Below are 72,089 nucleotides of genomic sequence, written 5' to 3'. Positions count from 1 at the left end.
TTATGTTTCCTACTAACATATCATATCTCATTTCTGGTATTGCAATGCCATCACAATAGCCAGTGAAAAATGGGGTTTCAATGTATACCCTTATAGCTTTAAATTCCCTTACAGTGCCATCTGCTAATTCTACTTTCCTAGTAAACCCTTTATACCAATGAGGTTTGACAAATTTAGTTTTTACTGCCAAAGTGTTACAACCTGAATCCCTGATTAATTCCACCGGAATTCTATCTACAAACCCTGGGTACACTGCAAAATTGTTCCTATTTCCTTCCATGAAATATATCCTATCTGTACCTTTATTTTTGTATTCCCTACTGTAACTCCTATTTCTATAATTTCCCCTGTCATTCCTATCTCTACTCCTATATCTACTGTTATTTTGTTCATTGTATCTATTTCTACTTCCAGACCTACTATTCCCTCTTCTACAGTTAGCTGCTATATGACCTTTTCCTTGACATTTAAAACAGGTTATTTCACTATATTTTCTATTTCCACTATTTGATCTGTTTCTATTTCTACTTCTATCAACATTTTCTTTGGTGTATCCTATTAAATCTACTTTGCTCTTATCTCTATCAGAAAATGGTTTATTTGGATAGGCATTTTTGTATACTCTCATTATCTCTGTTATTTCATCTATAGTTTTGGGGTTTCTTTCTCTAATAAAAGATTGTAATTGAGGATCACATTTATTTACAAAGTTGTCCACTAGAATAAAATTTTTTAATCCCTCATAAGAGTTATTCACTTTTTCTAATTTTACCCACTTATTGAAGAAATCCTTTTCCATATTAATGGTAGTTTGGGGTTCTATTTCTAATGATGGTATATTGTCAAAGTATTTCTTTCTAAAAGTTGTAGCATTATGACCATATGCATTCAATAACTCTCTTTTTAAAACCTGATAGCTATCATCAATATGATGGTCATGATTTTGGCATATTGTTAGAGCTTGACCATGAACAAAGTCTATCAGTATTTCAGACCATTCTTCTTCAGGCATATTAAATGTAGACATTTTTGCCTCATATCTTTTCAGAAAATCACCAATGTCATCCTTCTGTTCATCAAAACTTTGTATCTTTCTCTTTAGCCATGTCTGCGAATTAGGGTTGTCTCTTTGAGTGGTATAATTATTTGAGTTATTTGTGTTATTTCCTTGTTCAGTTTGAGCTCTGACTTGTGCTGCATCCAATCTCATCTTCTCCATTTTAGCTTCATGTTCTCTAATTTTTTCTCTCTCTTTGTCTTGCCTTTCTTCTTGTCTTTCTATCTCTTGTCTTTGACGTTCCGTTTCTTCCTTCACAACTTGCTGTACATAAGCTGCTAAGTCTTTTCCTTTTAACTCCATGGCCTTTCCATCCTGCATAGCTGTTTCCTTAACCTCCTTAAGGTCCACATATGATGATGTAGCCATTGTGTTTTATATTTTATATATATTTTTACTTAGCCTATATTAGTTATGGCTATACTTTAAACTTATTTTATATTTAAGTTTTTCCACACTTTTATACAAATTTTAAATGGTATGTCTCTATCTATAGATTTAGTAAATGTATAAATCTAGTCTGAGTTATTATGGTTATATTCAAATCTGTATATTAGGTCCAGTATTACACACAAATTTAAATCCAGTATATTATAGTATGTATAATAATACTATTTAGATCTAGTTATCAAGAGCACTATGACTTTTAGATCTAGTATGACCAACTATGATCAATTTCAAAATCTGGTATGACTGAAGTCACAGTGAAGTGTTTAGAGTAAATTCAAAGACTGTCTAGAGTCTAGATCTAGAGTAGATTATGGTTCTATTTCACCATGCGAAACAAATATGTGTATACAGTGTCAAATATATCTTCAACAAGATATATATATCTAGAATGTACTACCTTCATTCATCTTCAACTTAATAATATTTCAAAGTAGAGTCTAGATAATTAAATTGTACCAAAGAGATGTACAATAATTTGCAGATCTAAATTTAGCCAGACGATAGTGTTTGACTACATAGCCAGTTTCGGCATTATTCTCATGGCAAAATCATATTTGATTTTAACCGCTCAAACTAAAATTATTTTAGTCTGATTCACAATGAAAGAATCCTACCCGCACTTTCTATCATTAAGTGAAAAAAAATACAGATCTAATTAAATTAATAAAAATAAATAATTTAAAATAATATAAACAAATGAAATAATTAAAATGAGACTATCGCTATGGGTTGGGATATGACAATATGGCACACAATGATAACGTCACGAAGTAACCAGGCAACAACGGATATGACGTTTACACAAACAAAACAAATTACAATCCTAAACGTATAATATAGCTTTTCATCTAAATTACGTCTTCTACCCCGACGGGTTTTAAGGCGCACCACCTGATTTTACTCAGGCTAACGTACCAAATTTAGACAAAATCTATTTCTAAGGGCAATCTAAACATATACTAATAAGAAAAATGGCACTTAGCTTTTGATAAGAAAGATCCCTTTGTTCGGACTCCCGAATATGCTAGATCACAACAAATTCCACTGCCTCTCTTCCAGTTCTGACTCTGTTCTCCGGTGCTACCAGTATCCCACGTAATGCCACAGATGTCCTGATATGCCACAGCAAAATGTTCCAGTTTCTTTGACGACTGTTGATGACCGTATGTGTAGTTCCGACGACTTTGTGTACACAGTTACTGACGAATGGGTTAACGGTTCTTCTGGCGATGACTTGACTTGTGTAGACGACTACTGACAAATAACAGTCTCTTGACGGCAACTTGATCTGGACGACTGACGAATAACGAATTTCTTGACGATGACTTGATCTGGGCTGACGAATAACGGCTTTCTTGACGATGACTTGATCTGGGCTGACGAATAACGGTTCTCTAAAATAGTTCACTGCTTCTGCTGCTACTCTGGTAGTACGACGAAGTTTGCTGTTGTACTCTGCTTCACTAGACCAACTGTCCAATGTAGACTAGGTGAAACCAAGGTCACCTCCGACGACGTTCCGTTAGACGATTAACGGTTTTCAACGAAATTAAGTGGATGTAGCTGTTTCCACAACTTCACTGCTAACAAGTCTAGATATGGTCTAGACCGACGAATACTAGATATATCAATGTTCAGTACTGATAAAGATTACTTCACTAACCTTCCAAAGGTTAAACACAGTGACCGTTATAAACGTGGCAAGCAACCGGTTCAATGAGCAAACTGCTCCACAAGAATCTCTCCAAGGGTAAGACGACAGAGCGATTTCGATTTAGTTAGCTACCAAACTTGTAGTACTCACAATACTTCTGACAGCGGGCAAACTGTCCTTCTCGAAACTGACGAGGTAAAACTTGATACTCGACGTGGCTCCTATGACGAAGAAAAAATATGTCCAACAGGTTCACTAACGATCTCTCACCCGTTATGAATGAACGGTTTCTCTGGTTGTAGGTCGATTCAGCATATGAAGATCAGGCTTTGATACTATACTGGTTAAGTAGACCAGACGTTACGATGATTACTGTCCTGACGAAGGTCACCCTGAGTTAACGGCTCGTTGAACGTGCGATCAAACAGGCGACGACTGTATGTAGATCTAGAACAAAGTCACTCTGCGATGCTGCTGTGTTCAGCCGTACTCCGATGAAATCTTATAACTTCGAGTGCACGACCCTCACCTGAGTAAACGTTCTGCTTCGAGGTCCGGTTCGATGTTCGGCTTCAACAGGGGTCCGGCTTCGAGGTTCGGGGTCGCCACTGTGATGTTGCTAGTTCAGGCTGTCTTGAAGTCAACCAATTACTCTGCAATCGTTTGGGTGTAATTGTTCGGGTGTATTACGTGTAGTTGACCAACAACACAAACAAGAACTGGCACATCGATTGTAACAGGTGAAGAGATGTAGTCAACGATGATGAACAAGTTAATATATATTTATTATGATAAAAGGCCACAGTAGAAGTCTCTGTCACTAAACACGTCGTTACCCTGGATTGTTCTATCGCTAACTGATTTTCCGGTCTCTAACCCAACATATCCCAAACGTCACTAGTCCCGTTCAATATGCGTCTACTATGGTGCGTCGCTAAATAACTAAAATAACTAACCTATATAAATAAGGTGTCTAACACCATACATTCAGTCTGTACACTTTCTTTACATACATTCAGTATGTACACTTTCTTTAAATACATTCAGTCTCTACACTTTACCATACATTCAGTTTTTACACTGTCTTTACCATACATTCAGTCTGTACACTTTCCTTACATACATTCAGTCTATACACTTTGTTTACCATATATTCAGTCTGTACACTTTCTTTAGCATATATTCGGTCTGTACTCTTTCTTTACCATATATTTAGTCTATACACTTTCTTTACCATACATTCAGTCTGTACACTTTCTTAACATACATTCAGTCTGTACTTTTTCTTTACCATACATTCAGGCTGTACACTTTCTTTACCATACATTCAGTCTATACACTTTCTATACATACATTCAGTCTGTACACTTTCATTACATACATTCAGTCTGTACACTTTTTTACCATACATTCAGTCTGTACACTTTCTTTACCATACATTCAGTATGTACACATTCTTTACCATACATTCAGTCTGTACACTTTCTTTACATACATTTAGTCTGTACACTTTCTTTACATACATTCAGTATGTACACTTTCTTTACATACATTCAGTCTGTACACTTTCTTTACATACATTCAGTCTGTACACTTTCTTTACATACATTCAGTCTGTACACTTTCTTTACATACATTCAGTCTGTACACTTTCTTTACATACATTCAGTCTGTACACTTTCTTTACCATACATTCAGTCTGTACACTTTCTTTACATACATTCAGTCTGTAAATTTTACATACATTCCGTCTGTACACTGTCTTTACCATACATTCAGTGTGTACACTTTCTTTACCATACATTCAGTCTGTACACTTTCTTTACCATACATTCAGTCTGTACACTTTCTTTACATACATTCAGTCTGTACACTGTCTTTACATACATTTGGTCTGTACACTTTCTTTACCATATATTTAGTCTGTACACTTTCTTTACCATACATTCAGTCTGTACACTTTCTTTACATACATTCAGTCTGTAAACTTTACATACATTCCGTCTGTACACTGTCTATACCATACATTCAGTGTGTACACTTTCTTTACCATACATTCAGTCTGTACACTTTCTTTACCATACATTCAGTCTGTACACTTTCTTTACATACATTCAGTCTGTACACTTTCTTTACATACATTCAGTATGTACACTTTCTTGACATACATTCAGTCTGTACACTTTCCTTACATACATTCAGTCTATACACTTTCTTTACCATATATTCAGTCTGTACTCTTTCTTTACCATATATTTAGTCTGTACACTTTCTTTAACATACATTCAATCTGTACACTTTCTTTACATACATTCAGACTGTACACTTTCTTTACCATACATTCAGTCTGTATTTTTTCTTTACCATACATTCAGGCTGTACACTGTCTTTACCATACATTCAGTGTGTACACTTTCTTTACCATACATTCAGTCTGTACACTTTACATACATACATTCAGTCTGTACACTTTCTTTACATACATTCAATCTTTACACTTTCTTTACATACATTCAGTCTGTACACTTTCCTTACATACATTCAGTCTATACACTTTCTTTACCATATATTCAGTCTGTACACTTTCTTTAGCATACATTCGGTCTGTACTCTTTCTTTACCATATATTTAGTCTGTAAACTTTCTTTACCATACATTCAGTCTGTACACTTTCTTAACATACATTCAGTCTGTACTTTTTCTTTACCATACATTCAGGCTGTACACTTTCTTTACCATACATTCAGTCTATACACTTTCTATACATACATTCAGTCTGTACACTTTCATTACATACATTCAGTCTGTACACTTTTTTACCATACATTCAGTCTGTACACTTTCTTTACCATACATTCAGTATGTACACATTCTTTACCATACATTCAGTCTGTACACTTTCTTTACATACATTTAGTCTGTACACTTTCTTTACATACATTCAGTATGTACACTTTCTTTACATACATTCAGTCTGTACACTTTCTTTACATACATTCAGTCTGTACACTTTCTTTACATACATTCAGTCTGTACACTTTCTTTACATACATTCAGTCTGTACACTTTCTTTACATACATTCAGTCTGTACACTTTCTTTACCATACATTCAGTCTGTACACTTTCTTTACATACATTCAGTCTGTAAATTTTACATACATTCCGTCTGTACACTGTCTTTACCATACATTCAGTGTGTACACTTTCTTTACCATACATTCAGTCTGTACACTTTCTTTACATACATTCAGTCTGTACACTGTCTTTACATACATTTGGTCTGTACACTTTCTTTACCATATATTTAGTCTGTACACTTTCTTTACCATACATTCAGTCTGTACACTTTCTTTACATACATTCAGTCTGTAAACTTTACATACATTCCGTCTGTACACTGTCTATACCATACATTCAGTGTGTACACTTTCTTTACCATACATTCAGTCTGTACACTTTCTTTACCATACATTCAGTCTGTACACTTTCTTTACATACATTCAGTCTGTACACTTTCTTTACATACATTCAGTATGTACACTTTCTTGACATACATTCAGTCTGTACACTTTCCTTACATACATTCAGTCTATACACTTTCTTTACCATATATTCAGTCTGTACTCTTTCTTTACCATATATTTAGTCTGTACACTTTCTTTAACATACATTCAATCTGTACACTTTCTTTACATACATTCAGACTGTACACTTTCTTTACCATACATTCAGTCTGTATTTTTTCTTTACCATACATTCAGGCTGTACACTGTCTTTACCATACATTCAGTGTGTACACTTTCTTTACCATACATTCAGTCTGTACACTTTACATACATACATTCAGTCTGTACACTTTCTTTACATACATTCAATCTTTACACTTTCTTTACATACATTCAGTCTGTACACTTTCCTTACATACATTCAGTCTATACACTTTCTTTACCATATATTCAGTCTGTACACTTTCTTTAGCATACATTCGGTCTGTACTCTTTCTTTACCATATATTTAGTCTGTAAACTTTCTTTACCATACATTCAGTCTGTACACTTTCTTAACATACATTCAGTCTGTACTTTTTCTTTACCATACATTCAGGCTGTACACTTTCTTTACCATACATTCAGTCTGTACACTTTCTTTACATACATTCAGTCTGTACACTTTCATTACATACATTCAGTCTGTACACTTTTTTACCATACATTCAGTCTGTACACATTCTTTACCATACATTCAGTATGTACACTTTCTTTACCATACATTCAGTATGTACACATTCTTTACCATACATTCAGTATGTACACATTCTTTACCATACATTCAGTATGTACACTTTCTTTACCATACATTCAGTATGTACACATTCTTTACCATACATTCAGTATGTACACATTCTTTACCATACATTTAGTCTGTACACTTTCTTTACATACATTCCGTCTGTACACTGTCTTTACCATACATTTAGTGTGTACACTTTCTTTACCATACATTCAGTCTGTACACTTTCTTTACCATACATTCAGTCTGTACACTTTACATACATTCCGATTGCACGCTGTCTTTGTCATACATTCAGTCTGTACACTTTCTTTACATACATTCCGTCTGTACACTTTCTTAAGTAGATAAGCACTCACGATGCCTGTATAATGTAGAGCTACTGCTCCGACTGCAGGCAATCTTCTTATAGAAATGAGAAGTAGTCCTTCAAAAACCTGTGAGCGTCAGAACGTGTACAGTTTGTCTCGGAACATCACAAGTAAAAGTTGGCAATCAAAATGATTACAAATTTAAAATGAAATAAGAAACAAAATTGTAGCGTTGATTTCAAGAGCAATTTTTTTTCTTTATATGATCTGCATTTTATGACTGTGTTTTCAGAATTAATATGCCTCTAATCATTTACTGCTGTTGTACCTGTAATATTGTCTTTATTTATTTATTTCTATAACAACCGACATTGACAATAACCTTTGTGCTATTAGAGCGTGGAATGGGTTGCCTGAGCCTGACAGAAAAACCAGTGACTTGGCAGAATTTAAGCCATGGGTTAACATGCATGACTAGATGCATGACGCGTATGACGTAATCATCTTCTTTTTTGAAGTAACGTCTGTATTCTATAAGAGGAAGAAGAAGAATGCAGAATAAAGTGACTGGAAATACAAAAGCCATTGAAAACGTTTCGTAAACTTTCATAATGATGATCACGAATGTATTGTGGAGAGATGTGCATTGTGTCCACATTAGTCTAACAGACGCGAATTCGAAGGTGCCTACAAATTAAATCCAACACACCATTAGGACAAAATGAAGCAACTCAGCGCTGAAAATTTTTCTGTTGTTTAATACAAAATAAATAATAAGTAATAATGACACTATTTTTATTTTTTATTTCTATTAACACAACACTATGCTCAGAATCCAAATTTCACTAAACGAGTCCGTTGCTTTTTTTTTTGTTTCGGAAATAGTGTTGCCTATATAATTTTAAAGTTTTGTAAAAAGTTCTTCCTGGAGATAGAATTGAAGAGGCGGCAGGCTTCCGCTCAAGTCGGCAAGGGCTTTTAATTCATGACGGGCCGATTCCGATGAAGATAATCTTCTTGATGACACCAACAGCATTACGTATATCTGAAACGTCATTCAGGTCAATGATAACACGTTTAAGACTGTGGGACGCGCAACGGACAAGGTCTGCTTTTGGATATTTTTCACGAATCCTAGCCTGTACACAATTCTGAATGCTACCCATGACGGGGGCTGCCATCGTAGCCTTGGCCGAGTAGTTTGTCCATGTCTAGACTGTACATAATGTATTCACTGACAATGAAGTTAGATACAGGCACTGTGTCTCTCTTAATAACAGGGACAAAACCTATGAATTCTTCTCGAATACAATCAACGAATCCAACGCTCAAACACATCAATTCAGTGCCGGAGATATCTGCATACCGAAATACCAAGAAAACGCCGTTAATTCATGCTGTTGCCAGTGCTCCGTCGATACAAATCAACGTTATGACTCAGATGGCACGGGAAGAGCTTTCTTACATCTTTTCTATCGTAAACTTATGGACGTGTTTCACCTGCTATTTTATTGAGCGCTTACACTGACCGCAACTCCGCAAGACGTAACTACATTTACCAAGATAACTGTACTCCTCAATCTTGTTCAAAGAAACTTTCCCATATATCAAATCGAAAGATAGCTAGCAAGGATTTGTCCACCAAGACATATATCATATTCTAGGCTTTTACTAAATATAATGATAACTCTAATAGTGTGCAAGTGAAAACAAATCGTCACGACTAACATGCTATTATAGAATATTAAATTGCAAGCCAATAATAAAGCGTACATGGTCGGAGATGAACTACAGATGAGCCTATTCAAGTTTATTACATTAATAGCTTATCCTTATTAACTTTATTTCAGTGGAAGCTCTACGTGTTAAGTTGCTTCCTAGTTGATTGATTTGAAGGTGTAAAAAAAACTGGCCAAAAGTTGGTTACTCAGAACTCAGAGGGGTGCACCTACATGGTCAGCCATCAATTCCTGATAAGCCCAGGCTAGTCTACTACAACTGTACTTCAGTCACCAGTGCAAGCACTACTTGTTCAACTGCCCAGGCTAGTCTACTACAACTGTACTTCAGTCACCAGTGCAAGCACTACTTGTTCAACTGCCCAGGCTAGTCTACTACAACTGTACTTCAGTCACCAGTGCAAGCACTACTTGTTCAACTGCCCAGGCTAGTCTACTACAACTGTACTTCAGTCACCAGTGCAAGCACTACTTGTTCAACTGCCCAGGCTAGTCTACTACAACTGTACTTCAGTTACCAGTGCAAGCACTACTTGTTCAACTGCCCAGGCTAGTCTACTACAACTGTACTTCAGTCACCAGTGCAAGCACTACTTGTTCAACTGCCCAGGCGGCTAGTCTACTACAACTGTACTTCAGTCACTAGTGGAAGCACTACTTGTTCAACTGCCCAGGCTAGTCTACTACAACTGTACTTCAGTCACCAGTGCAAGCACTACTTGTTCAACTGCCCAGGCTAGTCTACTACAACTGTACTTCAGTCACCAGTGCAAGCACTACTTGTTCAACTGCCCAGGCTAGTCTACTACAACTGTACTTCAGTCACCAGTGCAAGCACTACTTGTTCAACTGCCCAGGCTAATCTACTACAACTGTACTTCAGTCACCAGTGCAAGCACTACTTGTTCAACTGCCCAGGCTAGTCTACTACAACTGTACTTCAGTCACCAGTGCAAGCACTACTTGTTCAACTGCCCAGGCTAGTCTACTACAACTGTACTTCAGTCACCAGTGCAAGCACTACTTGTTCAACTGCCCAGGCGGCTAGTCTACTACAACTGTACTTCAGTCACCAGTGCAAGCACTACTTGTTCAGTCACCAGTGCAAGCACTACTTGTTCAGTCACCAGTGCAAGCACTACTTGTTCAGTCACCAGTGCAAGCACTACTTGTTCAGTCACCAGTGCAAGCGCTACTTGTTCAGTCACCAGTGCAAGCACTACTTGTTCAGTCACCAGTGCAAGCGCTACTTGTTCAGTCACCAGTGCAAGCACTACTTGTTCAGTCACCAGTGCAAGCACTACTTGTTCAGTCACCAGTGCAAGCACTACTTGTTCAGTCACCAGTGCAAGCGCTACTTGTTCAGTCACCAGTGCAAGCACTACTTGTTCAGTCACCAGTGCAAGCACTACTTGTTCAGTCACCAGTGCAAGCGCTACTTGTTCAGTCACCAGTGCAAGCACTACTTGTTCAGTCACCAGTGCAAGCACTACTTGTTCAGTCACCAGTGCAAGCACTACTTGTTCAGTCACCAGTGCAAGCACTACTTGTTCAGTCACCAGTGCAAGCACTACTTGTTCACTTGTTCATTAGATTTGTCATTGATTCTTGTTTTGTCAGGCACAAGAAATAATTGTACCAAATTTCAACTTGATCCAAGAATGTGGGAGAAATCACGTGAGCTGAGATTCGCTTTGTAATAACAACCTACATTCAAACATCAGTTTATATCGTATAGAGACTGGTAAAATGTAGAATTTTCAGCATTGAAATACAAATAATTGAAATAATCAAGCCATCACTGGTACGTTCTTTAAACAGTATCAACCCTTCACTGGTACGTTCTTTAAACAGTATCAACCCTTCACTGGTACGTTCTTTAAACAGTATCAACCCATCACTGTTACGTTCTTTAAACAGTATCAACCCATCACTGGTACGTTCTTTAAACAGTATCAACCAATCACTGGTACGTTCTTTAAACAGTATCAACCCATCACTGTTACGTTCTTTAAACAGTATCAACCCATCACTGGTACGTTCCTTAAACAAGGTCAACCCACCACTGGTACGTTCTTTAAACAGGATCAACACACCACTGGTATGTTCTTTAAACAGGGTCAACCCACCAAATGTATGTTCTTTGAACAGGGTCAACCCATTACTGGTGCGTCCTTTAAACAGGATCATCCCGCCACTGGTATGTTCTTTAAACAAGGTCAACCTACCACTGGTATGTTCTTTAAACAAGGTCAACCTACCACTGGTATGTTCTTTGAACAGTATCAACCCATCACTGGTATGTTCTTTGAACATGGTCAATCTATCACTGGTGCGTCCTTTAAACAGGATCAACCCACCACTGGTATGTTCTTTGAACAGTATCAACCCATCACTGGTATGTATTTTTGTTGAACATGGTCAATCTATCACTGGTATGTTCTTTAAACAGGGTCAACTATCATTGCTCTACACTTTAAAGTCTTATTATAATTATTATTATATTTGTATGAAGCTTGCATATATTTTTTGAAATCTCCAGACTACTAAGTTTTCTAGAGTACTGTTATGGTGTGTGTGTGTGTGTATCTATGGTGACGGTGAAAAGCGTTTATTTATGCAGTGTGCATGATGCAAGATAAGCAGCATTGTCGTCAGCGGTCTTGGGTAGACACGACGACTCCTATTGCCAGTCTTGGGTAGACACGACGACTCCTATTGCCAGTCTTGGGTAGACACGACGACTCCTATTGCCAGTCTTGGGTAGACACGACGACTCCTATTGCCAGTCTTGGGTAGACACGACGACTCCTATTGCCAGTCTTGGGTAGACACGACGACTCCTATTGCCAGTCTTGGGTAGACACGACGACTCCTATTGCCAGTCTTGGGTAGACACGACGACTCCTATTGCCAGTCTTGGGTAGACACGACGACTCCTATTGCCAGTCTTGGGTAGACACGACGACTCCTATTGCCAGTCTTGGGTAGACACGACGACTCCTATTGCCAGTCTTGGGTAGACACGACGACTCCTATTGCCAGTCTTGGGTAGACACGACGACTCCTATTGCCAGTCTTGGGTAGACACGACGACTCCTATTGCCAGTCTTGGGTAGACACGACGACTCCTATTGCCAGTCTTGGGTAGACACGACGACTCCTATTGCCAGTCTTGGGTAGACACGACGACTCCTATTGCCAGTCTTGGGTAGACACGACGACTCCTATTGCCAGTCTTGGGTAGACACGACGACTCCTATTGCCAGTCTTGGGTAGACACGACGACTCCTATTGCCAGTCTTGGGTAGACACGACGACTCCTATTGCCAGTCTTGGGTAGACACGACGACTCCTATTGCCAGTCTTGGGTAGACACGACGACTCCTATTGCCAGTCTTGGGTAGACACGACGACTCCTATTGCCAGACTGTTAATGTATTTAGACAGATTTTTAATACCATTTTGAGCGGCCCCCGAAAGGGGAAAAGACGCTATAAGTTTTGTGTGGTTTGTCTGTCCGTACGTCCGTACCATTTAGATCTCGTAAAGTAGAAAATATATTGAAATTTGACATCATGATATTCAAAGTTCTGATGCAACAGCTACTTTTCTTTTCTGAAAGCGAAAAATTTAATTGTTAAAACCAACTATGCAAGCAGTTTTTTTCATAAGAAAAAATACACCATTTTTACAACTATTCACTATTAATAGTAACAAACATGTGAGGCTATTAAGGGAGATGACCTTTTACCATATTTTTAACACATTTATGCAAACGGTTTTAGATTTTTTATCGAACAAAAATTATTTGTTTACAAATGTATTGCGAAGTTAAGTAAGTTCTGGCATACGCGCTATTAAATTTACAAAACTGTGTTTATTTTTTAAGAGAAAAATCTATTTAATATGCAATAAGTGGAACAAAATTTAAAACAACAATTAATAAGAAGTTTTTATATTATCGTGTGAACGGCTGTGCATTATTGTATAACTAGTAAACCCAACTAAAGGAAATTTCTTTTTTTTTTTTACTACGGAAATGTTTTTTTTCCCTTGAGACTGGATAAGAGATTGACCCTTTACAAGACAATTAGATCAATTAGATAATCATTATATGACTTCAGTTAGGCCAGGTTCACATCTAGCTTCACCTTCACTTTCACCTATCCCTTGGTCTGCTGGACCATTGGGGCACAACACAGGATCTGTCAACCTTCTTTCTTCATTCTTCTCTGCCATTTGTCATTGATTGAATTTCATTATGATATTCTTTTCTGAAAATATTGAGACGCCTTTTTACCTGCCTGGGTGTACCACTTTGGGGGCCGAATTTAAAATTGTGTTTCAACACAAACTGTCTTTGTAACCTTGTATATTATAATTAAAGTCCTACTACATTGATTTCATTTTATCTCAAGTTAAATTTGTTTCTATTGTAATCAAAGTTCTATTTTGTATTGCTCACAAAAGAAGTGATTCAAGGGATTTCAAGTTTTACAAGTGAAGATCTATTACGTCTACATCAGTTGAGTTGTCTACCAACAGTTTGGTGCTACTAAGATCTATTACGTCTACATCAGTTGAGTTGTCTACCAACAGTTTGGTGCTACTAAGATCTATTACGTCTACATCAGTTGAGTTGTCTACCAACAGTTTGGTGCTACTAAGATCTATTACGTCTACATCAGTTGAGTTGTCTACCAACAGTTTGGTGCTACAAGTCAACGACCGTCAACAGCAAGTGTTATAAAATATATGTTAATAAAAATGTTTCTAGTTCTGAGAAAATGTGTATCAGAGTATCTGTAGTGTCTAGATAAGTGTTTAAGTGTTGTATAAACATATCCAATACTGTATTTAAGTGTTGTATAAACCTATCCAATACTGTATTTAAGTGTTGTATAAACCTATCCAATACTGTGTTTAAGTGTTGTATAAACCTATCCAATACTGTGTTTAAGTGTTGTATAAACATATCCAATACTGTGTTTAAGTGTTGCATAAACCTATCCAATACTGTATCCTATTGTGTATTTAAGTGTTGTATAAACCTATCCAATACTGTGTTTAAGTGTTGTATAAACCTATCCTATTGTGTATTTAAGTGTTGTATAAACCTATCCAATACTGTGTTTAAGTGTTGTATAAACCTATCCTATTGTGTATTTAAGTGTTGTATAAACCTATCCAATACTGTATTTAAGTGTTGTATAAACCTATCCTATTGTGTATTTAAGTGTTGTATAAACCTATCCAATACTGTGTTTAAGTGTTGTATAAACCTATCCTATTGTGTATTTTAGTGTTGTATAAACCTATCCAATACTGTGTGTTTAAGTGTTGTATAAACCTATCCAATACTGTATTTAAGTGTTGTATAAACCTATCCTATTGTGTATTTAAGTGTTGTATAAACCTATCCAATACTGTGTTTAAGTGTTGTATAAACCTATCCTATTGTGTATTTTAGTGTTGTATAAACCTATCCAATACTGTGTGTTTAAGTGTTGTATAAACCTATCCAATACTGTATTTAAGTGTTGTATAAACCTATCCAATACTGTATTTAAGTGTTGTATAAACCTATCCTATTGTGTATTTAAGTGTTGTATAAACCTATCCTATTGTGTATTTAAGTGTTGTATAAACCTATCCAATACTGTGTTTAAGTGTTGTATAAACCTATCCAATACTGTATTTAAGTGTTGTATAAACCTATCCTATTGTGTATTTAAGTGTTGTATAAACCTATCCTATTGTGTATTTAAGTGTTGTATAAACCTATCCAATACTGTGTTTAAGTGTTGTATAAACCTATCCTATTGTGTATTTTAGTGTTGTATAAACCTATCCAATACTGTGTGTTTAAGTGTTGTATAAACCTATCCAATACTGTATTTAAGTGTTGTATAAACCTATCCAATACTGTATTTAAGTGTTGTATAAACCTATCCAATACTGTGTTTAAATGTTGTATAAACATATCCAATTTTGTGTTTAAGTGTTGTATAAACCTATCCTATTGTGTATTTAAGTGTTGTATAAACCTATCCAATACTGTGTTTAAGTGTTGTATAAACCTATCCTATTGTGTATTTAAGTGTTGTATAAACCTATCCAATACTGTTTAAGTGTTGTATAAACCTATCCAATACTGTATTTAAGTGTTGTATAAACCTATCCTATTGTGTATTTAAGTGTTGTATAAACCTATCCTATTGTGTATTTAAGTGTTGTATAAACCTATCCAATACTGTGTTTAAGTGTTGTATAAACCTATCCTATTGTGTATTTTAGTGTTGTATAAACCTATCCAATACTGTGTGTTTAAGTGTTGTATAAACCTATCCAATACTGTATTTAAGTGTTGTATAAACCTATCCAATACTGTATTTAAGTGTTGTATAAACCTATCCAATACTGTATTTAAGTGTTGTATAAACATATCCAATACTGTATTTAAGTGTTGTATAAACCTATCCAATACTGTGTTTAAGTGTTGTATAAACCTATCCAATACTGTGTTTAAGTGTTGTATAAACCTATCCTATTGTGTATTTAAGTGTTGTATAAACCTATCCAATACTGTGTTTAAGTGTTGTATAAACCTATCCAATACTGTATTTAAGTGTTGTATAAACCTATCCTATTGTGTATTTAAGTGTTGTATAAACCTATCCTATTGTGTATTTAAGTGTTGTATAAACCTATCCAATACTGTGTTTAAGTGTTGTATAAACCTATCCTATTGTGTATTTTAGTGTTGTATAAACCTATCCAATACTGTGTGTTTAAGTGTTGTATAAACCTATCCAATACTGTATTTAAGTGTTGTATAAACCTATCCAATACTGTATTTAAGTGTTGTATAAACCTATCCAATACTGTATTTAAGTGTTGTATAAACATATCCAATACTGTATTTAAGTGTTGTATAAACCTATCCAATACTGTGTTTAAGTGTTGTATAAACCTATCCAATACTGTGTTTAAGTGTTGTATAAACATATCCAATACTGTATTTAAGTGTTGTATAAACCTATCCAATACTGTGTTTAAGTGTTGTATAAACCTATCCTATTGTGTATTTAAGTGTTGTATAAACCTATCCAATACTGTGTTTAAGTGTTGTATAAACCTATCCTATTGTGTATTTAAGTGTTGTATAAACCTATCCAATACTGTGTTTAAGTGTTGTATAAACCTATCCTATTGTGTATTTTAGTGTTGTATAAACCTATCCAATACTGTGTGTTTAAGTGTTGTATAAACCTATCCAATACTGTATTTAAGTGTTGTATAAACCTATCCAATACTGTATTTAAGTGTTGTATAAACCTATCCTATTGTGTATTTAAGTGTTGTATAAACCTATCCTATTGTGTATTTAAGTGTTGTATAAACCTATCCAATACTGTGTTTAAGTGTTGTATAAACCTATCCAATACTGTATTTAAGTGTTGTATAAACCTATCCTATTGTGTATTTAAGTGTTGTATAAACCTATCCTATTGTGTATTTAAGTGTTGTATAAACCTATCCAATACTGTGTTTAAGTGTTGTATAAACCTATCCTATTGTGTATTTTAGTGTTGTATAAACCTATCCAATACTGTGTGTTTAAGTGTTGTATAAACCTATCCAATACTGTATTTAAGTGTTGTATAAACCTATCCAATACTGTATTTAAGTGTTGTATAAACATATCCAATACTGTATTTAAGTGTTGTATAAACATATCCAATACTGTATTTAAGTGTTGTATAAACCTATCCAATACTGTGTTTAAGTGTTGTATAAACATATCCAATACTGTATTTAAGTGTTGTATAAACCTATCCAATACTGTGTTTAAGTGTTGTATAAACCTATCCTATTGTGTATTTAAGTGTTGTATAAACCTATCCAATACTGTGTTTAAGTGTTGTATAAACCTATCCTATTGTGTATTTAAGTGTTGTATAAATCTATCCAATACTGTGTTTAAGTGTTGTATAAACCTATCCTATTGTGTATTTAAGTGTTGTATAAACCTATCCAATACTGTGTTTAAGTGTTGTATAAACCTATCCAATACTGTGTTTAAGTGTTGTATAAACCTATCCTATTGTGTATTTAAGTGTTGTATAAACCTATCCTATTGTGTATTTAAGTTTTGTATAAACCTATCCAATACTGTGTTTAAGTGTTGTATAAACCTATCCCATACTGTATTTAAGTGTTGTATAAACCTATCCTATTGTGTATTTTAGTGTTGTATAAACCTATCCTATTGTGTATTTAAGTGTTGTATAAACCTATCCAATACTGTGTTTAAGTGTTGTATAAACCTATCCTATTGTGTATTTTAGTGTTGTATAAACCTATCCAATACTGTGTGTTTAAGTGTTGTATAAACCTATCCAATACTGTATTTAAGTGTTGTATAAACCTATCCAATACTGTATTTAAGTGTTGTATAAACCTATCCAATACTGTATTTAAGTGTTGTATAAACATATCCAATACTGTATTTAAGTGTTGTATAAACCTATCCAATACTGTGTTTAAGTGTTGTATAAACCTATCCAATACTGTGTTTAAGTGTTGTATAAACCTATCCAATACTGTGTTTAAGTGTTGTATAAACCTATCCAATACTGTGTTTAAGTGTTGTATAAACATATCCAATACTGTGTTTAAGTGTTGCATAAACCTATCCAATACTGTATCCTATTGTGTATTTAAGTGTTGTATAAACCTATCCAATACTGTGTTTAAGTGTTGTATAAACCTATCCTATTGTGTATTTAAGTGTTGTATAAACCTATCCAATACTGTGTTTAAGTGTTGTATAAACCTATCCTATTGTGTATTTAAGTGTTGTATAAACCTATCCAATACTGTATTTAAGTGTTGTATAAACCTATCCTATTGTGTATTTAAGTGTTGTATAAACCTATCCAATACTGTGTTTAAGTGTTGTATAAACCTATCCTATTGTGTATTTTAGTGTTGTATAAACCTATCCAATACTGTGTGTTTAAGTGTTGTATAAACCTATCCAATACTGTATTTAAGTGTTGTATAAACCTATCCTATTGTGTATTTAAGTGTTGTATAAACCTATCCAATACTGTGTTTAAGTGTTGTATAAACCTATCCTATTGTGTATTTTAGTGTTGTATAAACCTATCCAATACTGTGTGTTTAAGTGTTGTATAAACCTATCCAATACTGTATTTAAGTGTTGTATAAACCTATCCAATACTGTATTTAAGTGTTGTATAAACCTATCCTATTGTGTATTTAAGTGTTGTATAAACCTATCCTATTGTGTATTTAAGTGTTGTATAAACCTATCCAATACTGTGTTTAAGTGTTGTATAAACCTATCCAATACTGTATTTAAGTGTTGTATAAACCTATCCTATTGTGTATTTAAGTGTTGTATAAACCTATCCTATTGTGTATTTAAGTGTTGTATAAACCTATCCAATACTGTGTTTAAGTGTTGTATAAACCTATCCTATTGTGTATTTTAGTGTTGTATAAACCTATCCAATACTGTGTGTTTAAGTGTTGTATAAACCTATCCAATACTGTATTTAAGTGTTGTATAAACCTATCCAATACTGTGTTTAAATGTTGTATAAACATATCCAATTTTGTGTTTAAGTGTTGTATAAACCTATCCTATTGTGTATTTAAGTGTTGTATAAACCTATCCAATACTGTGTTTAAGTGTTGTATAAACCTATCCTATTGTGTATTTAAGTGTTGTATAAACCTATCCAATACTGTTTAAGTGTTGTATAAACCTATCCAATACTGTATTTAAGTGTTGTATAAACCTATCCTATTGTGTATTTAAGTGTTGTATAAACCTATCCTATTGTGTATTTAAGTGTTGTATAAACCTATCCAATACTGTGTTTAAGTGTTGTATAAACCTATCCTATTGTGTATTTTAGTGTTGTATAAACCTATCCAATACTGTGTGTTTAAGTGTTGTATAAACCTATCCAATACTGTATTTAAGTGTTGTATAAACCTATCCAATACTGTATTTAAGTGTTGTATAAACCTATCCAATACTGTATTTAAGTGTTGTATAAACATATCCAATACTGTATTTAAGTGTTGTATAAACCTATCCAATACTGTGTTTAAGTGTTGTATAAACCTATCCAATACTGTGTTTAAGTGTTGTATAAACCTATCCTATTGTGTATTTAAGTGTTGTATAAACCTATCCAATACTGTGTTTAAGTGTTGTATAAACCTATCCAATACTGTATTTAAGTGTTGTATAAACCTATCCTATTGTGTATTTAAGTGTTGTATAAACCTATCCTATTGTGTATTTAAGTGTTGTATAAACCTATCCAATACTGTGTTTAAGTGTTGTATAAACCTATCCTATTGTGTATTTTAGTGTTGTATAAACCTATCCAATACTGTGTGTTTAAGTGTTGTATAAACCTATCCAATACTGTATTTAAGTGTTGTATAAACCTATCCAATACTGTATTTAAGTGTTGTATAAACCTATCCAATACTGTATTTAAGTGTTGTATAAACATATCCAATACTGTATTTAAGTGTTGTATAAACCTATCCAATACTGTGTTTAAGTGTTGTATAAACCTATCCAATACTGTGTTTAAGTGTTGTATAAACATATCCAATACTGTATTTAAGTGTTGTATAAACCTATCCAATACTGTGTTTAAGTGTTGTATAAACCTATCCTATTGTGTATTTAAGTGTTGTATAAACCTATCCAATACTGTGTTTAAGTGTTGTATAAACCTATCCTATTGTGTATTTAAGTGTTGTATAAACCTATCCAATACTGTGTTTAAGTGTTGTATAAACCTATCCTATTGTGTATTTTAGTGTTGTATAAACCTATCCAATACTGTGTGTTTAAGTGTTGTATAAACCTATCCAATACTGTATTTAAGTGTTGTATAAACCTATCCAATACTGTATTTAAGTGTTGTATAAACCTATCCTATTGTGTATTTAAGTGTTGTATAAACCTATCCTATTGTGTATTTAAGTGTTGTATAAACCTATCCAATACTGTGTTTAAGTGTTGTATAAACCTATCCAATACTGTATTTAAGTGTTGTATAAACCTATCCTATTGTGTATTTAAGTGTTGTATAAACCTATCCTATTGTGTATTTAAGTGTTGTATAAACCTATCCAATACTGTGTTTAAGTGTTGTATAAACCTATCCTATTGTGTATTTTAGTGTTGTATAAACCTATCCAATACTGTGTGTTTAAGTGTTGTATAAACCTATCCAATACTGTATTTAAGTGTTGTATAAACCTATCCAATACTGTATTTAAGTGTTGTATAAACATATCCAATACTGTATTTAAGTGTTGTATAAACATATCCAATACTGTATTTAAGTGTTGTATAAACCTATCCAATACTGTGTTTAAGTGTTGTATAAACATATCCAATACTGTATTTAAGTGTTGTATAAACCTATCCAATACTGTGTTTAAGTGTTGTATAAACCTATCCTATTGTGTATTTAAGTGTTGTATAAACCTATCCAATACTGTGTTTAAGTGTTGTATAAACCTATCCTATTGTGTATTTAAGTGTTGTATAAATCTATCCAATACTGTGTTTAAGTGTTGTATAAACCTATCCTATTGTGTATTTAAGTGTTGTATAAACCTATCCAATACTGTGTTTAAGTGTTGTATAAACCTATCCAATACTGTGTTTAAGTGTTGTATAAACCTATCCTATTGTGTATTTAAGTGTTGTATAAACCTATCCTATTGTGTATTTAAGTTTTGTATAAACCTATCCAATACTGTGTTTAAGTGTTGTATAAACCTATCCCATACTGTATTTAAGTGTTGTATAAACCTATCCTATTGTGTATTTTAGTGTTGTATAAACCTATCCTATTGTGTATTTAAGTGTTGTATAAACCTATCCAATACTGTGTTTAAGTGTTGTATAAACCTATCCTATTGTGTATTTTAGTGTTGTATAAACCTATCCAATACTGTGTGTTTAAGTGTTGTATAAACCTATCCAATACTGTATTTAAGTGTTGTATAAACCTATCCAATACTGTATTTAAGTGTTGTATAAACCTATCCAATACTGTATTTAAGTGTTGTATAAACATATCCAATACTGTATTTAAGTGTTGTATAAACCTATCCAATACTGTGTTTAAGTGTTGTATAAACCTATCCAATACTGTGTTTAAGTGTTGTATAAACCTATCCTATTGTGTATTTAAGTGTTGTATAAACCTATCCTATTGTGTATTTAAGTTTTGTATAAACCTATCCAATACTGTGTTTAAGTGTTGTATAAACCTATCCCATACTGTATTTAAGTTTTGTATAAACCTATCCTATTGTGTATTTAAGTGTTGTATAAACCTATCCTATTGTGTATTTAAGTGTTCTATAAACCTATCCAATACTGTGTTTAAGTGTTGTATAAACCTATCCTATTGTGTATTTTAGTGTTGTATAAACCTATCCAATACTGTGTGTTTAAGTGTTGTATAAACCTATCCAATACTGTATTTAAGTGTTGTATAAACCTATCCAATACTGTATTTAAGGGTTGTATAAACCTATCCAATACTGTATTTAAGTGTTGTATAAACATATCCAATACTGTATTTAAGTGTTGTATAAACCTATCCAATACTGTGTTTAAGTGTTGTATAAACCTATCCAATACTGTGTTTAAGTGTTGTATAAACATATCCAATACTGTATTTAAGTGTTGTATAAACCTATCCAATACTGTGTTTAAGTGTTGTATAAACCTATCCTATTGTGTATTTAAGTGTTGTATAAACCTATCCAATACTGTGTTTAAGTGTTGTATAAACCTATCCTATTGTGTATTTAAGTGTTGTATAAACCTATCCAATACTGTGTTTAAGTGTTGTATAAACCTATCCTATTGTGTATTTTAGTGTTGTATAAACCTATCCAATACTGTGTGTTTAAGTGTTGTATAAACCTATCCAATACTGTATTTAAGTGTTGTATAAACCTATCCAATACTGTATTTAAGTGTTGTATAAACCTATCCTATTGTGTATTTAAGTGTTGTATAAACCTATCCTATTGTGTATTTAAGTGTTGTATAAACCTATCCAATACTGTGTTTAAGTGTTGTATAAACCTATCCAATACTGTATTTAAGTGTTGTATAAACCTATCCTATTGTGTATTTAAGTGTTGTATAAACCTATCCTATTGTGTATTTAAGTGTTGTATAAACCTATCCAATACTGTGTTTAAGTGTTGTATAAACCTATCCTATTGTGTATTTTAGTGTTGTATAAACCTATCCAATACTGTGTGTTTAAGTGTTGTATAAACCTATCCAATACTGTATTTAAGTGTTGTATAAACCTATCCAATACTGTATTTAAGTGTTGTATAAACCTATCCAATACTGTATTTAAGTGTTGTATAAACATATCCAATACTGTATTTAAGTGTTGTATAAACCTATCCAATACTGTGTTTAAGTGTTGTATAAACCTATCCAATACTGTGTTTAAGTGTTGTATAAACATATCCAATACTGTATTTAAGTGTTGTATAAACCTATCCAATACTGTGTTTAAGTGTTGTATAAACCTATCCTATTGTGTATTTAAGTGTTGTATAAACCTATCCAATACTGTGTTTAAGTGTTGTATAAACCTATCCTATTGTGTATTTAAGTGTTGTATAAATCTATCCAATACTGTGTTTAAGTGTTGTATAAACCTATCCTATTGTGTATTTAAGTGTTGTATAAACCTATCCAATACTGTGTTTAAGTGTTGTATAAACCTATCCAATACTGTGTTTAAGTGTTGTATAAACCTATCCTATTGTGTATTTAAGTGTTGTATAAACCTATCCTATTGTGTATTTAAGTTTTGTATAAACCTATCCAATACTGTGTTTAAGTGTTGTATAAACCTATCCCATACTGTATTTAAGTGTTGTATAAACCTATCCTATTGTGTATTTAAGTGTTGTATAAACCTATCCTATTGTGTATTTAAGTGTTGTATAAACCTATCCAATACTGTGTTTAACTAGTTCTTAGTTCCTAGAGAAACAGTTTGAAACATGGAACTGGTCACAACGGCCACGTCACCGTGACACAGGTAAGTGAAAACTTTTTCAACATGTCCTCCTCCTAGTGATAAATGAGACAGGTTCTTCTTCTGTCTCCTTCAAATTTGGCTTTCATTCTGAGAGTTAATTTCACTGTCACACACACACACACACACACATTTGTAAAGTCCTAGCACCTCATAAGTCGTAATATTTTTAGTAAGGATTTCTCATTCTGTTCATAATGGACTTACTGAGTTATAATATTTTTAGTAAGGATTTCTCATTCTGTTCATAATGGGCGTGTGTGTGTGTTTGTGTTTATTCCTTTGGAGATTTTTTTAAAGTGAATTTTTTCTTTTGTACTTAATTGAACAATAAAATAAATAATTTCTTCCTAAATTAAAATTTATTCTGCATTTAGTTTTTTTTTCGCAGACAGGAAAATAAGTTTAATTCAAGTCTACTAAATGCACTAAGTCTTAGAAATAAATGAAAGTTAAAATCCTATCAACTAATCAAATCTAAATTTGTATAGTCATTACTTCGGACAAGACAGGACGCAATTGTTTCAGGTAACACAGCGCAGTTGACGGGACATCCTCTGAGCAGTCGGCCATTTTGTGTGGACCAAGTGTCAACTTTGTTTGGTGACAGAATTTCATCAGGTTCAAAATCTGTGTTGGTCTTTTATCCAAACTTGACAAGGACTTTATTTCTGTATGGACGATAGACTAGTCAGTTTTAGTCACAATGAATAAGCCTGCCAATTTGACTAATAATTAAGGTCCAAGTTACGTAGTTTTCTATTCCATGGCTAATTATGGTTGTTGAAATGTGCATAAAATTGTGATATGAAAAGATATTATCGTCGATTCTGTGTATTTTCGGTGATATCATCCATTTGAATTTTTTTTTAAAGTATTTCTTATTGGCATTTCAGAACAACGTGCTAAGGACAGTTAGTATTTGTGTATGTGCTGGAAATCAAACCAAAACCTTTGCTCGCTTCTTTAGAGAAAGACAAACAAACGAACAGGACCAAAGAAAAATGACAGAAAAGTTAAAACCTCGTCTGAAAAAAATATTTTCTTTGCTCTGATGAAATTTTTTGTTTAAAGTGAATGTTCATTGCATTTGTTTTGAAAGCTCGGTTAGAGAAGACGAAGTGACTAGTAGAGAGCAAGAGTCTGTGTTGTAGAGATTTAGTTCAAACATTTGTCTCATTGGAAAGCAACTCTTGACTCATGCCCTTCCTTTTCCTTTGCTTCATGTGTCTGAGGCTGGTCCAAGCCGAGGAGGAGATTCACAAAGAAGAATTAAGAATCGCGTGGCTGGCACCGAGTGAATCCTTTCGAGGAATCACTGCTGCATCATCGGTGAATGTACTGAAATATAGCTTAATGAGTTCACAGTTTGCGTTTTTAAAGAATCATTACATTAGGTAAGTTTGATATACAAATAAGCAATGCAACTACTTTAGGCAAATTCTGCTTTACAATAAGTCCTATCATTAAATTAGTGAAACTGTATATACAATATGTTTAGAAAATAGTTCTAATAGCTTAGTACACTCTATTATTTGTATAGGTCAGTAGGACGAGTGAAATTGTTGTGAAAGTTTTCTGTAGGAATCCATTGTGTTATCGTAACGTTTTGACTTTAAGCTGAAACAAAAAAAAAAAGTTAAATATGAAAAATAACAATACTTTTGAATTAATCATATAATTAATTTTCAATAGACTTAGACTAGTTATAATAGATGCAATCACTATTGTGAACCATTAGGGATTGGGAAGGGTATCTGGGAGAAGGTTTCTATGCTGCCGTTTCAAAAGCTATCTTTAAAAATGTGCTGGAGTCTGAATTAGAACTCGAGGTCTCAAGCCTCAACGATGAAAAGCCGACATAGTAGCCACTGAGCTATTCAACTACTTATAAATATAGAGGTTTTATATTTGTCTTTTGTTAGTTTAAAATGTTTACCGAACATCCTAATCTTCTACTCAAGGCGTGTCTTAGTACATTTTCTACAGAAAATAAAATTCATTAATCAAGACTAATTTATTAACTTGTTGGTTAAATTTGATTGATTCATGTGTTGTCATCGAGAATGAATAATTTTGAAATGTTGATCCGAGAATGGGAAGTAGGAGAAATAATGTTTAAAAGATTCCACCCAGACAGACAGACTGACAGATGGAGTGAGTTATTATAAGCTTTGTAAAATAGATAACAAAGATAGCTTGTGTGGAAGCACAATTTCAGAATCGGCCCCCGAAGTGGTCCGCCCAGGTAGGAAAAAAAAGGCAACTTTCAATATTTTCCGCATAAATATCAGAAGCTATGATCTACAGCAGGGGTTCTCAACCTGTGGGTTGCAACCCCCTTGGGGGGTCGATGGAGGCTTTTCCAGGGGTTGCCTAAGACCATTGAAAATATGGATTGTTATTGTCTACTCTTCTATTGCTGTATGTGTGTGGGGGGGGAGGGGTCGCGGCCGAGAGGGAATTGTAAAAAGGGGTCGCCGATCTTTAAAGGTTGAGAACCGCTGATCTACAGCAACCACAACTGTCCCTTCTTGTGCGTGTAGAAAATGTCCGACTCTGATATGGAGATGTATTAATACTAGCCTTCCATTGTTTAATATTCATGTGTATTCAAAGGACTGATGCTAATGATACATTAAATGTATCAAGGCTGCGGGCAAAACCAAGGTTAGGAAGTTACTCATCAGGGAACTCCTTAATGCTGATGATGCAGCTATTGTGGCTGATTCTGATATTCAGCTACCGTCCCTGGTTGACAAACTATCTGCTGCTTGTCAGAAGTTCGGCTTAAACATCAGTCAAAGCAAGACTAAGATACTTGTCCAAAACAATAACACTGCACCTCAAGTAAGCATTAATGGCCAACCACTAGAAATTGTTGATCACTTTTGTTACCTTGGCTCCATCATATCCAACAATACTCTACTGGATAAAGACATAAACAACAGGATAGCCAAGGCAATGGCCACCATGTCACGGTTGCAGAAAAGAGTCTGGGACAACATATTGCTGACTGACGGTACTAAAGCCCAGTCTACGGGACCTGTGTGTTGAGCACCTTGCTGTACGGAAGTGAAACATGGTCAACCTACTCAAGGCAGGAAAAAAAGCTGAATGTCTTCCACCTCCGATGCCTAAGGCGGATCTTTAAAATAAGGTGGCAAGATAAGATAACCAATGAGGAAGTGCTACATAGAGCAGGATGCCAGGACATCCGCTCTGTTATCAGCAGCAGACGCCTTGGCTGGCTTGGCCACGTTCGTAGAATGCCAGTAGGTCGACTTCCACAGGACATTCTGTATGGCTATCTAATAGAAGGCAGGAGAGACGCTGGTCGCCCACTTTTACGTTATACGGATGTATGCAAACGCGACATGAAGCTCTTCAAAATCGACATTAGCAGCTGGGAAGAGGTGGCACTTGATAGATCCACATGGAGAGAGAGCATAAAGGAAGGGTCTCGGATTGCAGATGTCATACACAACAGAAGCAGAAAGAAGGATGAAAATGCAACGGCGCCTGGTGATTACATATGCCCAACCTGCGATCGCAGCTGTGTATCAAGGATTGGCCTCTTTAGTCACACAAGAAGTTGCAAAGGGAAAAGATCGTCTCTCGGTATGTAGAATGCCACAGATTTCTAATGAAAAGATGGTTCAGTGTGAGCCTAACGTTATCAAATGATGGTTTGGAAAGGGCGATCACTCATTCAAGACTTCCAGGAGACACTTTTCCCTTTGGTTTCTGTGTCTAGAGACAGTGGCGTAGCTTAGGTGGGGGAGGGGGTCCAAATTTGAACATCCCACCGCCCCCACTTGTCCACCAAATGAGTGCCCGAAATTTGTGTTTACATCAAATATTACGCCATTATCTCATGTCAAAACGCATGGGCCCCCCAAATCCCTAGTTACGTGACTGTCTAGAGAGCTAGAGCATGTCCCTGCTTCTTCAATCTTGTGTAGACACATACTGAAGGCTTTCTTTCTCTTTGAAAATACAAAGGAACACTTTCTGTCAATCGTTAATGGCTTGTATAACAGAAAATATTGAATTTAGTCGTTTAAATATTTTTACCAAATTATTTTATAAAGGAACAAATCCGTTGGCATAAATATTATACAAATGTACAGAAATATAACTATTAAAAGTGAGTAGCTATACAAATGTACAGAAATATAACTATTAAAAGTGAGTAGCTATACAAATGTACAGAAATATAACTATTCAAAGTGAGTAGCTATACAAATGTACAGAAATATAACTATTCAAAGTGAGTAGCTATACAAATGTACAGAAATATAACTATTCAAAGTGAGTAGCTATACAAATGTACAGAAATATAACTATTCAAAGTGAGTAGCTATACAAATGTACAGAAATATAACTATTCAAAGTGAGTAGCTATACAAATGTACAGAAATATAACTATTCAAAGTGAGTAGCTATACAAATGTACAGAAATATAACTATTCAAAGTGAGTAGCTATACAAATGTACAGAAATATAACTATTCAAAGTGAGTAGCTATACAAATGTACAGAAATAGAACTATTCAAAGTGAGTAGCTATACAAATGTACAGAAATAGAACTATTAAAAGTGAGTAGCTATACAAATGTACAGAAATAGAACTATTAAAAGTGAGTAGCTATACAAATGGTTAATTTAAATACAAAAAAAAGCCATACATATTAAATTTAAAAAAACAAAACGGCTCAATGTTGTTTGTTTACGATTGGTGAATGACGTCCAATTAACAAAATGAGCCCATCCTGTTTAGAATCGCAAAGTGATTTTGTATTATTTCATATAAATGAGATGGATGTCTAGGTATAAGCTATGAATGTCTACGGAACACAATATGAATAAATACATACGCACCTAACGGACGTATACATAACATATGATTGCCTATAGAACACATTATGATTATCTACAGAGCACATGTTTACAGATTAGATTTTATTAATCTCTCCAGAAAACACAGAATGAATGTCTACTGAAAATACGGAATGAATGGTAGACAATTTCCTGAGTAGACTAATTCTTCTCTATTATTTTATTCACAGAGTCAAATGGTATGACACACAGTGTACACCTAAAGCTTCGCTTGCTGCTGCTGTGGATGCTAGAAATAAATTTGATCCTCATATAATATTAGGACCTCCTTGTTCTAGCGGTAAAATCAAATACAAATACAAATCTAGATGAACCAATAGTAATAGAAAGAAACTCATGTACGAGAAGAGATGTCTAAGCATATATATTTGCATCTGTGTGTTTGTGTGTGTATATATATGTATCTTCTTGGGCGAAGCCAGGATTTTTTTTCGGGGGGAGGGAGGGGTTGTTTTGAGGGGATTTTTTTCACCCCCCCCCCCGCGAAAAAAAAATATATGTATGTGTGTGTACATAATTAATCTTTATTACATTCTGACCCTTCATTCTTTCGGAAGACGTTTATTGTGCCATAGAATATGTTCTTGAGTCATTGGAAAAATAGTATACTCCCCGCCCTTGCTAGCAAGGGAGTCTGGGGGAGCGCTGGGAGCTCCACAAGTGCGTGGCGGAACCCCGCCGCCAAGCACTATTTCCGGTTTTGAAACCCAACAAAATGCCTATTCTGAGGTATCAACAGTGCATTATCCTGCTATTAAAAAAAATTATTTCAAAAACCTAATGTGCTATTCTTACTGACTTAGACCCTCCCGCACCGTTCGGCTCATTAGGCGGCAAGCTGTTTCAACAAAAATCTGTCACTGGCAATGTCTGAAGCCTATTCCTACCTGCTCTGAGGGCCTCCTTGAAAGTGTGGCGCAAAATTGTACTAGTATGTCATCGAAATTCTTATTATGTATAATTCATTTTGTCGGAGAACATGTCCCGCAAACCTCATGCGACGCTCTTTCACAACCTTACGAAGGGGTCGACTCACAGTTCGGCATAGGATTTCCTTGATTTAGACCCGATCTCTATTTTTTCAATTTCGGCAGATGACTATTCACTGCACTTTATTAATGGAGCCTAGCTCTTGCAATTAGGTGACAGTAACTTGCTTTAGATTTTATATCGAAAAGGGATGTTTTATTGTCAAAATTATCTTTTGGCGGGGGTTTTAAACTAAAAAATCTCTGCAATTGTTTTTTTAATTCAAAACCCCATTTAGCTACGGTCATAGAATTTGGTGACTAGTTTGCTTTAGAATAATATTGAAAAGAGAGTTTTTTGTTTGTTTAATAAATATTTAATTTACATAAGTAACAAACTCTTCAATGTCAATTTAGTTAATCATAAATCGAGTCTGTTGTTTAAGACTCTGCCAAAGATGAAGATGTAGTGGCGGCTCTACCCTATCTAGCGGAGTTGGTAATTTTGGACTCTCAGCTACTACGTTGTGGTTCTGACAGTTCCAAGATGTCATCTGGAATGTCCAGTGCTGGATTTATCTAGAGGCAACATACGCTAGAGATTAGAGCCCCCCCCCCCACTTGCCTATAAATAGTTACAATGATATTTTTAATGACCTTACGTTGAATACATCATATCTCAGAAAAGCCTGAATCCAGTCCTGGCCAAGTCGTAAGTGTCCAATCTATTAGCTTTCTCGGTAGACACGACGATGTGTTTCCCGTTTCTTCTGTAGTCTTGACTTCCATTTCTGATATTATAAGATCACTTTAATGTCTGCAGTCATGCCTAGCTAAAACATGACTTCTCCAGTTCTCTGCTAGCAATTCACTATTCTTGAGACTTGTGTATCAGATTTAACATGTCTGAAAGTAAGTTTGGCGGCATGACTATTCTCCGACCTTTGTAAATAATTCCATCCGAAGTTGATAACTGGTCTTTTGAATCCCAATATAGCCTGACTTCAATTGGAGTCTCGCTTCTTGTGTCTGGCCAAGCAGTCATAATTACTTCCAGAAGCATTGAACTTTCTTTTGTATAATCTTGAATTTCGCTGTATTTCGAATCCCACAGATCATATGCACTAAATTTTCTGTAAATTCACTTTACTGAGTATCAGTATCTGGTAGATGTTCTCGAGAAAGTGTATCGGAGTGAAAAACGTTTTATTGTCACAGACTTTCACTGTAGTCTCATCCTCTTCTGTAGTCTCAGTGCTATCAAGAAAGTTTTCTTGAAGATTTGCTCCAGAGGTATGTGGCCATTATAAACTGTTGCTTCTTTACCAAATATGTAGTAGTGAAATTTGCGTATGCTATATATAATTGAAAGCATTTCTTTCACGTCTCTTGTTTCTGCATCTGTGAGAGCTCTAGATGCCAATGCTTGAAGAAGTAGCCGCCCCAACTGTTCCCAGTCTATCTTTACTTGTTCACATCATAATACGCTATAACTTGAGGGTTTGTACAAAGATGTCTATATTCTTGGAAACACTTGTTCTAATTTCATCTTTTTCTTTAAAAGCTGGTTTGTCAATAACGTGCGTACTTCATGAAATATGTCATTTAATCAAAGGCTGTAAAACTTAACGCATCGAATTTCTCCAAGTGACTTGCTCCAGGGGTTCAGGGGCGTAACTAGGGATTTGGGGGCCCGGGGGGATTGACCTCTTTGGGGGCCCCTTGCATTTTGACAATCGACATATGACATGAGATAATGTACGCAAAAATATATAAGCCCCAAATCAAATTTGTTCAGTATATCAGTAAACTTAACAAAAAGTAATCATCAAGACTCTTTTAATGAATAATACCGTTGTTTATTAGTTAAATAATGCACAAGTGACAAATCTAAATTGATATCGCTTCACGTCATGCATTCTGTGCAGCAAAGACATCTATAACATCAACTACATCGATACTTTCTAGTATTTGTGACTTCACTGACATTAAAGCCATGATAAGCCTTTCTTGTGTCATTGTGCTCCTGAGATACTTTTTGATGAGTTTGAGCTTTGAGAATGATCTCTCACATGACGTAATGGAAGTGGCCTGAGTTAGCGGTATTCGGAGGAGGTTGCAAAGTCTGAGCACACGTAATTCCCATATGAAGCCTGTTTCCTCAATATGTCTATTGGTGATTGTATTACTGTTTGTTGATGAAAAGTGCTCGTGCATCAATGACATCATTGAAAAAGCGATTTTCCATTTATTTCATCATACAAACAGGAAAAGTAGCACAGTTTGTCACAAGCGTGTCTTCCAACAGGTGTCTTGGTTCAAGAAGTAACCCAAAGGTATCCATTTTCTTTCCAGCCTTTGGAATCTGCCCTTCATCTCCATATGAAATCTGTCCAGCACTTCTGTCGCAACACGTTTGAATTGCAGTTGTATTGACAGTCCTACATTAGAACTCAACTTCCCATCAAGTCTTTTCTTTCATATGGTTGTTTTGATTACAGGGAATCCATAGTATTCACTACCTTCTTTTGCTTTTTCGATGGATTGGGTTTTTGTTAGTATCTCATCATTTTGCAGAAAGCATGAAAGGGTACTAATTTCTTTAGCAGATTCCCGTATATGCAGTCCAGACTTTTGTAGTTTCTTCCGAACTATATTAATACGGCACAGGAACTTTGATCAGAATTCCAGATAGGCAAACAATTCTTAATTTTCCACTGCATGAAGAAGATTCTGTGCTAATATTATATGGTATTACGTGATTGTTGGTTGTTTATGTTTTGTGCGAAAGCAAAAGGATTCAGAGTATATAAAAGTGGGAAAGATCCATATCTCGTTATGCTCGAGTATAGAAATACTCCGATAAGTGGACCATCACAACTGCTGACGAGTAGAAGACTCAGGGAATCATTCCAACTGATCACAAACTATTGAAACCATCGGTAGCTGAAAATGCAGAGACAATACTCAACGAACGACAGATGAAAAGCTAAGTTAAATACGATGCAAAAGCAAGACTACCTAAAGATAATTCTGTCGGAGAGTTCGTCTAGGTCAAACATGGCAGAAAGCAGTTGTCATAAAAAAATTCAGCACCCAGATCTTACATCATAAAGACAAACAATGGAAAAACATACAGAAGAAATCAACGCTTTTTAAATAAGAGTTTCGATGAAGACATCTCTAGGTACTATGATACCGATGAAGACAATGAACTGCAAACTGTTGGAACAAACGAAACAGACAGTTATAGACCAACGTCTAGAGAACTTGTTGTGCCAGTCAAGACAACCAGAAGTGGACGAATTGTTAAAGTTCCTAGTAGACAGTGCCGGTCGCAGTGGGCGCCTCGCTTTCATAGGCCCCGCGCTAATTCCAAGTGTACATTGTTAAATCAAACAATTATAACGTATATAAAATAACAGGGTTTTCGCGAACTCCTTTTTTTTCAAGGCCTCCAGGAAATCTCATGAAAAGGCAAAATATACGATAAAGTCCTGAACTTTTTTTGAATTTATTCAAATCTCCTGAAGAATAGACGAAATTGACATTTTGGGGTGCCAATAAATAAAAAGTGGCATTGCGAGCTTTCATTTGATAAAAATTTATTGCACAGACGAAGGTAGGCCTTTTTTCTAATTCAAAAAAAATAATTTTGACATTATGCTTATCCCTACCCAGACTAGGCCCTGCGCGATCCGTTTCGCATAGGGCCCGCAAATGCTAGGGCCGGCCCTGCTAGTGGATATCACTATTAAGAACTTTAAAAGGAAGGGTGTGATAATAACTTCAATAGGAAGGATGTTTTAATATTATATGATAATACGTCATTATTTTTTGTTTATGTTTTGTTCGAAAGCAAAAGGATTAGATCATTAGATGTAAATAAAAAGAGAAAGAGAGTTTCCATTGGATTGAGGAAAGATGAATAAAGGGGTAATAACTCGAGTGTGAAGTTTAATTCTGAAATTATAGACGCCAAACCGGAATAATGGACAATTTTAGCATTGTTAAGAATAACTTTTAGATCTGTTATACTCGATTCTGTAAATTTTGCTTCAAGGTTAATTAGTATAGCCATATAATACTCGCCATTTTGATCTATTATTAGTAAAGGTAACAAGATACCTGGAATTCACTGTATATCATGCAGTTTTATTGGTGGCAAGAAAGCTTAAAATGTAAGACTAATTTTTTAAAAAAAATTGATCTCTGCGGCAAAAATATTTTTAAAATGTCAACAAAGTCAACGTACTGATAGACCTAGATCTAGGTTTAGTCTTTGTGATAAATTTAATCCATAAATGTTGATAAAAAAAAAGAAACCCCTTGACACTATTTGTCAATCAAATATATTAATTTATGTATTTACAAATAAATTTCGGACACCCATTTGGGGGCCCCCCTAGTTGGGGGCCCGGGGGGATTTAAAAATTCCCCCCATCCCCCCCCCCTTAGTTACGCCACTGCAGGGGTTATAGACATACATACATGTGGAACTCAACGATCGACATGTTCTTCAGATGACATTTATAGGCGTACTTTTTCAGAAGAATGCCCTTCAATGATTCAATGGATTACTGTGCATATATCAGCCAAAATGCAGTTCAATGTTAGCATTATGCTCAGTAATAGTACTTCCGGGGCGCTGCACAGCAGACGACCTGATTATACCGGGCTCTTTTTTTTCAAATTTTTTTCTGTTAATATTTCATGTCATTTGTTACTACTCCAATGTTTCAATGGATGTGCACTGTGTCTTTTGGATTCTAATGTTGGTCTGGATTTTAATTTGTCTGGAAACGTGTATTTCAGTGGAGTTTTGTGGTAAGACGCTTGACAGTATGGACAACACACCCGCCATCTTGGAACCTAATAACGAGCCTAAGTCTAAGGCTTTAACCGAACAAATCCCTAGCACAAAACGTAAGAAGAGAGGACGTAGAGGATGAATACGAGTTAAGTGTAGAAGAAGAGGACAACGAGGCTTCCTTCCACCCATCGTAACAGGCAATGTTAGGTCTTTACAAAATAAGATGGAAGAATTAACAGGTTGCTGTGAACATCTGTATCAATTTAGAGAGTGTTCCTTAATGTGTTTCACTGAAACCTGGCTCAATGATACGATACCCGACTCTTCTGTTGATCTTGATAAATTTTACGTTTATAGAACAGACAGAACAATTAACAGTGGGAAGTCAAAAGGAGGAGGACTCGCAATCTATATAAACAAGGAATACTGCAACGCCAATAATGTGAACATCAGGAATAAAATTTGTGACCCTAACATTGAACTTATGTGCGTCACACTTAGGCCTTACTACTTGCCTAGAGAATTCACCCAGGTGTGTGTTGTTGTTGTGTACATACCACCGACGGCTGACACAGCGACTGCGTCGGAAATAATTTTTTATGTGCTTCACAATGTACAATCAAAACACCCGGACTCTGTTTGTATCGTAAATGGAGATTTCAACAACCTAAATATTGACAGCACACTGCCAAACTATTGCCAGTATGTCTCCCTCCCCACAAGGCAGGGTAGAACGCTCGACAAATGCTACGTAAACATTAAGCAGGCTTACAAATGTAAAGGTTTGTTCCCACTTGGAGAATCTGACCACGGGCTTGTCCATCTTATACCAAATTACAAACCTACTCTTAAAACTACAAAGAGAGTTATAAAAACGGTCAAGATGTGGTCTGAAGAGGCTGTAGAAAAACTACGATGATGCATTGAGAAAACTAACTGGGAAATCTTTATTGAAAACTGTCCAGACATAAACGAACTAACAGAAACTGTTAACTCATATATATCATTCTGCGAGGAGTTAACAATTCCAACAAAAACAATACAAGTCTATTGAAACAATAAGCCCTGGATGACCAAAAAAATCAAACACCTTATTACTGAAAAGAAAACAAAGTATAAGGCTAGCAACGAAGAGTTTATTAATGCTAAAAATAAACTGAGAAAAGCAATAATTGAAGGGAAAAAAACGTACAAAGAAAAAATTGAGAATTTCTTTGCCAAGAACAACTCAAAACAATGCTGGGAGGGATTAAAGAAAATAACAGGCTGCGCCTCAAAACGAGAACAAATTTTAGTGGCTGATGATGAGAAATTCGCCAACGAACTAAATTATTTTTATTCTCGTTTTGACAAAGAAGATTTTGTTGATCTACACAAAGAACTTTTCAACACTCTGTCCAAAGGAAAACAAGAGCCCTACGTCAATTTTGTAACTGAGTATGAAGTGACCTTGTTATTTAAAAGAGTAGACGTAACAAAAGCTTCTGGACCAGACAAAATTAGTGGCAAGCTGATCAAGCTATGTGCGGAGCAAATCTCTTTTATCTTCTGTCATATCTTTAACCAGTCATTGCAAACGCGCGTAATTCCAAACATCTGGAAAACTTCAGAAATCATACCAGTGCCTAAGAAACCAAAAATAGATTGCTTAAATGATTTCCGCCCAGTAGTACTAACACCTATTGTTATGAAATGTTTTGAAAAATATATGCTTAAACAACTTGTAGCAAAAGTCAATAACAGCCTTAGACCCTCACCAATTTGCATACAAAGCAGCTAGAGGAACTGAGGATGCCATTCTATTGCTTTTGGACCAGCTTTATAAGCATCTCGATATACCCAAAACATATGCACGAGTCCTCTTAGTAGATTTCTCCTCGGCTTTCAATACCATACAGCCACATCTAATGATAAACAAACTGAGTAACTTAAATGTAAGCCCTTACTTACAAGCTTGGGTTCTAAACTTTTTTAACCCAACGGCCCCAGTATGTTAAAGTCAACAACACCAAATCGTCAACTCGAGTACTATGTACGGGTGCTCCACAAGGTTGTGTACTTTCTCCTGTACTATACACTCTTTACTCTAATGACATAAGAAGCATCTATGACTCAGTTAAACTCATTAAATTCGCTGATGATACTGCCATAGTCGGTCTTATTTCAGGAGACGAAACTCAGTATCGAAGCTCGATAGAAGAGTTTACAAACTGGTGCACCGACAACTTTCTAGAACTGAATGTAACAAAAACTAAAGAACTTAATAATAGATTTTAGAAAGAAAAAACAAACTATACGTGAACTGCAAATAAACACTACATCTATAGAACAAGTAAAGCCTAAATATCTAGGCCTTATCATCAACAACAAGCTTTCATGGGAAGACCACCTTGGAACTCTGACAAAGAAAACAGCCCAGCGACTCTTTTTTCTATACAAACTCAACAGTTTTAAATTAAACAAGAAGATCCTTGAGACATTTTACGGCGCGACTGTACAAAATCTGCTAACATACGGAATAAGTTGTTGGCAAGGCAACGCCTCATCTAAACTGTTGCAACGTCTAGAAAACATTTCAAAAAGCATCAAAAATTACACTCACAACATTATCACATTTAAAGGAACTTTTTGAACAAACGTGCCTAAGAAAAATCGAAAAAATCTTGGAAGACAACGGCCACCCGCTCCATCAAGAACTACGCCAGGTCGTCGCGAAGTGGGCTACTGCTGTCAATCAAAACAAGAACGGAGCGGTACAAAAATTCGTTCGTACCTCACTCGGTCAGACTCTATCACCGCCACTCATTGATCAGGGAACATGAAATGCACCAAGATACCCGTGTGTAGTCGCTGAATGAACTCTTTATGTTGTCTGTTGTATTTATGTGTATTTTTCTGATGTGTTGTCTTTATATGAGAAACGAGTCCTTGTAATCACAACAAATTTCCGTAAGGATCAATAAAGCAGTCTTAGTCTTAGTAATGCAAAAGAAAAAAAAAGTTAGAGATCTTAAGGATCTGGTCATCTTTCTGTCACTTGAGAGTTAGTTGAACTAAAAACTAGGAAGGATTGAGTTGTGAATGCCGGACATTTTCACACTCTAGTCAAAAGCCTTCCAGATGATATCATCTCCTATTTTCTCCTGACGTCTGCCGACCCTGTAGACCATCAGAATTTCATATTGACGATTTAAAGTCAATCAGTAATGTTTTTTCTAGAAGAATTTTCAAAATCACTTTCTGGTATAATTTTTTTTATAAATATCTAGATGCTTATTAAGACTTTAATTTTATTGATTATTATTTTTATCTAAGATTTTGATTTATTTGTTAATTTAAGTCTAGACATTAATAATTAATTGTCTAAATAATTTCTCAGGAATGAACGTTGTCGCGATGTTAGCATCCCACTGGAATATTCCAGTATTTGGCTGGGTTTCCAATGACTTATTTCTTGGAAACAAAACTATTTATTCAACATTAGTTCGTGTCATGGGACCACTAGACCAGTTCTGTAAGTTTTTGTTGTTTTTTGACATGGAAGAAATTTTGTTCTCCATGACTAATTTTCATAGCACGATTGGTAAATAGACTTACTTGATAAAGCTAGTAACTCCACTAGTAACTACATTTTTCTTAGACAGTAGTATAGGTGTCCAATGACTGGAAATAGACGCTATGAAGAATCTATTAAACATGATTCGTATTCTGACCTGCGACACGTGTCTAGGTAACTCCTCATTAAGACTGAAAGGCTCAAGCCTATTGTACTGCAGTGTTTCTGAAACTGACCCTTCAGTAGTCATGGACATCATTGTTTTCAGTGATAATGTTTGTAGCTTCCTATATGAAGGTCTAATACTTTGTATGCTTCAGCCCACACAATGACCTATGTTGCCTCTGGATTCAAATGGAATAGATTCGCCTTACTCTATGACAAGTATGAAGTCTATAAAGCTGTCTACGACGCCATTTCCAAGTTTGTTAAAGACCAGAAGAAAATCGTTGCCTCGGATAGCGAATTGTCTTCGAGCATGTCTGAGCAGGAGATTGAAGATGTTTTTCTCAAAGTCCGAAGATACGCTCGAGGTGAGGGTTTTTCTTTTCTCATTAGTAGAACATTGGATTCAGTTTTTAACTTCTTTTTATTGTACAAAGTACATTCTGTGCGATTATTGTTAATAACGTTATAGGAGTATCTACGAAAAAAATAATTACAATATTAGAGAGTATCTATAAAGAAACTAATGACACTATTAGAGAGATACATTATAGGAGTATCTATGAAGAAACTAATGACACTATTAGAGAGATACATTATAGGAGTATCTATGAAGAAACTAATGACACTATTAGAGAGATACATTATAGGAGTATCTATAAAGAAAATAATGACAATATTAGAGAGATACATTATAGGAGTATCTATGAAGAAACTAATGACACTATTAGAGAGATACATTATAGGAGTATCTATGAAGAAACTAATGACACTATTAGAGAGATACATTATAGGAGTATCTATAAAGAAAATAATGACAATATTAGAGAGATACATTATAGGAGTATCTATGAAGAAACTAATGACACTATTAGAGAGATCACTTTCTATTTCACAGTGCTTGTGTTTTCTGTGCCATGGATGGACATGAGGAAGTACATGTTGGTAGCTCATAGACTAGGAATGACTGAAGGAGATTTTGCTTTTATATGTATCAACTCAGATGTGAGTAACACAAATCAATAGATAGATAGACAAAGACAGACAGATAGATAGATAGATAGATAGATAAATAGATAGATAGATAGATAGATAGATAGATAGCAGAGACATATCTAGACACTGATACCATTATTGTGCTGTATTCAGATCTACTCGCGAGCAGAATTAGATCGTGATGTTCTGTCGGATCGTGGCTGGAGAAGAAATGACTCAAATGACAGTGATGCCAGGATAGCCTTTGAATCAGTTATACATGTAGGTCATTCATTCATTGTGTCCTAGCCTACATTATATAATGTCAACATATATTCTTTAATATTGACGCCTGTAGGTAGTAAAAGTGTTTGTATCAGTTTCTGTCTGTCTGCTGATGGATGGTAACGTTTTTCACGGCTAATGTTTAGTCATAAGTACAGTATCTACTGCCCTCCCCACTCCCACCCTTTGAGTTGGGGGGGGGGGGGTGCGGTTCAATTTTTAAGCAGAAATCATAGTGAGTGAACGAAATGAGTTGAATATCTATATAATATAAGCTTATATTTGAACCCATTTGTATATTGTGTGACTCATCTCAAATTAAATCATTAGTAAATATAAAAGGAAAGAGGATTGTACCAGGTTGGAGGGGCGATACATTCACGCATCCCACCCGGACACGCACCCCGCCCGGACTAATACTTTTTCTTTTGTATTTTACAAAATCCTTACAAAAACAAAACTATTCACTAACATAAATGCTATATGCTATAAATGAAATTGTTATATCGAGTCGCCGCACCCCCTATTCTTTAATGCCAAATGTAATCATTAGCAATAATTGTAAAAAGGAGCGAGGACTCTTACACGATTAATTGTTTTCACTCCACCGCCCTCCCTTTTCAGACGAAAACATGACGTTTTAAAAAAAAATTAGTCAAATATGGCACATGAATTTAATTGAAAAATTTTGAATTCATAAGAAATTTTAACTATAAGAGTAACAATTAAGATGAGTTCTAAACCCAGATTATTCTTTTACTAGTCGCCTTTTCCAAACCTTTTCTCAAGCTGAGATTTTTCTATTGTATAAAATAACTTTTGGACTATAACTTACAATTTATATGTGAAAAATTGTAAAAAGACTGCAAATTTAGAGTAGAATCTAATTGGTCTTTTTAATTTCTCCTCCCTCTTCAGAATTTTGGTTTTCAGAGCTTTGAATTATAATTCTGTAATAAAACGAAGTTACAAACAGGCATATTGAATACAAATTATCACTTGCAATGAATTTTTTTTAAATTTTATTTTTTGAAAATATTTTTTTCGGCGGCGACCCTCAAAGCCTTAATCTAAATCTGTGGAGTCTCTTATCTCTTCAAGGAACAAATCGGTTGTATTTTCAGTACAATATTTATGCTGACCAAAACAGGCGACCACAGGAGGTTTCACTTAGCATGAAGATAATATCGCGATAAATACGCCCAGTTCAGATAACTGGTGCCTCGATTGTCAGTCACACTTTACTTTATTAGTAAATATGACATGCATTTTTAAATAATGAGCTGTAGATATAAGGAAAATGCGCTTACGTAATGTAAGAAAACGCTTGGCGTCATCGCTGGGGAAGCTTATATATATATATAATAATAATAACCTTTGTATATTCGTTTATACATTGGTTTAGGGTTTGCTGGGCGGTAGGGTTAGGGTTTGGAAAAAAAATCGTCCTACCCCCTCAAAGGTTCTGGATCCGCTAGTGCCCTATGAGTTTAGAAAAGTCAACGCCAGGTGGTGGTTGTGTTGTCCACATGACATTAACATGACTAGCCTAGATGGGATGAACGCTATGGGTCCCATGAGTCTACAAGGTTTAAAGGGAAGAAGAAATGTACATACTTTCGTGTTGTTCAATTATTCAGTTTTCTTTTTGTCTTTCTGATAGTATATCAGGTCATGATACTTGAATCATTTTACATTCCTGTAGATTTTTATGGTGGCTTCCAATCTAGAACTGTACAGCAATTTTGAGATATTTGTTAAAAAGGCAACAAATGTTACTCAGCATTACTGGCAACTACCAAATGGAACAGAAGTAAGTCTACTGCACTCGTTTGTTTCTTCTCTAGTTTAAACGATTAATTTTTGGAGCTCATTGTCTAGCATGCAGTCCCCTTGACTTCCTTAACATGTGTCTAACAAAATAAATCTTTTGAAAGAAATTAGGTAGGCCTAACAGCAAAGACAAAATGTAAGGTCTTCAAAATGTTTTTCAAACAAAAAAGTTCCTTATGTGTAATCTTTTTGGTCAATTTCACTCTACAACTAACACTCAACAAGAAAATGCATAAAAGTAACAGTAGCAGAAACATAAATGCAAATATTTTTAAACCACTTTGAAAACTCTATTTAAATATTATGTTTATTTAAATATTATGTTGATGAACAGCAGAAAAAATATATAACAAATGACATCTATGTCATCTAATTAAAGACCACTATAAGAAATGTCATTTATATAAAGCATAACATTATGAAAAATACAATTTAAATAAACTAATTTCTTGTGAAAAGTTTTTGACAATTCTTTTCAGCATTTTGATGCCTATGCTCCATTTATATATGATGCCACAACACTGTGGGCTAGCGTAGTGAACACAACCCTATTAGAAGGAGGTGACCCAATGAATGGCACACGTATCTGTGAGCTGACCAAAGAAATATCAAAAACAGGTTAGAATTGGTCTCTTAGATTTAGCCGCTGTTCAAACAGTTTCTTCTTTTTAATAGCTCTAATTGTTGAGACTCTTGGAACTCTAGGCTTATGGGAAGCTTGCCTCCATTTCCTTGTCTGAACAAACTTCTATTTGGGACAGATACAAGCAGATGTACAGTTTTTCATCCCTATTACCTATTAGCCATGCAGGTATCTGGCATAAAAAAAACATTTTTTAGACGGAGCTGTCAAATTATAAACAAATTATATCAACACCACAAAATAATCTCTGTTGCATTTCAAATAATTGAAAAAAAGTTGTGTAGAGTTTATTATTAAATCAATGATGTTTGATCAAGTGTGATGAAGCTGGAAAAGAACAATCTTTAGAAATAGTTGAAGGCATATGTATACAAATTTAAATTCCCCCAATTACCTAACTAGTTTCAGAGCATTAGATTCTATTAAAATCAAGATCTATGTAAGATTGGCAAAATGCATTTAGCCAGGTATGGACAAACTATGTCCAGAAGGCTATTTCATGGCCACAGTTCAGGAGTAGTTCCTTTCATTAAATGTTTAAATTTCTAGCACTACCAACACAGTGGTGTACCTCACCCAAGACAGCAATGTCTGTCTTTTATCTTCCAATTATGTATGTTATTTTTATAAAACAGATGCAAATAAGCAAAACTGAACTTATGATGTAAACAAAGTTAACAAATGTATCAACAGATAGGCGCTACATAATATACACCATCGTGTTTTCATAACCATTTTGCACCTTTTTATGCCCCAGCGCCCTAGTCTCCTTTCAGTACTGAATCATTGATGCAATCGAGAAAATTTTATTTTTTTGACGTATTAGTGGTAAATTAATCAGGAAAATTATGCCCTTCTATTTATAGGTATTACTGGTAAATTAGTCATGAACAAAAACTATGATAGACTTGCCAACATCTGGTTTTTGGATATGGGACTTGATGGAAAATTTGCAGAGGTTTTCAAAATAACAAACAGTCTATATGGAGGTTTTGTTGAATCTGTAAGTAGATCTAGTAAATATGAAGAGTACTATTATAGGCATAGACATCAAGTGTAAAAATACATAGTAATTAATGTAGGCCTAGACATAGTTTATAATCCAAACATTAAATAAAATATACAAATTCTGTTGGAATACCTATTTGTTGAACCTATGTCATAATGATGAAACAGTGTGCCATTATGAGATCTTTATAACTCAAGCTCTAGTTTATCTTTAGACTGTGTGGTAAAAAGGAATGGTGTGTAAACCTAAATTAAAGACAGAGAACTATCCCTCCTCCATTAAAAAGCACTAATAAACAAGGTTACAAAGAAAGTTTATGTGGAAGCACAAACTCAAAATCGGCCTCTGTTCAGGCAGGTAAAAAGGCAGGCTTCAATATTTTCAGAAAGAATCATAAACTATGAACTTCAAACTATCAACAACTACAACCTTATCTCTGTCTATACAAAAAAAAAGATGTGCGCGTATCAAAAGTGATGTAGATGTGGTTTTATTGTTAGTTTGATTAACGACTTAATGCCACTGGATATGGAGATTCATTATTATTATTATTACAATGTTAATATTCATATGTATTCAATGAACTGATAGTTGTGAAAATATAGTTCAATGTGAACCTGGCCTACCATTGTTATTGAAGGATTATCTAATTGATTTAATTGTTTTATAAAGGGCCAACCTCTCATTATACAAAGAAACCTTTCCCTTTAGTTAGATGTATAATTATTCCTATGTTACATAGTACCTCTTGTGTATAAAATGAAACACTGCTTATTAATTGTTGTTTTCAATTATATTTAACTAATATGCATACTGAATAGATGTTTTCTTTTTTAAAACAAAAATTAACATTTTATTTACAATGTAAGTAAATAATATGATAGAAAGTATTGAATTTAGTTATAAAATTTTTTTTAAACATTTTTTTTTACAAAAAAATCCAAAACTGCTTGCATAATTGTGTTAAAAATGTATGAATTTATATTTCAATTACCAATAAGTCTCCTGTGTTTTTTTTTACTATTAATATGGTGTATTTTTCTGAAAAAACTGCCTGCATAGTTGATTTTAAAAACTAAATTTTCACTTTCAGAAAAGAAAAAAAAGCTGCTGCAACAGAACTTTGAAAGATCTAAAATATGATATTGGATTTTTAATATCTTTTCTAGTTTCTGAGATATAAATGGTACTAATGGACAGACAGACAGACCACACAAAACTAACAGCTGTTACTCCACTATCTGGGGCCACTTAAAATGTATATGTTTTTTTTTACTCAATCAATACTTTTGAACTCTCTAGTCTGACATTGCCAATGTTATACGATGGAGAAACAGACCAGATGGTAAAGACAGTGCACCACCAGACATTCCAGTCTGTGGTTTTGAGGGAGAACTCTGTAAAAAAGGTTTGTTTTGTGTTGTCTCAACACTTAGTAAAATGTTTAGATGTTTCAAATTATCGCAACATGCAATAAAATGTTTAGATGTTTCAAAGTGTCTCAACACTTAATCAAATGTTTAGACTTGTAGCAGCTCTTAATAAAATGCTTAAACTCAATAGATTTATGTTTCCATTATGTACAGAAGAAGAAGCAGTTGTGATCCCTGATTATACAGCTTCTATCATTGGTGCTGCTGTTGGATCTTCTTTTGTTTGTATTATTGCAGTGGTGGTTCAAGTCTTTCTCAGGTAATTTTGAAATAGAACAGGGAGAGATGGCAGTCTTATTGCAAACATTAAATCTTTGGACAGTAATCAGGACACTGCAATGTATAAATACAATCTTGTTTATAAACACATTTATAAACACATTCAATACATTACAAAGTTTTATTTTAGTCTTCACAAAAACAAAATTAATAGTTAATTTCATGTACATGTTAGTCAAAATAATTTTTTTTTTTTAAATTGATTTTATAGTAAATATCAATGTATTGTGGTTGAAGATATCATTCAAGTAGAGAAATAATCCAAAGGTTTAGTCTGTCACAAGACGCTAGCAGTGTGTTGGCGCCTGCTTGAACTGGTCGTAGTCTAGGGTGATTCTGGAGGCCCGACTGTTGACGCTGGAACTTTAGTGGCTTTAGCCCTGTCGCGATTTTGGTGTTAGTCTATATAATTAAGATATGAAACTAAACACTGGAATATAGTTAGAAACTATAACTTTAAACTGTAACTTTATTTACACACAACATATAATCTTCCAAATGAAACGTCATATACAGGTACATCAACTACTAAAACTAAACTCAGATCTCTAATGACTATGTCTCTAATCATGGAGTCATTCTGCTATAGTTTTCTTGTACCAACTTAGGAAACGAGCAGAAGCAGGAAATACGACCGTCTGCTCTACAAGACCCACGCCAACTAACTGTCCCTTCTTCAGAGCCAAAAAAAATCCTCCCACGTGGACTACACCGCAACCAGTGGTTACGTCCCCTTGCATCATCAGTGACGCATAACCTCAGTGGTTACGTCTACATGCATCATCGGTATCTGACCAGTGATGACGTAGGCCGCGCCAACTGCCCCTTTCTCCAGATCACCCAGCCCTCGTTGTAGCCTAGGTACTCTGGTCCCGTGACAATAAAATAAACATTAAAGCACAAAAAAAACAACTTATTTCCCCTTCCAATAATAAAACAAATCTAATTAAAATATATTAAAACATAAATAATGACATTAGATCTAAAATATAAATAACAGTAAACAAACTTAAAACTTTCCACAATAACTAAGGCCATGGTAGTGGACTGCGGTTGTTCTGCTACACACACACAAACGGTTGTGGGCTCACAGCGGTTTGTGACATAGTCTTCTGTAAAACAAAAGAAAAAACACATATTGAACAACTATGCTTTGTGAACAAAAAAAATTATTGGAAACCAAGTATTCATGTATTACAAACAAGTTGGCCTGAATAGAACTAATAGTCCACCTCACCTGGCCCACTTAGAACTAATAGTCCACCTCACCTGGCCTACTTAGAACTAATAGTCCACCTAACCTGGCTCTCTTAGAACTAATAGTCCACCTAACCTGGCCCACTTAGAACTAATAGTCCACCTAACCTGGCCCACTTAGAACTAATAGTCCACCTAACCTGGCCCACTTAGAACTAATAGTCCACCTCACTTGACCCACTTATAACTAATAGTCCACCTCACTTGACTCACTTATAACTAATAGTCCACCTAACCTGGCCCACTTAGAACTAATAGTCCACCTCACCTGGCCCACTTAGAACTGATAGTCCACCTCACCTGGCCCACTTAGAACTGATAGTCCACCTAACCTGGCCCACTTAGAACTGATAGTCCACCTAATCTGACCTGCTTAGAATTAATAGTCCACCTAACCTGACCTGCTTAGAAATGGTCAAGATGTTTTGGAATTTCTTAAAATAAAACTTTATTCTTTCAATCTTTGGAGTTTGTTGTAGACATTGAACTAGATGTCATATTTTACTAGCTGTTTAGACAAAAGTTTTCTTGAATGTCTTACTTTTGTGTTTGTGCCTTTAAAGAACTAACACATTGTATATTTAGAATAGATGTTCAGATAAAACTGTATGAATTACTTACAGTTTTATTTCCTCTGTGTTTATACTGAATGTATTTAAACAGTATTATATTTCCCTCAGTATTTTATCCTTTAAATTTGTTTTATAACCAAGTTACAATGTTCAGAAATTTTAATCAACTTACATTTTAGATGACATTACATTTTACAACTTACATAAACATTGTTATACCAAGTTAAGACAGCATTGTTTATTAAATTATGATTGTTATACCAATATGTGACTGTATTTGTATATAAAATTGTGACAGCAATGTTATACCAAGTTTTAACAGCATTGTAATACCAAGCAGTGTTATAACATTTTATGTCAGTACTTGAAAGTACTGTTACAAGATTGCTTATTTCACACTTTAGTTGCTGTGCTTCCTTACTGGGTCTACTTACCATGGTTTTTCATTACCTGGATAGACAACTGATTAGTAATTAGTATGTCAAAAATTAAAATGGAGAAGTGGACCTTGAAAACATTTAGCTTTAATAAGCTTTATATTTATGAATTTTGTCTCCTTTAAAGACACTACAGAAGACGTCAGCAGCTTGAAAGTATGATCTGGCAAGTCAAGTTTGAGGAAATAGATTTTGTCACAGCATTGTTAAGTGGAAGTGTTCGTGTGAGTCTCATCATTTTGAAAATCTATTCCATAGACTAGTTGACATATATATTCTAAGATCTATGATATCTTATCTTATAAAATACAGACGTTACTTAAAAAAGTACTAGATCAATAATAGGTCAAGTAAATTCTCAAATTTAAAAAACTACATGAAATTAAAGAAATATGAACTTGAGATTTTCTATTTCTTTCTAAGTCTAGTTTTAGAAATCTGGCACGAAGACGAGCTTCCAGTAGCAAGAAAGTCAACAAACAAAAAAATATGGTCAATGCAATCAACTCACTAAGTGACCATGATGTTGTGCCAGGTTTTCATCATTTATTTGAAAATGGATCGGTCATGTTTGGATCTGTGGCTTACCTTAGAGGTAAATTAGTGAATTCTTATGTAATGTTATATTTCTTTGTTGCTTTTTTATTTATTTTATTTTTTATTAAAAACAGGATTATATAAAAATCATGGACTTTCACTAAAAGTGCAATGTTGGAAATTAGAATTATTCACAATCTCTCTCTTTCAAAAAATATAAATACCTTGTAACATATAAAATTGTACATAATATATATTTGAGGTTTCTTGACTTTGCAGGAATGCTAAAATTTAAAATAAATTCTGCACTTTTAGCCATGATTAAAACTGGATTTTTTGTTTAATTTATATTTTTGCATTCTTTGCTTTTATTACATTTTGCCAAAAAAGAATTTTTTTTATTTCTCTAAGCTCCCATATAAATTTGTGAAACAATTAGCATAAAGAAATTAAATGATACAGATAATTAAAATATTGTACTGGACATAATAATCAATTTGATTGAACTAATGATCACAGTCAATTAGTACAATTTTTACATTCCTATTATTGGAGGAATTTCATGCACAACTTTAGAAAATTGTTTGTCTGAACATTTCCTTGTTTTCTTAAATCCAGCAAACCAAAGCAGGTCTTTCAAAATGTGTTTCAGACACATAGAGACTTAGGAGAATGTACACAACTTCTGTTTCTAACATTCAATGAGTATCTATATTGTCTATCATGTTTTTAATAAAAAAAAACAAAGAAAATGTTTCAAAATTTGTAGTAAAAACAAATCTATATTGTATATTAAATCAACTGACTGTCATGGTGTTTTATCATCTTAAAACAGTTTTTTATTATTTATATGATGAGAATCAATCAAATCTCATTTTCAGGCAGTCTTGTGTCTGTGAAAAGAATCAATCAAGAAAGTATCAGTCTCACTAAAGATCTTCTTCAACAGCTGAATAAGGTAACTCATGTGATTTTTCACATAATTTGATTTTAACTTAACACTCAAAGTTTAATATAGTGACATATATTTTACAATACACACATGAGTAAATAATTTATTTTCACTAAATTTGACTGAAAAAAATTATAAGGTAATAATGCTTATACTTACTCTTTACATAATCACAATGTACTTAAGTTTAATTCTATTTGACTAATGCATTTATTAGAATAACAGTATGTTTGTGTCTCATTCTCTGAAGTTGATGGAACTGAAGCACCAAAACATTACAGCATTTGTAGGAGCTTGCATTGATCCTGGGAGAATTCTTTTGTTATGGGAATACTGTCCAAAAGGAAGTCTACAGGTCAACTATTATCTTGGTTTACTGTTATCTATCAGTGATTTCTTTCAAATTTTGAAATGGTATAATTTGATCAAATAGACTAAAAATTATATTATTTTATTAATTGTATGACGGGATAAAAATTGTTTGTAATTTTTGTGTATTTGTATTTTTGAGTGGCACAAACTGCTTGGCTACCTATCAAGGAAGTTCTGGTTTGAATCTAAGTTTGAGCAGAGTTGTGCTTGCTAAGAACCTAAAGCACAGAAAGTTTCTCCCAGATACCCAATCCCCCCACATGTCTAAAAAAAAGAGATTGAACAATAGAGCACAGAGCATTCTATAGTAAATAAACAAAACACAAATATGAGAAAGATGTTTGTTTCCATATTCATTATCTCATCTTTAAGCATTATACTCAGAGAGAAAAGCTCCCCTAATTTATTGCCCTGTCTGTCACACTTAGGTCTCAGAATCAACAAGAGCTGTTTAATCAATTTCATTGTCATCTCTGTTAGGCTCTAAATAGGTATAATGGCTACTATTGGTCTTTTCAGTACAAATCTTTTTTAGTTAATGAGATAGTTTTGTCTACTTTGATTTTTTTAAATTTCTCAAATGAATATAACAAACAAATTTGTGACTGTTTATAATGTGTGTGACACTCACTTATGGTGTAATGAAACCATGCAATGCAAGTTTGCATACTATTTTCACATGCTTCTTAACATTTTTAAAACAAGACAGTTAGTGTTCCAAAATGTTCATTTGAATTTTGTGTGTGTGTGGGTGTGCACGCCATGGCCTAGAAAAGAGACAATTGGAGAGCTCTCAAAAAGATTGCAGGACACACATTGGAGACCCAAAGAAAATCCCTTGTTGATGACAGGGGCAGAAGATGAAAACTTAAATAGACATGTGGAAGACAATGTCTTTGTCTGCAGGAGATGCAAAAAAATATGCAGGTCACAATTGGGTTTTCATAGTCCTGTGAAACACTGCACTCATCCTTAATCTTTGGAATCAAAGTCATTGCTATAATTATTATTAATATGTACCACAAGGGCTGCCTACAACAGAAACTTTCATCTTAGCGAAAAGGAAAATAAATTTTATAGTATTGAGACTTTATGGCTGTAAATTTGGAGTTCTCCTCCTTAGATAAGTCTTTTTTATTTATTTATTTATTTTTTATTTTGCTTGTTTGTTTGTTTTGTCTTAATAATAATAAAATGACTACATACAAATAAAATGATTTTTACTTTTATTGAATTCCTGATTTTTTGTTTACTTTGACATATTTTTTTCATTGATTGTTTTACTACTTATTTTTTGCTATTCATTGTTTTATGTTCTATTTGGTTGTAGGACATCATCTGGAATCAGAACATTAAACTGGACCAAATGTTTAAATTTGCTATTTGTCAAGATGTGGTTAAGGTATGTGCCTACACTTTTTATTGTGGTTTGAATTAGATCAGTAAACATATTGGTGATTATTGCTTGTATTACTAAATACAATGGTGGTTATGGCATTTTTCTTGTGGTAAATATTTATGTTAATATTTATGTTAATTGCCCTAACTGAATAATTATGTATTATTACTGTTCTTTGAACAAGTAGCCTAATGTTTAAAAGCAATGGAAAACTAATGAACATATCTTTCTGAACAGGGTCTGGAATATATCCATAAAAGTTCAGTTGGTTACCATGGGAATTTGAAGAGTTCCAACTGTGTAGTGGACAGCAGGTGGACTTGTAAACTGACAGACTTTGGTGTGCCCAAGTTAAGGGCAGTAATCAAATCATCTTTAAGTGAGGACAATCTTGAAAGTAAGAAAACTGACAGCCATTAAAATGGCAGTTCAAATCAAACTATGAAGTTACGTGTATACTAGAGATGCCACTATAATTATAAATATGACTGAATCAATAGCTGAAATACAAATTATTATGAAGAGTCATTAGTTTTTAACACTTGTCGCCTAAACTATTGAAGACATCTAAACTTCAATAGTCATCTATTTTCATATAAGTCTATTAGAAAATCAGAGGGCAGTGCATCCTCATTATCCCTTTGACCATTAAGAAGAATTTCTCTCAGTGGAAAGGCAGCTCTACTCCCCTAGTCCTTGTGTGAAGATTCCTCAATGAATGTGAGTTAAGTCACACCATATGTGTAATGTTGAAAACAGCACACTATTTTTCCTTGGCACAGTCTGAAAAGAGCTCACAGCTCATCAGCAATAAAGCTGGATAGAAGAAGAATGTAATGTGGCCCCTAGTTCTGGACCTGCTATGATACTCAGGAAGTCACATACCTCCCTTGTCACTTATAGATATACTATATTAGTCACCTACTGACTCTAGACACCTACATTAAATTAGTCACCTGCACTAGACTAATCACCTGCATTACATTGTTGACTAAACTACACTAAGTTTCCTAAACTATACTAGTCATCTAATGTACACTAACCTTCTAGTGACAATAAATCAATTTTGTTATTACATTTGATTGTTTTCTGCTTTTTTTTTTAGAAAGTTTTTTTTTTCTACTCCTTCTCTCACTTTTAAAATCGCAGCTAAATTTTGTCTGACATGCTATTAAAAATAATTTTTTAGGAGATTTATGGACAGCACCTGAAATTTTACGAGTTGAAAAGGAAGTTGATTTGCAAAAGTCAGACATTTACTCCATTGGTATTATTTTTAAAGAAGTTTTCACTAGATCAACAGCATTTGTTGAATATAGCTTCTTGACATCTTCTGGTAAGTGTTGTACAAGTGTTTAGTTGAAAACAAAATAAAGAAGAAGAAACTAATGGAATCATTTACATTTAATAAAATTAAAGCAAAAAATATGACTCCAAATCCCCCTCCCCCCCAAAACCCTCAAAGAAAAAAAAACATTCACATTGGTAAATTGAATTTCAATGTTTCTTTATTTAAAGCTATTCAAAAAAACTGAAATCTAGTAATAAGTTGGAGATTGATTTAATGAAGTAAATAGTCTACACTGCAGAAATAATGACCATGAATTGTTTCAACTATTTCAGAAATAATTGAGCGAATTAAAAAACCAGGGGAGACAATCTTTCGGCCACTCATCAACAGAGAAGTCAAACAGAACCTAGAGTTGTGCCAGGTGATCTATGACTGTTGGGCTGAAGATCCTTCGAGTAGGCCTTCCGCTACTAGACTGGTGAAAATTTTAAATCGTCTTAATCCATCCAAGTAAGACAATTAAAGCTTAACAAAATGTAGCAACATATTATTTTTATTCTCGTTTTGACAAAGAAGATTTTGTTGATCTACACAAAGAACTTTTCAACACTCTGTCCAAAGGAAAACAAGAGCCCTACGTCAATTTTGTAACTGAGGATGAAGTGACCTTGTTATTTAAAAGAGTAGAGTAACAAAAGCTTCTGGACCAGACAAAATTAGTGGCAAGCTGATCAAGCTATGTGCGCAGCAAATCTCTTTTATCTTCTGTCATTTCTTTAACCAGTCATTGCAAACGCTCGTAATACCATACAGCCACATCTAATGATAAACAAACTGCGTAACTTAAATGTAAGCCCTTACTTACAAGCTTGGGTTCTAAACTTTTTAACCCAACGGCCCCAGTATGTTAAAGTCAACAACACCAAATCGTCAACTCGAGTACTATGTACGGGTGCTCCACAAGGTTGTGTACTTTCTCCTGTACTATACACTCTTTACTCTAATGACATAAGAAGCATCTATGACTCAGTTAAACTCATTAAATTCGCTGATGATACTGCCATAGTCGGTCTTATTTCAGGAGACGAAACTCAGTATCGAAGCTCGATAGAAGAGTTTACAAACTGGTGCACCGACAACTTTCTAGAACTGAATGTAACAAAAAATAAAGAACTTAATAATAGATTTTTAGAAAGAAAAAACAAACTATACGTGAACTGCAAATAAACACTACATCTATAGAACAAGTAAAGCCTAAATATCTAGGCCTTATCATCAACAACAAGCTTTCATGGGAAGACCACCTTGGAACTCTGACAAAGAAAACAGCCCAGCGACTCTTTTTTCTATACAAACTCAACAGTTTTAAATTAAACAAGAAGATCCTTGAGACATTTTACGGCGCGACTGTACAAAATCTGCTAACATACGGAATAAGTTGTTGGCAAGGCAACGCCTCATCTAAACTGTTGCAACGTCTAGAAAACATTTCAAAAAGCATCAAAAATTACACTCACAACATTACCACATTTAAAGGAACTTTTTGAACAAACGTGCCTAAGAAAAATCGAAAAAATCTTGGAAGACAACGGCCACCCGCTCCATCAGAACTACGCCAGGTCGTCGCGAAGTGGGCTACTGCTGTCAATCAAAACAAGAACGGAGCGGTACAAAAATTCGTTCGTACCTCACTCGGTCAGACTCTATCACCGCCACTCATTGATCAGGGAACATGAAATGCACCAAGATACCCGTGTGTAGTCGCTGAATGAACTCTTTATGTTGTCTGTTGTATTTATGTGTATTTTTCTGATGTGTTGTCTTTATATGAGAAACGAGTCCTTGTAATCACAACAAATTTCCGTAAGGATCAATAAAGCAGTCTTAGTCTTAACATATATATTCCTAACAGCAGTATTCATTAGTGGAAACAGAACCAACTAGAAATTGAAATAAACTTAATGGATGATGTTTTTTTAAAAAAATACGAAACTCTCCTGCTCATGAACTAGTAGTACCATGTGTTCACGTCAACACTTTTCATATACTTTTATATAATACTATTTTATTCTCTATTTTCTGTTTGCTAAACATTATTTTTAAGAGACCTTTGACTAACTAGAGTAGCTAGATTGAGTCCACTGAGACCTTTGACTAGCATGAGACATTGAAAGTAGCTAGATTGAGTCCACTGAGACCTTTGACTAGCATGAGACATTGAAAGTAGATAGATTGAGTTCACTGAGACCTTTGACTAGCATGAGACATTGAAAGTAGATAGATTGAGTTCACTGAGACCTTTGACTAGCATGAGACATTGAAAGTAGCTAGATTGAGTCCACTGAGATCTTTGACTAGCATGAGACATTGAAAGTAGCTAGATTGAGTCCACTGAGACATTTGACTAGCATGAGACATTGAAAGTAGCTAGATTGAGTCCACTGAGATCTTTGACTAGCATGAGACATTGAAAGTAGCTAGATTGAGTCCACTGAGACCTTTGACTAGCATGAGACATTGAAAGTAGCTAGATTGAGACAAAACAAGGGGTTAGGGCAGGGGTCGGCAACCTTTTGGGTCGAAAGAGCCAAAAATTACAATTTACCAAATTTTAAAGTTTTTAAAGAGCCACAAGATTTTTTTCTTGCCAACACTAAATAGTAGGCTCTACTCACACAATTAATTGTTTTATTTAAAAGAAAACGAATATGTGAATTCATATATACGTGTTTGTCACCCCAAATTAGATAAAATATGTATGGTTTTATTAGATAATGATTTCTTCTTTCAGTAATAACAAAAGCAGTTAAACAATTACTTACAACACTAACTTATACTTCAATAACAAACAATTGAGAAAATTCAATGGGAATTTGGCTTTGTGTGGTTTTAGACAGTTAGGATACATTAGGCTCATAACTTGTTTTTAGTTTCAAACACGACTCTAAATTTTCATTTGTTAGTTGACTTCTTACTGTACTTTTATTTATATATGAATATAACACTTGCTCGCACGAATATGTCGATCCGAAGATAGTCAGTACTTCAAATGCCAACTTCACCTCACTGTATCATTCTGGAAGACTATTCCATGCGTCAAATATAGGCTAAGTGCCTCAACCCGAGACATTTCTTTTAAAGTTGTCACATTTGTGGCATAACGTACGTACATTTCTCCAACCTTTTCAACTTGCTTTTTGGCTCTGTACATTTTCCACTCCATAAAACTTCACTTTTTAAATCGATCAATTAAATGTCTAAAGATCCAGTATCAATTTCAAATGGCTCGATGTGTATTTCGTTACGATTTGTGTTGAGAGGATTTATTAGGAATGCTAGAATAGTTTTGTTGAACTACTCAAATCTGTCAAGAAATTCATCTTTGATTTTTTTTTTTAAAGTAATTTGTGTCAATAGTTGCACTGATTTTTATCGCCATACTGCTTTAGACATTTAAAATGAAGTAAGTGCATATCTTCTGCCAAAAGAATTAATTTTTCTTCAAAATAAACTAATTGTTCTACCAAAACATAGGCTGGGTTTTACTTTCCTTGCAGTTTTAGATTCAGCTCATTTCCTTTCGCTGTTATATCCACCATAAAGTACAATTTTTGCGACCATTTGTCGTTCTCTTATTCAGGGTGATTAATGTTTTTTTTTCATTTAGGAATGTATTTATTTCATTCCAGCACAAAGCAAAACGTTTCGAGCCATCGCACTTTATTGTAAAGAAGGATGTCGGAATACTGTGTCCATGTCGTTAAAGAGTTCTTTAAACTGTTAGGGCACAAAGCGTTTCTTGGTGTATGTGAAATGTAAGAATTCGGTGGTTTATTTTGCTCCAAAGAATCGTTGTTGCTCCTTAATTTTTCCTGTCATACTTCTGGCTCAATCAGTTTAAACGATTTTATTTAACTAGATCTTATTGTCTTCAAGGCATTTTTGCACCGCATTCGCTCTATCGTCCCCTCTAGTTTGTCATGAGAGTAGCAATCCTGGAAGATCTTCTTTTGGACCTTGGGAAGACATATACCTGACAAAATGGGCAATTTATGCCGTGCCTTTTATGTCGCAAGACTGCAAGTGATAAGGCAGAAGAAAGTTGAATATCTTCCACCTGCAAATATATTATATTTGAAGATATTTTAGCTATTCTATCTTGTACTGTTTTAGCGGATAGTGGCATATCTTTGACTTTTTTTTTCAAGGTTTTTGATTTTTGTTTTGTTTTGTTTTTTAAAATCACGAAACAGTTTTTCAGACGCACGCAGGAAGCAGTCTTTGACATACTCACCATCTGAAAATGGTATATTTAATTCAAACAACAAACTATACGTCACAGCCAAAGCACGTAGTAAAGATGCCGTTTCGTCTTGCGTCGAAAGCGAATTAAAACCTGCATAGAAACATCCGACGACGGCGTCATTTGAGAGCTTCCGACGACTGACGACACTTTCGACGCGTGTAATGGGGGTTGGCTGAGAGATAGAATCGGTGCCTATTCTTCGTTAAACGACTCAGAACTGTTGTGAAATATGTTTCGATATAATAAATAATATTTGCGTATGGAACTAAAGAGCCGCAGCTTCACGTCCAAAGAGCCGCATGTGGCTCGCGAGCCGCAGGTTGCCGACCCCGGGGTTAGGGGACAGCACCAATCAGGAACAGGAATGAGGAAGTGACGCAAAATGGAAATGAAAATGTTGAAAATTGTATAACATAATTCGAGTCGATAACAAACGAATATTCACATTTGGCTAGAGTAACACCTTTAGTAAAATCATTCAATTTAGAAAACCTTCAGAATAGAAGACTCAAAAGTAAAGTAGCAATTATACATAAAACCATAATCTTCAAATACAAAAACATAATTTAATTAAAGACACAAAGATAAAGGCATACTCCACATCCCATATGTTAGGACAAATTTGTACAAATACTCCTTCTTCCCTAGTGCTATTAGAGCATGGAATGGGTTGCCTGAGCTAGCCAGGAAGAATTTAAGTCATTGGTTAATATGCATGACTAAATGCATGACGAGTAGGACGTAATCATCTTCTTTTTAAAGTAACGTCTGTATTCTATAAGATAAGATATAAGAGGCTTTCATGGCGAGAACAGAACTACTTTCCCGATAGTCAACAAAGAGTATATGCAGTACTTCACTCTTCCTTAATGAGTGATGTCAATATATAGACAACTTTTGGTTTGAAAGTAAACTGACATGTATAGAAGTGTTGTCTACACTCGTAAATGTAACCATACTTTGCATTATGGAAATTTTAATGGACACATGTTAAGGTGAAGATCTTAAACTATGTGCTAGTTTGAGAGATATATCATGTTTAATGACGTCAGTAGCCCCACATCTAACAATGAAGTGTCACGTGGTGTGTCACAACAGACATCAAAGCAGTTTGTGAATTGGAAGTTGGATAAAATAAGCCTCAACTTTTTTAGCCACAAATAGGAACAAAAACAACATGTTTCTAAATGTCTGCCCTACACAAGACATGACAAGTTCAAAGTACAGAATTCTAAAAGTTCATTAATATGTCTCATATTCATTTTACATTTCTGCCACATAGTTGAGTGTTCAGCCCTACAAGTAGGATAACATGTTATTTATACCTTGTGACCTATGACACACATATATCATTTCTTTGTGTTCTAGGCATATATGTCATTGCTATCATGTGAAACAGATCTCTTTATGTTGCAGGCATATGACAATGATAGACAATATGTTGGCTATGTTAGAGAAGTATGCCAACCACTTGGAAGAGCTGGTGGCTGAGAGGACAAGTGAACTAGATGCTGAAAAAAGAAAAACGGAAAATTTATTGTACAGAATGCTACCACAGTTAGTAATGTAACAATCTTAGTATTTAGTCAATGTTACCAGCACAATCTTAGTACATAGTGGATGTCAACATCACAATCTTAGTACATAGTGGATGTCAACATCACAATCTTAGTAGGTTACTTAGTCGATGTTACTATCACAATACTAGTACTTAGTCGATGTTACTATCACAATACTAGTACTTAGTCGATGTTACTATCACAATACTAGTACTTAGTCGATGTTACTATCACAATACTAGTACTTAGTCGATGTTACTATCACAATACTAGTACTTAGTCGATGTTACTAGCACAATACTAGTACTTAGTTGATGTTACCAGCACAATCTCATTGGCGTCACTAGGGTGGGTGTCACCCGATGCTGTCAACTCAGGGTGTCAACCCCCCCAAAAAAAAAGAATTCTGTTTTTTTATTTGTTTGTTGAGCCATAATACACAAAACTTATAAACTATGAAATGAGTGTCAATTAAATTTTGAAATTCGGTTGTTAGAATTTATCTATAGTTCAATTTTGCAACAATGCAACCTTAAATAAATTAAATTGTTTTTTTCTTTTCTGGATCTCAAAGTTGAAAACGTATCAATCACTTCAAATTAATGTCTTGAACGATTTTATGCTTTTGGTAAAAAAAAGTTGGATTAGCCACCACTTTGTCAAAAGTTTGAAGGTAGGCCTACTCGTATTTAACTTTGGCCTTCTTTCCCACAAAAAATAAAGCAAAGATAGGTAAAATAAAAGACATCTGGCAATAGATCTTAAGCTGCACAAAAGGCTATAATTTAGAACGAAAAAAGGATTTCCATTATACCAAATATTTTAGGCAAGAAGCATTTTCTAAAAAAGAATGTTGACCACATCGATGAAGTGAATGTTGTACACATCTATTAAATAACTTTTCTGTTGCTTCTTAACATTTCCTGTACTCCTCCTTGGCTCCAGACACCGAAGCTGCAGTGTTTATATTCCTGAGCTCGACATATAAATTCAAGCTAACACGAGCCTAATCCTCTTTCTAAACATTTTAAGATATTAAGTAGATCTCATCAGCTTTTTCTTCCTTAAAATCTTATAACTTATGACTCTGATTAGTGTATGCTATGTCAAGTGTGCTGTCGAACAAAATAGAAAGGATCTTACAGTCATTCTGAAGTCTATCTTTTACGTGGTTTTCTAAAACACTTTTCAACATGATAGATACACTTTCAGTTAATGGGTTTTATCCACACAACATTTCCATCATCTTTTGGACATTCTATATTCAATATAGACTCGTCGTTAATATGGTCACGAAATGTCAAATATTCTGATTTTATAGAAACAATCTGTGAGAAACAATTACATCATCACCTTCGGAAATCTCAATTACCACTCATTTACTTTCCAATGTGAGATTTCAAGAATAGTTTATGCCTAAAGAATGTCGTCATTTGCTTAACAATGACCATTGGTTGGCCTCCTGATAGTACGTTGCTAGCTATAAGTTCAATAGATTCGATAAAACATGGTTAAAAATCAAAGCAGTGTTGATATACATGCTGAAAGTAAGCTTTCACGGCTGCTTTTTATTGTAAGTATGATGTAACGATTTGGACATTACAAAATAACAATATGCTTAGCCGAAATATTTGTACAAATATATATAGATTTATTTATCAATTGTGATTAACATGTTTCAATATTTAGCCACTTACCCAATTTTTAAAATTGTCATTTGTTCCAAAAGTACATTGGTTTCACTTGGGAGTCAACCCCCTAACGGGTGTCACCCGGTGCGGACCGCACCCCCCTAGTGATGCCACTGAGTTGATGATACTAGTACAATTTTAGTATATGGCTAATGTTGCCGCTCAGGTACTTAGTAGATGTTACTATCACAATTCTGTTACTTAGTCAAAGGTTACCAGCACAGTCTTACTACTTAATGCATATTACCAACACAATCTTTAACAGAGTGAGTTGATATTTTGTACAAAGTATTGCCGATACCATTTATTAGTAGTCATTGTACCCAATCTTAGAACCCAGCCGATGTTATTGGCTCGGAATGTTAGCACTGATGGATCCAGGGTGGGGGTAAAGTGATCACCCTCCCTCCCACTCGACCTGCGAGAGACATCACACAATTTGTGTAAAACAAATATTGACTTATCTTAATAATATATACTAATTACTTATATTTTAACAAATTTTTATATTATGGCGCTCCCCCCCCCCCCCCATCTGGTATGTTTGCCGATTCTGTGAGATAACATTTCCCACCCCCGACCTTTAACACTTCTGGTTGGGGAGCGGTTCAATTTAGGAACAAAATGAGTCCTAGATCTATATAATAGATTCTACTTATTTATTTTAACCCATTTGTATGTTATTCTAATCTAATTCTATCAGGTTGATATCAAACCAAAATGCTTTTGTTTTAGTATTTTAATGTGTTTCACTTGACTTTAAAAATGATTGACAGTGAAAACTAACTAGATTTGATTGTTTAGGTTGAACCATTGGTGATGCCTACATGGATCTAGATATAACTAGTGTAATGACCACCTAAGTAACAAATAATAGACCATCAAAGCTTTGTCCCTCATAATCCTATAACATCCAGTGCATTAAACAATTAAGTATCAACAAGTAGCATGTCCCTCAAAAGAAAGTGGGCGTCTAAAAGAGCGTTGCCTTCAAAAATGTAAACAAATCTAGTAAACCAAAGTGTCAAGCCGGTCTACAGCTTAGATTAAATGAAAGGAAGACTATGGAAGATGAACAAAGTAACGCAATAAATACCGCTAGTTTTTTAGTTGGCATTTCTTTCCAATACAGTAGTTTGTGATGCCTACACGTAGTACTACTAGTAGTCTATGAGCAATTTGCAGTATTTACTGAAAAGTTCAGTGGAAAAGGAACTTAATACATACTGGGGGGAAAGTCTGTTGTCCATCAACACGGTGCAACCCGCACATTGTAGCCACGCCTATGACGTGCCTCGATTGTCACTCACATCAGTGCCCGTGCGCCCACCTTTTATTAAATTTTACTTCTACATGTATTTATGGTGGGAGGGGTTATACATGTATTTGTGGTGGGAGGGGTTATACATGTATTTATGGTGGTAGGGGTTATACATGTATTTATGGTGGGAGGGGTTATACATGTATTTGTGGTGGGAGGGGTTATACATGCATGGGCGTAGCCGGGGGGGGGGGTTGGGGTTCAACCCCCCCCCCCCCCCGAAATGAAATCCCCCCTCCCCCGAAGGGGGGGGGGGAGTCGGAATTTAGTGACTGATTTTTTGCTTTGATTTTGTTTATTTTAGGTGAGATTTTAATACTAAACCATCACTTGCCCCAGCACAACCAAAGGGGTTTTGAGTTTAAAACCCCCTACCAGGGTGTTTTTGAGTTTAAAACCCCCTACCAGGGGGGTTCGAGTTTAAAACCCCCTACCAGGGGGTTCGAGTTTAAAAAAACCTACTAGGGGTTTTGAGTTTAAAACCCCCTACCAGGGGTTTTGAGTTTTAAACCCCCTACCTGGGGTTTTTGCAGTTAACTTCCCCTCTTCTATAAAACAAAACAAAAAAAAAATGCAAACGAAAATCCCCTAATTCCAAGAGCACAGTTAAGGAAGATTTTTATTTTAAAACCCCGTCTAAAATTTACGATAACCCCCCTCTTTAATATAAAAAAAAAGCAGCTAATTACTCACTCAAAATGTTATGAGCGTAGCTAAATTGTTTTGACTCAGTTTTGAGTTTAAACCCCACTTCAGCGGGGTTTGAAGGTAAAAAATACCTCTTTAATAATAAAAACAAAGCAAATTATACATTAAAAATGTTATGAGTGTAGTCAAAGGGGTTTTGAGTTTAAACTCTCCTCCAGTGGGGTTTGAGGATAAATTTAAATACATCTTCAGTGTAAGAAAAAAAGCAAATTACGCACTCAAAATGCTATGAACGTTGCCGAAATGGGTTTTGAGTTTAAACCCCCATTCAGAGGGGTTTGGTGCTAAAAATACATCTTCAATATAAAAAAAAAGCAAATTACACACTAAAATTATTTGAGCGTAGCCAAGCCAATCGGGGGTTTTGAGTTTAAACCCTTCTTCTACAGATGGCTTTTTTTTTAAGTTTAAAAACCCTCCAGATGGTTTTGAGTTTAAGATCCGCCTACAGAACATTTTGAGGTGGAAAACCCCCAACAGAAGATTTTGACGTTAAAACTTCTCTTTTAGATATAAAATCTAAAGCAAACTACAGTTACTTAATTCCAAGAGCGTATTCAAGAGAGGTTACACATTTTTACCAGTGGCAGGGCTCCATTAATAAACTGCAGTGAATAGTCATCTACCGAAATTGAAAAACACTAAATGTAGCTCAACAAAGATGGCTAAGACAGATTTTAGGAGTCAGTTATAGAGATCGGGTCTAAATCAAGGAAATCCTATGCCGAACTGGGAGTCGACCCCTTAGTAAGATTGTGAGAGAACGACGCATGAGGTTTGCGGGACATGTTCTCCGACAAAATGAATTAAGCATAAGAAGAGTTGCAATGATATCCTAGTACAACTTGACGCCACTCATTCATGGAGGTCCTCATAGTAGGTGGGAAGAGGCTTCAGACATTACCAGTCACAAATTTTTATGGAAACAGCTTGACGTCAAATGCTCCGAACGGCGTGGGAGGGTCTAAGTCAGTAAGAATATTACATTAGGTTTTTGAAATAAAACTTTTTTAATAGCAGAAAAATGCAGTTTAGATACCTCAGAATATGCATTTTGTTGGCTTTCAATACCAGAAATAGTTCTTGGCGGCGGGGCTTCGCCCCGCGATGGGGAGCTCCTAGCGCTCCCCCAGATCCCCTTGCTAGTAATGGCGGGGAGTCTACAATTTTATGAAAACAGTTTGATGGCAAATGCTCCGAACGACGAGGGAGGGTCTTAGTCAGTAAGAATAACACATTAGGTTTCTAAAATAGAACTTTTTAATAGCAGGAAAATGCACTGTAGATACCTCAAAATATGCATTTTGTTGGTTTTCAATATCAGAAATAGTGCTTGGCGGAAGCCCCGCGCTGGGGGAGCTCCTAGCGCTCCCCCAGACCCCTTTGCTAGTAATGGCGGAGAATCTACAATTTTTCCACTAACTCATGGAAGAACCTACTAGGGCACAATAAACGTCTTTCGAAAGAATGAAGGGTCAGAATGTAATAAAGATTTTGTACGCACACACACACATAAATAGATATTATTGTTTTTTCGCCGGGGGGGGGGGAGAAAAAAATTCACCCCCCCCAAACCCCCCCCCCCCCCGAAAAAAAATCCTGGCTACGCCCATGTATACATGTATTTATGGTGGGAGGGGTTGTACATGTATTTGTGGTGGGAGGAGTTATACATGTATTTATGGTGGGAGGGGTTATACATGTATTTATGGTGGGGGGGGGGGGTTGTACATGTATTTATGGTGGGAGGGGTTATACATGTATTTGTGGTGGGAGGGGTTATACGCATTTATGGTGGAAGGGGTTATACATGTATATGTGGTGGGAGGGTTATACATGAGGTTAGGGTTTGGACAAAAATAGACCCACTTACTAAAAAGTTCTGGATCTGCTAGTGGTACTTAGCACAATCTTAGTATTTTGTTGAATTTTGAAGCTCAGAACGCTGGAAAATGCTTGGCGCCTGGGCTACGCTGGGCACTGTAAGCTTCCCCAGACACATTTGCTGGCTGAAGAGAGCTCCAATACCACCTCCAGAAAGATTTTTTTTTTCTAGAATTCAAAACAAATTATGTATGAAACACCATTTCCGAACCAAATGAGACTAAACGAACTACCTTTAATGAGCAATCATTACGTAACTTTGTGTGGTGGGTTTGGCACAGAACAGAACTAAATTCTCAATGATGATAGGAACTCGTATGCCGATTTCAATCTCTTTATTACACACTAAAGACCTGCCAGAGGCAAACATAAAACATAATTACACATGGGCATAAACTAAACATAATTAATAGGCCTAAATGGTTAGACCAAGTTGTACACACAACATCAGGTCTAAATACTACATCAACAAATAGAAAATCTAATAAATGTAAGCCAATCATCTCTTATCAGAACATATGGAGGGATAGGAGACATCAGAAACATACAAATTAATGACAAAGTAATTTTCTAAAAATAAATCAACTAATTGTTCTACATAAAATTAACATACATTGAAGAGTTTCGCTCTTTCCTTTCCTTACAAAAACTTTAACAATTAAATAGAACAAATCCATACACTGTTTCTTAAAAGCCAGTATCTATACACTGTTTGTAAAAATACATTTACAAGATGGATAGTTAGCATTCTATACAGGAACTATTTCGTCTAGTATACTACAGGTACGCAATACAATAAATCTACATGCTGGTTTTCTAAAAATAACGATAGTCCAATAATATGGACGAAATCCGGGGGTAGCGATATCCTATGTAGACTACTAAATAAAATTACAATGTAATATAAATAAGTAAAATGTGATTACCTGCAGCCCTACGTAAACACATGGTGTAGAACCAGACACAAACAGGGAGTGGAGACGACGTAGGTCCAGTAACGTACAGACACTACAGTGACAAGAGTTGCCAGTAGAATGGACAGTGCCCACGTTGTTCTGCTTTTTTACGCGGACACAAGGCGCCATCTAGGGGGAAGGGTCACGTGGATATCGGGGTGGCCGGTGTGGCTCCACTCCATTTGGATCCCAAACATTTTGTAAATGTACTTACAAAGAAAGAAAATTGTGATATATGTCTTGAAGTTTCATTTCTTTTTTATTACATTTTAAGACATCCCTCCCGACCCCTTTGTGGGAACTTTCAGTATTACCCCAGACCCCCATCTAGCTAAGGGGGGAAAGAACACATTTTGTTCATAATTGGGGGGGGGGGGCGCCACTGTCAAAACGTTGAGAAACACTGACTTGATTTTACAAGCAATAATTGAGATGAAAATGATTTGACTACAATGTAGGAAACAGTGAAAGAAAGTTTGTTGACTAAATATGTAACACAAGAAGTGTCATTAGTTTGATCATTTCAATTTGTTTCTTGCATGTGGATAACATCTTCAATCTATTCCAGTATTTATACATAACTTTTTTTTTCAGGTCTGTAGCAGAAGATCTCAAACTTGGTAAACCAGTGAAAGCTGAGCTGTTTGACCACGTGACTATTTACTTTTCAGACATTGTTGGTTTCACCAAGATCTGCTCAGAAAGCACACCCATTGAAGTGGTCAATTTACTGAACAGCCTCTACACTCTTTTTGATGATATCATTACTGGATATGACGTTTACAAGGTCAAAGTTTGCACTCAAACATAATCAGAAGAAAACAACGAAATACAGTTTTTCTGGTTGACACCCATACTTTAGTTTGTTTCGTGGCTAAGATATATGTTGATATCAACCCAAAATGCTTTTGTTTTAGTATTTTAATGTTTTTTACTTAATGTTAAAAAAGATTTGCAATGAAAACTAACTAGATTTGATTTTTAGGTTGAAACCATTGGTGATGCCTACATGTTGGCCAGTGGTCTCCCTACAAGAAATGGAGCTCAACATATCAAGGAGATCGCCAACGTAGCTTTAGAACTATTGGCGTCAACAGTCAACTTTACCATCCCTCACCTTCCAGACCGGAAGTTAAAAATAAGGTCACAAAGAATTCACATATCTTACCATCTGACAATGACATATAACCGTCATAACAATCGGCGAAGCTACGCCTAAATATCTGTATGTTTAGACAGTTACATGTCTTTGCACTATTATTTGGTTTTTCAGAAACATTTAAAACAGATATAACAAACCAAATGTTTCATGCATTGCTATGTTATTTGGTTTACTAATGTAAATTTTTATTTTCATTTTATATACACAATTTCAATTTTCAGAATCGGTATTCACACTGGCCCAGTTGTGGCCGGAGTTGTTGGCCTTGCCATGCCAAGATATTGTTTGTTTGGGGATGCCGTCAATACTGCTTCAAGGATGGAATCAACTGGACTTCGTAAGATAAAACATAAAGACATATAATTAAATATACTGATCCTTATAGTTAACAGATTTATTAATAATAAACACAAAATAGATTTTATTATTAAATAGTAAATCGCTTTATCTAAATGTATTTAGTTTATTTTTACTCTCCTACCCTGAATTATCTACAGTTGATCAAGGAAGTAAAATGTGTTCCATTAAAGTCATTTTTGTGTTCGATTAAACTACTTTCTGTGTTGTCTCCACAGCGCTACGTATCCACTTAAGTTGTTCTGCTAAAGAAAATCTTCAAACTTTCTCTGGCTATCACATTGAATATAGAGGAGAAATTGATGTGAAGGGAAAAGGTAAAATGCAAACCTACTTCCTTACTGGAAGAGATGGATTCTATAAGTCATTACCAAACCATGATGATACAGATGAGCCTATGGCAGAAAAGGTTCAAGTACCAGTAGAACATAACTTGTGTCTTCAGTCCCTAGAACGTCACTCACACCTAACATGCATTGAAGATTCTCACTCATATAAAGCAAAAGTTGACAGAGGTGACAGTGTCAATAAAAAATCGTGTGTCAGTATGTGGCATGGTGCTGACACTAGAGAAAGAGACAACACAAATGAAGAACTAGAACACTTGGAGGCAGGAACTCATCAAGATTCCACTCAGACAGAAGACACACATGAAAGAACTCGTCAAGATGCCACTCAGACAGAAGACACACATGAAAACAGTGCAACTGATTCTAAGACCTTGCAAACTGAGCCTGTGACTCAAATGAAAACGCCAAGTGATAAAGTGTCCAATGTAGACATTGCATTGATCAGCACAATGCAAGACTATAAACTTACCCAAAGAGAAAGTGAGATTCAAACAAGTAGCCCACATCAAGTCAAGAAGTCATGCCTTAAATCAGCAAAAGATGAAGCAAATCACACGTTGAACCATCACTTACAAAAACTGAACGTAGACTTTGAGAGCAACCCATTAGAACATTTGTTTGGGCCAAAGTCCAGTAACATCATATACAGTAACCACATGAACAACTCAGAGTCTGGGGTTCCCCGCTCTTTGGATATAACTGCTAATATATTTGAACCAATTAGAAATGGACTAAAAGCCTTAGAGGAAAAATATGGCGCCATAAAGACAGCACCACCAAAAATGGAAAATACAGAATTCAGAAATTCTCCGAGTAGTTCCAGGTCCTCGTCTCCTAAACCCGACTTTGGTTTGTTGAAAGAACAGGTGACTAGCAGAATGAAGAAAGTGAATGAAAGCACTTCCTTATGATTGCCAACTGGAAGTGGGAGGATCATTGTAGACTTAGCTTAACAAAAGATGCACGTTGAAAGATTTGTTCCTATTGTTGAATCAAGCCTCCTAAGATGAAAGAAATGCTTGATGCTTTTCATATCACATTTTTCATTCAAATTAAAAGGCAATTATTGCCTAATCTGTAAAACATTAAATTACAAAACTATTTTTTTACTTGGAGTTTCAAATGGAGTAAATATTGAATTGCAATCCATTGTCTCCTTTCTGGTGTGATATTGATGTATCCTCCAAAGGCAGACAATGGTTGCACAGGGCTAAATGGCCTAATGCACTCCTCAATAATCATCAGACTTGAAGACAAACCTTATTATTATTGTTATTATTATTGTCCTAGAAATGAATTAACTTTCATTCTCTTGCACAGCCGGGGTCGATATCGAGCTTGGTTAAAGGGAAACGAAATTCGTTGTAGTCCCATTAACAGTGTCCATTGAGACATTTTCTTGTCAGGTCAGCAGCTGTACTGCCGTTTGACAGGTCGTTTCATCTCGAAACTTTCATATTTTCTTTGTTTTTCAATTTTAGTTTTCCTTATAGTGTAGGAAAGTGGTACGGCGATGGCAATGATGGGTGCGGATTTTTTTTTTCCAAATAAAAAAAACATTGGGGTAATTAAAATTAGCTCTATCCCTGTACAATAGGTAATATATTGACTCCTGAGGGGAGTACTTGTAATGATGCGTCTCTTTCTTGATCAGATTATGTATCACAGCCAGGTGTTGATGTATTAGTTTCGCTACTAAGGTAAGCAGATTCGGCTGAATATCCTGCCATTAAGTGTTCTATTGACTCACACGCTCTCTGTCATTAAGTGTTCTATTGACTCACACGCTCTCTGTCATTAAGTGTTCTATTGACTAACACGCTCTCTGCTCTGCCGTTAAGTGTTCTATTGACTCACACGCTCTCAGTCATTAAGTGTTCTATTGACTAACACGCTCTCTGCTCTGCCATTAAGTATTCTATTGACTCACACGCTCTCAGTCATTAAGTGTTCTATTGACTCACACGCTCTCTGTCATTAAGTGTTCTATTGACTCACACGCTCTTTGCCATTAAGTGTTCTATTGACTAACACGCTCTCTGCTCTGCCATTAAGTGTTCTATTGACTCACACGCTCTATGCTCCGCCATTAAGTGTTCTATTGACTCACACGCTCTCTGCTCTGCCATTAAGTGTTCTATTGACTCACACGCTCTTTCGGCATTCGTTTACAACATCGAGTTTTAGCTTTTTTTTTGTTAAATTTGAGTTCGACTAGCTTGGTCCTATAATGTTTCAAGGTAGAGATGACCTGCTTCAAGTCATACTAAGGAAATAGACTTGTCAATCTTGTAATGGAAATTTTCCGTGGAGTGTTTTGTTTTTCCAATGGCGATCATCTCATGAGTTAGGTCATCTAAACCAATATATTAGTAAAGTAAGTTGAGTTAGGTCATCTAAACCAATATATTAGTAAAGTAAGTTGAGTTAGGTCATCTAAACCAATATATTAGTAAAGTAAGTTGAGTTAGGTCATCTAAACCAATATATTAGTAAAGTAAGTTGAGTTAGGTCATCTAAACCAATATATTAGTAAAGTAAGTTGAGTTAGGTCATCTAAACCAATATATTAGTAAAGTAAGTTGAGTTAGGTCATCTAAACCAATATATTAGTAAAGTAAGTTGAGTTAGGTCATCTAAACCAATATATTAGTAAATTAAGTTGAGTTAGGTCATCTAAACCAATATATTAGTAAAGTAAGTTGAGTTAGGTCATCTAAACCAATATATTAGTAAAGTAAGGTTCACTTTTCAGACCTTGCCATCTATAGGGCAGATGATGTTAAAGACATCTGTTTCTTTTGCCAATGGTTAACGAGCCATGTGGCCAGAACAACGACCAATTGCCTTTACTTTTCCAAACTCAAGTTGGGTACCCATTAGAGTTGGGTGGACTCAGGGGGGCCCTTAATATCCCGAATTTCAAAATCAATTTTTTTGGTCAGATTCATTGGGGTAGCCTCAGAGTCGTATTTGCTAAGGAAACATATTAGTTCATTGCGTGGAATATTGATATTATTTTGAATATTTGCGTCTTACACAGTTTGTTTATACAATCTAGTCCACGGCCACATTCCTACCTAGGGAGATATAACCCTAAGGTGGAAGACTTTTTGATAGTCTTTGCTTATATCTAGAAAGAAAGTCCTCTTTTAGGTTTTTTTTAGATAACTGTGGCGTTCTGGTTAATTCCAGATATTTGTAGAGTGCAGCAGAGTTCAATTTCTGAATGCCTTCAATTGTCATGTTAGTATTGACTGCTTTGCTCTTTTTAATGCTTACCACACTTATCTAGGTTAAAAGACATACAGATATCGTCACTGAAGTGTTAAATGGTTTTAATTAATGACGTAATTTTAGTTCCGTTTCTGCTCCTATTTTTGATTCCTCCATGTACAGAGGTAAGACAACAGTTTGTGTACATCTAGTGGCAACCCAGACACCGTCTGTAGTTACATGGAGCAATTTAGATAAAGGGTTGATGGGTCAAAACCAGAGCGGAGATAATTACCCTTTCTTATGTGGAAAAGAAACTAATGCAGAAAGAGTTTACAAAAAGTATATAAAAATTAAACACTTAACCCAAAAAGTAAGCAGACAGCTGCAGAGTGAATACATAAACAATACATAAACAATGTAATATCTAAAGACAACAACAAAAACCTATGGTCATACATTAAGTCTAAGAAAATGGAAACAACAGGCGTAGCGCCATTAAAAGATGAACATAACATAATACATAATGATAATGAAACTAAAGCAAACATTCTAAACAAATACTTTGCATCAGCATTCTCAGCCCCAGGAGACAAAGACATATTACTGAATTTGGACCAAGTAGACAACATAGAAGATATAGTAGTACAAGAAAATGGAATTCAAAAACTATTAGCCAACACCAAACCAAATAAAGCTTCTGGACCTGATGGTATTCCAGCTAGATTACTCAAAGAACTAAGTAATGAGCTAGCCCCAGTGTTCAAAATACTTTTTCAGGCTTCACTTAACCAGGGCAGAGTACCAAAGGACTGGAAAGAAGCTAATGTCACCCCCCTATTTAAAAAAGGAGAAAAATCTGACCCAGGAAACTACAGACCAGTATCACTTACCAGCATCACATGTAAAATCCTAGAACACATAATATGTAGCAACATCATAAACCACTTAGACAAACATAATGTCCTCACACCATACCAACATGGCTTTAGGAAATATAGATCATGTGAAACACAACTAATAGGACTAATTGATGATTTTTCAAAAGGTTTAGATAATAGTGAACAAATAGATGCTATCTTACTAGATTTTTCTAAGGCTTTTGACAAAGTTCACCACCATAGTTTGCTTAAAAAATTAAAATATTTCGGCATTAATGGTCCACTGCATCAGTGGATTAAAGACTTTCTGATAGGGAGAGAACAAACTGTAATAATAAATGGCTCTAAATCAACACCGATAACAGTAAACTCAGGTGTACCTCAAGGAACAGTCTTGGGTCCACTACTATTTTTAATTTACATAAATGATTTACCAAATTGCATTACTTCAGGAACAAAAGTCAGATTATTTGCAGACGATTGCATAATATATAGAACAATAAAAACAACACAAGACACAGATATTTTACAAAGAGAATTAGATGAATTACAGAAATGGGAATCAAATTGGAGCATGTCTTTCCACCCAGAAAAATGTCAGTTGTTAAGAGTAACAAAAAAACTAAAACAAATTAATTCCACTTATCTTATTCATGGCAAACCAGTAACACAGACTAAAAACGCAAAATACCTAGGTGTTATAATAAATGAAAAACTGTCATGGAATCCACATATTGATGAAACTACAAAAAAATGAAACAAAGCATTAGGATTTATAAAAAGAAATTTCTATATATCAAATAAGAACATAAAACTAAAATGTTATTAAACCTTGGTTAGGCCAATAATAGAATATGCATCCTCTGTTTGGGACCCCTCAACTCAAGAAAACATTAAGAAACTAGAACAGACACAAAATAGAGCAGTGCGATTCATAACAAACGAATATTCACATTTGACTAGAGTAACACCTTTAGTAAAATCACTAAATTTAGAAAGCCTTCAGGACAGAAGGCTCAAAAATAAAGTAGCAATAATACATAAAACACTGAACCATAATCTTCAAATACAAAAACAAAATTTAATAAAATACTCTGAAAGACACAAAGATAAAGGCACATTCCTCGTCCCATATGCTAGGACAAATTTGTACAAATACTCCTTCTTCCCTAGTGCTATTAGAGCATGGAATGGGTTGCCTGAGCTAGCCAGGAAAACCAGTGACTTGGCAGAGTTTAAATCATTGGTTAATATGCATGACTAAATGCATGACGCGTAGGACGTAATCATCTTCTTTTTTGAAGTAACGTCTGTATTATATAAGATAAGAAGATAAGATAAGGACAGAACCTAATTTATCACCATTAAGATGTAGGTTTATCTTCCCATTATCCATACACAATCTCTTCATTCTTGGGTTAATTATATAGATTTCCAGGGTTATTACATTTTTATGAGATTGTTTATATACAACTAACACGCAAGTGGTCGGGCGGTAGTCCAATGGTTGATTCCAATCACCTTTTTGGGGGAGGAGAGATGTTCTTCCTTCAGTTTGTTCTGTCAACATAGATGACGGCTGTGATAGCAACTCGTTAAAACTTTGATGTTAAAGGTACATGTGTGGCTTCTTCAACCCTAAACTGTAAACATTGCCTAGGAGCAGTCCAGTTGCCAGTTTGTTTGATATAGGTCGGCGTGACTTCCTGAACTGTGCATTCAGACAATTTTATTATTTGTAATTAATTAAGATTTCGCCTATTCAGTCCACCTCAGCGTTGTAGTGAAGATTGTAGAAGGGGGGGGGGGGGTCGCTACCCGGTAGTTAGTGAGTGTGTCTGTTTTTTTGTGATATCAATACTTTTAATATTATTAACATTATTATTTTATTATTGTTGTTATTTTTATGATTATTATCACAAATGTCATGCACAAAATTGTGTCCAAAAAGAAGGGAGGAAAATGTTTCAAATAAAAATTTCGAATTTTTTAAATGTAAATGATTGAAAGTAGCGTGTTGTTATTTTGTTGCTGTTGTTGTTATTTTGTTGTTTGGTCTGTTGTTGTTTTTTATTGTCTTTAATTCCCTTCCTTATGTTTTTTTTTTTGTGTGAATGCATCAAATGTCATGTTCGCAATTTTGACTTCAAAATGTCACTTTTGAAATTGTACTTGCATCACCTACACCCCAGCTTCAAGAACATTTCTTTAGAATGGTCGTACAGGTAGTTGATTTTTAATGAATCATCTTCAACTGGTTGTCAAACTATTCAAATAGAATATCAAATAAAAATGAAGACAAATCATCTTCAACTGGTAGTCAAACTATTCAAATAGAATATCAAATACAAATG

General features: G+C 34.9%; 1 protein-coding gene and 1 long non-coding RNA gene across 4 annotated transcripts in view; one reads left to right on the top strand and one right to left on the bottom strand.

Moving 5' to 3' along the window:
• Window positions 1-4,141, bottom strand: part of LOC129928726 (uncharacterized) — a 7,988-nt gene extending 3,847 nt beyond the window's left edge. The window contains exon 1 of the long non-coding RNA XR_008780214.1: window positions 1,905-4,141. This is a non-coding gene — a long non-coding RNA (uncharacterized LOC129928726). The remainder of the gene's footprint in view (window positions 1-1,904) is intronic.
• Window positions 4,142-24,867: 20,726 nt separating this feature from the next.
• On the top strand, window positions 24,868-71,735 carry LOC106079815 (atrial natriuretic peptide receptor 2-like). Of its 3 annotated transcripts, XM_056043800.1 has the most exons (24): window positions 24,868-25,064; window positions 28,739-28,848; window positions 37,729-37,863; window positions 38,226-38,438; window positions 38,969-39,075; window positions 39,220-39,327; window positions 41,036-41,143; window positions 41,643-41,781; window positions 42,673-42,809; window positions 44,118-44,223; window positions 44,402-44,507; window positions 46,921-47,017; window positions 47,217-47,388; window positions 48,212-48,288; window positions 48,533-48,637; window positions 49,985-50,056; window positions 50,291-50,450; window positions 51,243-51,389; window positions 51,677-51,854; window positions 57,067-57,207; window positions 64,364-64,556; window positions 64,755-64,912; window positions 65,153-65,268; window positions 65,507-71,735. In XM_056043800.1, the coding sequence occupies exons 1-24, from the start codon at window positions 24,868-24,870 to the stop codon at window positions 66,547-66,549; spliced, it is 4,125 nt and encodes a 1,374-aa protein (XP_055899775.1). In that variant the 3' UTR covers window positions 66,550-71,735. The 3 variants fall into 3 exon arrangements, with proteins under 3 accessions (XP_055899775.1, XP_055899776.1, XP_055899777.1); XM_056043801.1 differs by lacking the exon at window positions 57,067-57,207; XM_056043802.1 differs by lacking the exons at window positions 24,868-25,064; window positions 28,739-28,848 and adding an exon at window positions 34,454-37,592.
• The last annotated feature ends 354 nt before the right edge of the window (window positions 71,736-72,089 follow it).

Source organism: Biomphalaria glabrata, chromosome 10 (genome assembly GCF_947242115.1).
Source record: "Biomphalaria glabrata chromosome 10, xgBioGlab47.1, whole genome shotgun sequence".
Lineage (NCBI taxonomy): Eukaryota > Metazoa > Mollusca > Gastropoda > Planorbidae > Biomphalaria > Biomphalaria glabrata.
Note: the sequence above shows the minus strand (reverse complement) of the source record. Positions and strands in the feature narration are given on the sequence as shown.

Coding starts and splice junctions, on each gene's coding strand:
- LOC106079815 (XM_056043800.1), top strand. CDS start 24,868: ATGCCCTTCCTTTTCCTTTGCTTCATGTGTCTGAGGCTGGTCCAAGCC. Junction 38,439..38,968: donor AGTCCGAAGATACGCTCGAG/GTGAGGGTTTTT, acceptor TCTATTTCACAG/TGCTTGTGTTTTCTGTGCCA. Junction 41,144..41,642: donor AACTACCAAATGGAACAGAA/GTAAGTCTACTG, acceptor AATTCTTTTCAG/CATTTTGATGCCTATGCTCC.